This window comes from Saccostrea cucullata, unplaced genomic scaffold (assembly GCF_032062105.1).
Source record: "Saccostrea cucullata isolate Sc308-1 unplaced genomic scaffold, CSIRO_AGI_Scuc_v1 ctg691, whole genome shotgun sequence".
In the NCBI taxonomy this organism is placed as follows: Eukaryota; Metazoa; Mollusca; class Bivalvia; order Ostreida; family Ostreidae; genus Saccostrea; species Saccostrea cuccullata.
This window is the reverse complement of record NW_026918325.1, coordinates 16,563-88,651: the sequence shown is the minus strand read 5'-3', so window position 1 is coordinate 88,651 and position 72,089 is coordinate 16,563. Positions and strand designations below refer to the sequence as shown.

Sequence of the window (72,089 nt, the reverse complement as noted above, 5' to 3'; positions counted from 1 at the left end):
GAATTCAAATAATTGGAAGACCTGGTCTCCAAAATCCACACTGATGATTTCAATCAGAAACTCGAGCATCTTTTTGATGTCAACTTTTAAGAGTACGTGTGTGTGCAATCAGAATGATTTTTTAACAAAATGATCCTGAGAATATTGCATTAGCAATACTAGTCATCTACCTGCAAGAGCTATCTGTTTCCATAAAAAAATGAAAATTCAATAATTTCGTCAAAATCATTGAAGCGGAACAGAATAAAAGCCTGAATTATTACTTGTCAAGGGAAAGTCACATGCCAAAACATTAAGTAGATATTTGCAAATGTATACAAAAAGATATTTGCAAACGTATAGAAAGAAATGCAGAAAGCCTTTAAAACTTTTCAAAAAGGTCGTAATTCCTTCAAAAATCATTGAAATGGAACGAAATGCAAACTAGGTCTGTAACTCATCAGAATACATTCATACACCGAAAATCAGCTAAAAATCAGTCTACAATTGTGTTAAAAAGGAGTGTGCAGAAAGCTAAACTGACAGATAGACATGTGGACAAACAGACAGGCAGAAAGCTAGACAAATGGACGGACAAACGTGGAGAAAACCTATAATCCCTTTTCCGTCTATCTGTCAGTCCATCCATTTGTTTGTTCCTCTGTCTGTCTGTTTGTCTATCCCACTTGGTTTTCCACACATTTTTTCTACACTTTTGCAGATATAAAGCAGATTTTGCCGGCAAGTGAAGGTACTTTATATTGATGGGTTACATCTCGTTCTGCATCGTCATTGCATTTGCATTTGTTAATTTGTTATTTCCTAAGAGAACAAGATTGGCTACTTGGTTTAAAAACCCCTTTTCTTAAAAAATTAAGCTGCTTGTTAAAATGAGGTCAAGATTAAGTTTTTTGTTTTCCTGTAATGATATTTGACGGTATTATTCATTTCTAAGGGGAAGCAGATTATACGTGTCGGTATAATTGTTTTATAATTCTCTGAAAAGAGCAAATAGTAATCTTCAATAAAACGAGATTAATAAAGAAATATCTCTATTTTGATAATTATTTGCTCGGTCTTTACAGTTCAAAAAAGAAACAAATCGTCTGTTTTCTTAAAAAAGGTTAAAAAAAACTTTGATATGTATATATAGAGCTGAAGAAAATTGAAAAGAAAGATTCTTAGATGGTACAGTTTATATCTGAAGTTACCACAGAAACATAAACACTCGAAGGATATGTAATCAAAAACCATTCAACATCAAAATGTGTTTTATTGAAGTCCAACAGTAGTTTCTCAACCAAATATCAAAACAAAAACAAAAAATAAAGTCAAGTAAAAACAATACACAACAGAGAAAACTATTCTTTTGTGAAACAGAAGTGATTTTGATTTTACAATTTGCCAATTACAATCAACTTTTTATAGCAGATGTATCAACTGGAGTAGTATAAATAAGGCTGAAACATTCGCCTGGACGGTTTAATCCCCAAAGCAAAGACGGAACAATTCCTACGAAATTTATATGACTGGTATTTTTTCGAAAACTGTAAAATGAGGAAGGAGAGTGATCAATGTCTCATTTGTTTGTCAAATAAATTTATTCAATTAGCTCATTCTTTTTATATAAAATGGAAAGTTGGCGTTAGCCCCCTTCTTATGGTTACAATAAGATTACCATGTCATTAAAAAGAAGAAAAAGAGAATTCGACAAAAAGCATAATTTCATGAATTTTAATTAAGTTTTATCGCATACAGAATAAATACTTCCAAAAAAGATTAATTAATTCAAGACATCGACATATGTTTTAATTTCCACGCCAGAAAAGCCGTTTGCTACTGAATAAAAAGGAGAGGATTGTGAATGAAAAAGTATTTGACTTTCATATGTGTTCTGATGTCGTGAGAAGTCAGTAAAGAATGTCATCATGAATGCTAATGTTTAATGGTTGGAGGTAAATGATTGTTGTTTCTTTCACACCAGGCACTTTAAATTGCACACACCATTTTTACGTTTCCACCCGTCATTCAGTAGTCTGTATAGTCCGCTGACGCCAAAACATTGGCTAAATTATAAAGGAGTCTCGCCATCCTGAAAAAAACAAGACATTGAATAAATTATGAAGTAATATCACTATCCATTAAACAAAATAAAAACATTGGCTAAATTATAAAGCAGTCTCGCCATCCTGAAAAAACAAAACATTGGCTAAATTATTGAGGAAACTCACTATCCTCTAAAACAAAACATTGATTAAATTATAAAGGAATCTCACTATTCCTATCCATCAAACAAAATAAAAAAAAATTGGCTTAATTATAAAGGAGTCTCGACATCCTTTAGAACAAAACAAAACAGTGCCTTAATTATAAAGAATTCTTGCCATCCTGCAAAAACAAAATAAAACATTGGCTATATCATCTTATATGTTTACCAAGACTTTTTGTCTCAAAAGATAATAAAGAGGTTTTACCTGTCGCCTAAAAAATTCAGTTTTCTAAATACTGTTTGAAATATACGGGTCTTTTTAAGTTTTACAAGACGGTAATTACAAAATCAACAGTACAGCTGTAATATCAACAAAGTCATTATACAGAATACTAATACAATTCAAACTCTACGATTAACATTGATATTTCTCTAATATTACTTAATAAATTCTGATCTACATACCCAAATTTTAATATAACAACATGTACGCTTTCTTTCAATTTATTTTGAATTTATTAACATGCCAAAATCCAAAATTAACACCTATAAGGTTAATCTTTTAAAAAAAATTTTTTTTGATAAAGTATGCATGCCCTTAATAAAAATGTGGACAAGTAGTTTTTTAATTTTAAAGTTAAATTTGTTATTAATGGGATGGAAAACTTTTAGAATTTAAAAATTAATTGTTTATTGGGGTAAAATAAAGTTTTGTGTCTGGCCTGTAATCGGTCGGAAGAGGACAAACAAGCAATTTAAAAAAAAAATGGACTAATCAACAATGCTTATATTTTTAACGATTACATTAAATTTATTTTCATTTAAAAATACCAAGCACATTGATATCAATAATATCATTGCTTCCATGTTAATCTACTTCCGCATCTACTTTACACACGGTAAAATCGTGGAAAAGTTATCTAGATTGAGATCATCACTGCGTTCTAAAATTGTTTATTTCTCTTAAATACATTTTTCTTCAATATGCATAGCAAATTTTAAATAGATAAATGCATAAATAAACATGATATGAGATTTCATGTTCTGTGTTGTATCGCCTTACGGCGCATGGATGATAACGTCAAAGTGTCTTAAGCAGCGTCATGTTTCCCCTTTGTAAAAAAAAAAGTTGGATAAGTCCCATAGAAATTCAAGAATTTCATTCATACACATACTGGTATTTCCCTTTATTCCCCCATAAACAATGGTGGAACCAATCTCGCAGAAGAATATTTAGAATTTTATGAACAGTATTCTGACTATCATTCAACTAAATAGGCAATGTTATATCGACGATCTAAAGTGACGACGTCTTTCGCTAACACCAAACTGTTTGTCCGCATGTTTTATTCTACGCAGGGACTTGATAAAAAATATTTCGCTAAGAAAACCCCATTTCATTGGGAATAGGTGTCTAGAAGGAGTGAACATCCCCTCTTTGCATGGTCAAACCCCCCAGTGAGCTATATACATCGGTTACGTAGATGGAAGACTCCGTTTAATCTAATCATGTGCTATGATCATGTCAGCCAGAAAAAAAAACCAAAGTGATGAGATATTTTTCCTTATAAGGTCATTATGAAGACTACAAATTTTTTTTAAATGCTGACGTTAAAGAGGCTGTTGTTATGCTTGTAACATCAAATGATCTGTCAATAACCTACCTTGATCTAAAATTTAATTGTTCCAGAATCAATCATGCTCTTGAAATCAAATATGTTGTGAGATGTAAACACTGCATTTATATGCAGGTCAAAATGCTGATAATGGAAAAGCTGAAATCATCTCGTTTTTCAAACAATTTAGTCTTGATTATGCCATTTTAAGTGTTTTCTTCTCTAAAGAAAGCAGTTCAAATTATGAAACTTTTTTGGTTTACTTCCCTTTAAATTATTATACATCAGTTTTCTTTACTGTTTTGCAAATAGATTGATTGAAAGTTAAGTATATAACATGTAAATGTGTGTCTTACAACTTTGCATAATCATGTATGATATATGCTTTAAAGTCTTTAAGGTATCATGCTGATATTGTGACGAAATCTGGAGATGTACATGTACATAGATCGAAGATTGATAATTCCTGGAGATGTATACAGAGCGAAGATTGATAATCATGTACTTGATAATGTTTTTAAAAAACAGTGTTGTTTTAAGTATTCGTCAATTTCAAGACATTTTAAACGCTCGGACAGGAAGGGATTCACACAAAGCTGTAGTTTATTTTTTCCATATAGGATTGGTGAGTAACAAAATTTCGTCATTTTCATTTGTTAAGATGAGTTGGATAAGGTATTCCTTGTCTCAAAACTGCTAAAATCATGTAAGTAAAATATATTTTTGTCAGAACCATTCACAGTTCACATTTCGATCGTATATAATGGCATTAGCTTGTGACATGATTTGATCTTAGTGCCTGAACTAATAAGACATCTAATTTTCTAGTCTGGGAAAGAAGAAACAACGGACAACCACATATATATTATGTCTGAGCCGTGACAAAGATGTCATTACTCAATTGCTACCTGGTAGATTTATAATCCTATGTACGGAAACGCTTATCTCTGTATCCCTCTGATACTATATATTATGCTATGTCTAACTTGAAGAAGGTAATTATTTGATATATAGATGTTTCATGATATTCAACTTTAGAATCGCTCAGTAAACACTTTTGTTAAGAAGAAATGGAATTCAAGAGTCTCTCTCTCTTTCAAAAATCCACGGTGCTTTACCCATTTTCAGTTCTATTTTGTAACTGTGAACTCTGTAGATGAAAATACAACGCAGGGTATGAATGATGAATTTAAAAAAAGATCGAAAACACCTGAGACTTTCAAAAAGTGCCAAATCAAACTAAACAATTAGAAAGCTAAATATTGTGATATTATTACAGTGTATCATATTATTATAGAATGCTAATAATTTCACATGGGGTCCTTATTGCATGTACATTATTGTAAGTTGCTAATAAAATCCATAATCTTTAAAAGCCATTAAAGATGAAAAAAATATTGAAGAAGACTGTGGCTATAAAGAAAGCATCATCATTCACTCTTAATCTAGATCTGAAATACGTTGTATTGTCTTTGCTTTGTCAATCTTTAAATAAAGAAGTCCATTCTTTTACTTTATACTTGTTGGCTCCTATTTGTATTTACAAATACAAAAACAAAAAAAAATTCAAAATACCGATGCTTTAGACTATTTATTCATGTAACAAATGTTTTGAATAAATTTTGTAGTATTTCTGAAAACGGTGCAATTTGTCTTCCTATTTCGAGGAAACATTTCCTCTGAATAAAAAACAGAAAGAAAAAATATTCTATGCCTTTGCCAAATGAACTGTCCTCTTTGTGTTGTTAATCATATGTACAGGTTTAGAGAATATTGCAGCTCTAGTAAAAATTAACAGTAAACAAATCATCTTACCTTTCATTAGAATAAGAATCAGTAACCATACTTCTTTTTCCAAATCTAAATGGAAGTCTGAGTGTAGAACGCTTTCCCCATCGGAATGGCATCTTAATATTACAGTTACACTGGGTTGAAAGTATTCCTCTTGAACAGATATCATTACAGTCTATAGCTTCCACTGGATATAGTTGAAGAAAAGAAAACAATCCTATGATTGCAAGAATCAAGCTTTTGTTAGGCGACATCCCTGTTTGAAGATCTGAAAGAATGAAAACATCTAATGATAGAATGTCATATATATGAAGTCCGATATTCCTCGAGCCTGGGCTCCAATGTTTGCATTTCTATAAAACTAATTGATTCACATTGCGCGTATGTAACGTGGGTGTATACATAACCGTGCTCTTACAGATCAACACCTGAAATAGATGAGGTGTATCTATGTCATAAAGGAACAGGAAGTGACGCAAGCACTGTGCCAGATTCAGATACCGTCGTCACATGTACCAAACACTTACTTGTAATTATTTTCAGACAACAGAATTATGTTTCTTTTGTGAGCCAATACAAAAGACAACTCGGTAATATTCGCAGACTTTAGTTGTTTAGCCCGTGGATTAAATAATGAGAGAAAGGGAGCGCGAGAGTTGGAAACAGAAGTGGAAAGAGGAGGTGTCGAAACTTTATATATGTTAACTAAAAATTTGATTCCTGATAAGAAAATTTCATACAAGTGTATATTGTTGTTTAAAAAAGTAAAAGTGTTATGAAATAAATTGTAAGTAATTACTGTCATATTTTCCAATCGTATGAATTATATAATACCCTTAAAATCACTAATACATTTTTTCAAAAAGATTAAAATCAGTCCATAGTTATTAATTTCAGTCACTTCGGACAATTTTATTCTAGTCTTTGCTTGTTAAAAAAATTAACTTAACCCATTGTTCTGTTGTAAATATGAAAAAAAAAAAACAGAAAATGAATTTTTTTCATACACCGCAGTTCAGCCATTAGGATAGTCCCTGCTCTTTTTCAAACTCAATATATTATTTCTATTCGAAGCTGTACAATCAAGAGACGGAAAGAAAAAATTATGATTTTATTAACTCATTATATTTAATTGTATAAGACATATAAGTAAATATGCTTGGAATATTTTACTTTGTCAGAAGCATACACGAATCCCTCCTTAAAATAAACATGTTTAGGGGGAAATGGGTGGGGAAAGGCTAGGTATCAGCCATAATTTCTAATTATTTCTAATTCCAAGTTGACTTTATTTTGACTACAAGGTATCACTGCACCTTCGTATGGGATGAATATTGTAACTATGCATGGCATTACAAATTAATGACTTGTAAACAGTTTCATCGGGGACCTATTACTCAAGTTGTCCATCTGGTATTATCTCAATAACTCCAAGTCAAATTATCGAAAAATATCGACAGCAAATTCACCTTAAATTAACTAGGCACATAAGTTATGTATTTACTTTTTGTACGCGGCGTCATTTTCTAATATCGTCATTAATTTTATTAGCTCGACATCGTGAAACAAGCATGACCTCAATGAACGTATTTGGACCTAATTTCTGAATATTGAAGGAAAAATTTATTTCAAAAACAAAGAAATTAAAGGTCTCACTATGACACGAATGCGTTCCCAAAATTTATATTTCAAATACCCGAAAGCAATAGGAAGAGAAATCACTATGTGAATTTTTTTAATGCAGCAACGATTCTAACTGTAATTTTTTTCAATTTAAATCTTTCATTGACATCACAACTTTATATCTTCAAACATATCATAATTAATAGCTAGAAGACGAGGACAGGTGAATAAATAAAACAATTATGTTTTGTTTTGTTTTGTTTTTCCCAATCGTTACTCAAAATATATGGAAAGCAACATCTGAACATTGAAAGAAATATATGAAAGATAGTATTAAGGCAATACGCTAGCCATCTTTCCCTCCGTGTTCACCATACAGTGTACTAGAGGTGGAAAAAAAGATACCGGGTAGACTACATGAATAATATGTAATGGTTTTAACTAAAAAGCACTTTCCAAGGATTTATAACTTCTTCGAAAATACATTTCAGTGTGTCATACTTTTCACATTCTAGTCAACAAAGATGAAGTCGATCTACCCAACTTAATAGACTGATTTGTAAATTTCATTCAAAAAAATCCATACAAACATTGATAAATTGTAATTAATGTTAAGTTAATTCTCTAACAAGCCCCTATTTTACCCCTTACCAAAATATTAACTGCTGTTAACGGTACTTCAGAAGAACTGTTCTACAGTATATCCTAGAAGTTGTGTAAATCGGATGTGGATCCTAAAATCCTTTTAGAAATTTAAAATCACCAACTTTTTAAAAAGTCACACCAAAACGTACGACTATTTTACATTTAATGCAAACATTCCACATATAATAAATTAAATATGAAGCTTTTTAACATCATCACATTCAGTTCTATATATTTAAGTTAAAATTTTAGATATACACAAATTTGTTGATTGATTTATCCCCAAAATATTGATGTGATTTTTTTTTTGGAATATCAGGAGAGATTGCCACAACAAACGATAAAGGCACTGTAAAGATATGAGTTCAGTGACACTAACGAATATTATGGTAAAATATGGTTATGGTAAAACAATTAAAACAATAAAAATGATAGACTAGTATATTTTGGCAAAAAATTATTGTGTGTTTCTTGAAACACCATCTTGCAACACAAGAATGTTAAAAAAAAATAGAATGGACTTTAAAAGATGCAAACACTAGGAACCGAATGGACAGCGTACCTATGAAAAAGAGATCGAGAGGAAAAAGACTCTAAAGGGAAAAAGAGAGACAAGATTTTGGGGCATTAGGAGAGGCTGATATAGGAGGTGATCATACTTTAGTCCTTGCAAATATAAAACTGAAGTTAAGAAAGATAAAGAAAGGAGAGCAACGATCAAATAAAGTGGATATGAGATACCTGAAATTCCAAAGTTAGGAAATCACGTCAGCTAGAAATGAAAATCCGATTTTCATCCTTAAAAAAGTAAACATGTACTTAGTTTTGAACATTTCAGCATCACATTTGTAGAAGATGAAAAGAAAACAGAAATTCTAAAAAGGATAGAGACGGAATTATTTAAGAATATATTTCATATCAAAATTGGGAATTTGTAGGACTGAAACACAAAGAAGAATTTTAAAAAAAACAGTCATGTAAGACAAACAGAAAAAAAATATCGAAAAGAAATCTACTCTGTAAAAGATAAAGTAGTAAGGGAAAGTAAACAAAGGGACGAGATGGCTTATGTTAACAAGCAAGCACAAGATGCAGAAGAGGCTGTCTTAAATTAAGAAGTTGGGACCTTGTATTGCCTCACAAAATGCTTTTAGAGGATGATTCAGATGCATAACAGAAAATAGAACATTGTGCAATTCAAAAAGTCCGAATGCAGAGAGCATTAAAAAAACTAGTCAAGTGTAGTACATGAAATTCGAACTTGGTTTGTAAGACAAAGAACTGTCAATAAAGGGGTCACTTTAATCAACATCACGTTTTTTTTTAAGATGTTGTTAAACAAATTACCTTCATTTTATATTTGTTACCATCCCTAAGTATATCAGATGCATATAAAATTTGTTATTGTTAAACAGTATAGTCATTGTTTCGATTAAACCAGTGATTTCTCGATGATCGTTTTAGATAATATGGAATTAATGGTTAACTTAATTAGAACATAATCGTATATGCAATGAAATTATGCGTTTGCTTTGCTACTGAGATTCTATTAGAGCAAAACAGTTCAGTTTCGTGATATTTATTGCTCTTTCATGGTAATAAAATGTTTAAAGATATATATCTATCAAGTATTTATTATATGCATTATTTGTAATTTAAGATCTTTTTCATGTGGAGTCTTTTTATTTAATATCTCGGAGCCATCGACACAGTAAAAGATCATTAAACACCTCTTATATAGAACACATTAGGAATAAATACAAAAAAATACTACCTTAACTCCCACGAACTTTACAAATTACCGTCGCTTCTTTGTGTTGTGTGGGCATTATCGAACACTCATGTAACTCTGTAAAGTCAGTACTTTCTTGCAATTCTGACTAAAAGACCAGTAGAGAAAGAGAGTACAAAAGTGTTAAGTCATTTAACTCCAATATTAATGCAATTTTACTGTATTTTTAACAATATTTTGTCACAATTTTAGGAAATATTTTTTTGTTCCTTTGTGTGTTTTTGTGCATTCTATTCGAACCTGTTCCTTTCGAAGTTTCTAAATACTAGTATTCCGTTGCAAATTTCAAAGTCTTGTCAGGAAAAGACTACTTGAATGATTTTTATACAAATGCTGTTTTCCCGTTGTGTCTTCCTAAAATATTTATTAAACTACAGTCACATTTCATATTGCAATAAGAATTTGTGATAAAAAATTATTTAATTGAGTTTGTGGGTGTGACTGGTCGGCAGGGTATGCTCACTCCTACACAGCACCTGATCCCACCTCTGATGATTTGGAGGTCCGTGTTTGCTCTACACCTATTTGGTATTGTTTTATGGACTTTGATATTAAATACTGTTCGTTATCTCCATATTGTCAATCGATGTTTAATAAGTAAAGAGATTGAACATCACTAAAATAAAACTGGAAAGGAAAACTTAGTAAATCTTCGAAATATACTAAGTTGTTTTGAACGTCTTTATCCCAACCTGTTAAAAACGGTTTTCTCTTGATGGAAAGCAATACAGCATCGGGATGAAAAGCGTTGTTGGCGAAAAAGGAAAGATTTTATCTGCCATGTAGTCAGTTTTTGAATTTTTTTCTTATGATTCATTTTAGTTATTGCAACGAAAACAGGATAGGCAGAAATTGTTATTAATATGCTGATCTCTGCAATAAAAGTATGTTTTTGGCCTTGACGTTTTCCTTTATTATACTCCGGGTACATGATTGAAAATGCATCCCAATTTACATTGAATACTATATAAATACTACACGGTAATTGAACATGACTTTTTACATTATTGTGTGTTGCAACTAGAAACATGAATATACGAAGTCGCCATGTTCACCTTTTGTATATAGGCCTGAAAAATGTACCAAACTGTGACGCTGACCTCCATTCTTCGAGATATATTGAACATTTCTCAGAATATACATTTCTTTCTACATTAATATTGTACTTGATTCCTCTCTCTTTCAAGTCCTGAAGGTAAAAAAGGTACTCACTGAGAAGAAGAGGAAGAAATATCTATCATAAGGAAACGATCAGAATTAAAAAAAAAACAACATTATTTTCACCTGAACCCATTGTTTCACGTTTTCAATGTTTTATTGCCAATTAAAGGCATTTCTTCTGCAACACTGCAAGCACTGAAGGTCATTCCGCTTTTTAATTTTTGGATTGTGGAGGAATATTATGAAGGACTTGAACGACCGTGACATCTGCGGTGTTACTTTTGTAATTATAAAACCCTCTTCCGACTTGAAAAGAGATCAATGTAAATATAGATACAATGGTGAGATTTCTCTGAAGCAGTTTCTGACTAAATTGAGGCAGAACAACAATATTAACGATGTAAACACTCCAAATCAGGATAAAAAGGCGAACCTAAGGACGAGTCTCGAAAGGAAAAATCGAATGTAAAAAAATAACAATAAAAGTTTTGATTTTAACTTCTTTTCTGTCTTAACTGATCCAGCTGTTTCCAATTTCGACTCGCTTCAAACTTTTATAATTTTTTATCCTTATTCAGTTATAGAGCTTTATTTTGAAACAAATTAACTGTTTCACCATTGATAATAATTAAAACAAATTTTCCGACAATTAACATGAATCTCTTGAGAAACCATGTGAGTTCCGCTGTTAGTACACTTTATTTGTATTTATCTGAAGCAGAATTCATTCAAAAACTTATACATGAGAAGAAGAAACATATGCTATTGCCTTCAACTCAGCATTTAGATACATGTTCATCGACGACTATTTTCATTTAATAATCATTATATCCATTCATTTGTGGATTTAAAATATCCGAGTGAGCTTTAAATAAAAGTTCCCATACTGTCTCGCATATCTTTTTCATATTTGGATATTATTTTTTTTTTCTTTAAAAAGGGTTTATACATGTCATGATGTCAAAACCTAATAACAAAACTTAATGAAAAATTAACGTGCATACAGTTTAATATAGTCAACTTCCCTTAATATTGAAACAACATACCCTTATCATCTGCATATGGGGTTTATGTCTCCCTGTTCATTCCATACGCAAGAGGTTTACGAACAACTAACAGGAAGCAATCTATTGGCAGAAAATTAAATGAATCGGGTATCAATAGGCTTCTTCGAAATCATAATTTTAAAAGCTTTTTGGTCGAAACTACGGTTTTGTCAACAAATACAACCTATCGTTAAGTCGTTAAGTTGAAAGTTGACTGACTTTTTTCACATAGTATTGTCTCCTGATTTCACTTTTTTCCCCATCAAGACAAACTGGAGCAGGCGTTCCGTACTCATCAATGACACTTGATCCCACTTCTGATCTTGACAAACAAGTTGATGAAGCAAGAATTTCAGCAGTCTCGTTTAAAGTCATCATGATACAGTAAGTTCTATGGTCGATACAATGACCTTGTCGGCAAATACAATTTATTGTTAAGTCAAATGCTGACTGACTATTTTATACTGATTGTTAGGCCATTATTTTACACACTGAATTTTCCACGGATTTTCCCGTTATTTTCCGATCATGACAAGGAGCACAGGGCGGGTGTGACCGGTCGGCAGGGGATGCTCACTTCTCCTTGGCACCTAATTCCACCTCTGATGTTTTAGTGGTTTGTTCTGCTCCTATTTTGTAATGTTTAATAGACTTTGGAGCTCGGATACTCTGTGTTGCCTCCACATATTTCATTTAGAGGTATTGGTTCTCTGCTTTCAGTAGTATGCTTCTATGAACTTTTGAATTTGATTTCTGTCGCGTTATATTCATATTTCATTCACAGCTGAGAACATTTCATGTTGAAATTTGCATCAAGTGCTCTAACTTTTATCATGGCAAAGAAATTCTTAGCGGTGTTGGTGGAATACGTTTTATTGGCCATTTAATGGATTGTGAACAGAATGTAACCAATGTTCTGAATTGAAAACTAGACTTTGATTCTTGAAAGGTGTATGAAAGTGAGTGTGATAGAGATCTAAAAAATATGAAAAACAGGGATTATTCAATTAAAGCGCTGGCTTGTTAGCTAGGTGACTTGGATCCATATTTTAATTAAAATACGAAGCAAAAAGTATTTTTAAATCAACTTGAAATCAAATTGATGGTTTTTTTTTCTTCTTAATTTAATTCAATCAGGTAGGGCACATCATGCCTGATACCGGACTCAAACAGATGAAAAATAGCGATATTACTCAATACGTTAAAATACGGTGCTGAAAATTTATTCAGTATGAAAAGTTAAATTAGAGCTTGAATGCGGAACTGTATTTTCTCCACCTATTCGCTTTTCGATCGATAAACAATGGTATGTAGCAAGATACCAAAAATAAAATGAAATCATATAGCTAATTTTTACATCCCACATAGAGATTTTAATATTCCACAATATTGTCTAAAAGTGCTCATAGATCTTTGAGTAATTTTTAAGCAAGGTCGAATTACTGTGTTGTTTGAGGAAACTTGAAGTATACCCGCCTACAGCTTTTATGCACTCCGTGGTCTTATGTTTATTACCATGATCTTAACAAAATGTTATGCAATAAAGAAAGGTTTTTTTGTCTTCGTAGATTCTATATTTTATTTTTAATGTTTGAAATAGTATTACATATTAAAAGTAGACATATATATAGGGAAACGATCAAAATGTTATTAACGTATAAACTATACTTTTTATACCCCCCGTAATCAAACATTCGGGGCATATACAGTTTTATTTAGAATTTATTATGATGACCTTTCATGAAAAATGTCCTTAAATACACTTTTTATGAACTGACATATCAGGTTTCATGTAATAAATTGTAGCTAACACTAATACACAGTTTTTGGTATAAGTTGATGGGAGAAGATGCTTTATAATGGGCATCATGTTTCAAGAAATCTTTGTTTTACTGCCTAAATCTGAACGTCTTAATGATTTCCTTAAATTCTCTGAACCAAAAGTTCCTTTTAGCAGCGAGTGAAATAAATGATTTATTTTGGAGACTGTGATAATTATCAGATATTTGGATAATGATATGTGTTTCACTTAATCGTCATCCTGATTTATTTTATACTCTTAAAAGCTCAGTATATCAAATGATCCTCCGAGATCGAATGACGTCTTAAATCATATGTTTTGCCTTTGGTGAGCATGGCTTTAAAAAAAAATTTCGCATTTACTCGAAAAAGATGATATACAATTTCAATCTATTAATATGATATAACACGTTTAATATACAAAAGCGTTTTCTTTTCATGACTTCCGTAAGTTCATTTTAGAACATGATATAAACAAAAAAATTTGCCTTGATTGATATTTTTAAAACCTTTTTTTAAATTGTAAATGAAGCAAATATTAAATTTCAAGACTATCTCGTGTAGGATTATAATTTTGTGAACCTTGAATAAAAAATGTAATTAATTAGGTAAGAATTATTTGTGTTACTAATCCCTTAGAGTACCAATTGCGTCCCGTTTTAAGCAGACAGCTTTTACATTCATCTGTAGCAGAATTCAATTAAATCTTATAGATAAAAAAGAAATCTGCCTTCAATTTATTTTAGATATCGACTACGTCCTTCCTATAAACATTATTTGTTTTCATTCCTACATTGATTCGATTTACCACAGAGTCTGACACATCTGTTTCATATTTCAATATTTTGCTGGAAAAGGACGTAAATGGTAACTTAACAAGAATTTGTGAAAAACGTGATGACTTCACCATTTCCATCTTCAACTTCCCTTAAATTTTAAAAGGTACAATGTAGCAATATACCATTATCGCGTGTAAATGGAAGTCAATCTTGCAGCTGATTCAATGCGCAAAACATTTTCTGAAACGGAACAAATTTTTGACAAATAAGATGAAGCAAGAATTAAATGCTCTTTTTAATGCAACATTTCATTAAGTCTATAGCCGATATACTTGTTCTCTCAGAAATATAATCAATTATTAAGTCGAATATTGTCTGATGATTTTTTTTTACATATTGTTAGACCATTTTTTTGCAATGGATTGTCCACAGTTATTTTACGTTTACCCGATCATGACAAGTCTGGTATGACAAGTGTAGGGAGAAAGAACTTTATTCGGTAATAACCAATATTTGCCCCCCAAATCAAACTTTGATGGAGATATATTTAATTAAGTTCTTAAACAGGGGAGTATATGCTGACTTCAAAGCACTGAATATTTTCATAAGTAATGACGCCATATGTACGTAATGACGTCACAAACATGACGTAAATTTCAGTTTTTTATGAATTTTACAGAAAAATGTACATATTTCGTCGATATTTTGAGTAAAAGTCACCGAGTGCATGTGTGTTCAGGATCAATATTTTGATATAATGTGTAGAATGATAATATCAATGAAATATGTGAATATTGTTCCTGAACAAACTTGCGCTCTATAAATCTTAAAGCTAAAATTGTTGAAATTTTGTCCATTTTGTCCTCTATCTGAAAAAGGATATTAAATCGGACTAGTTTGTGACGTCATATAAACAAAAATTGTGAATACACTGCTTTGACACTGTAATATTTTCTGTTCATTTATATTTCTCATACAGTTTATTGAATTCAGCACATTTCAGGAAGTTTTCAAAATTTGACTTTTGTGGGGGCAAATATATGCAATATACCGCATATAGTTCTTTACTCCTCTATGACACCTGAGCCGCCTATAATGTTTTTATATAATTGCTTTCCTCTGTTCCTTGTATGTTTTGTTTCAATGGAGTTTTTGAGCATAATGATTGTTTTTCGTTTTTTTATTATATAAAATATGGTTTTGTTGCTTTTTATTTAGGCTTGTTTTTGTCCAAAAAAATTTTTGCATCATCTGTCCTTAGGTCTTTCAGAGCCATTGAAATTAACAAATGCAAACAAAAAAATGAACAAAAAAGGAGTGTTTTTAGGAACAAACTTTCGTATAAAAGAGCATATACATAATCTATAATGTCTAGATAAGGGTGGTTTTCTATATTTCTTGACCATTTGAATGTAAGAGTATATCTAGGATATTGTTGATTTTGAATTTTTTATAAAAAAAAAAAAATTTTTAAAAAAAAAAAAAAACTATTTCTTTCAGAATTGTAACTTTTTAAAACTTTTTTTCCTTTTCAACGTGTTTTTTTTTTTTTTCAAGAATCATGCTAACACATTTTATGTTTTCTTGATGGTCCTTCGGTATGTAAATGTGCGATTATAAAATCAAAATATAAAATAAAATTTACGACACTAAAAATACTAACTAACCACTTTCCACAGACCCATGTGATAAAAAATCGGTTTCTTGATGTACTAGTATTTGGACAATTCTTATCCTACTTATGAAGCACAGCAATCGCTCAATTTTTGATAAGCTATGTGAAGGTTTACGCAATGATATGACGAATAGTACAGGACCTCGATAATGCCTCAATTCTGACATATATCATTCAATCATTTTTGGGCAAGGAGTCACATACTCCCTTCCTAAATTTATATCCTTCCTTAATTTATATCCTTATCTTTAAAAGAGAATCTTATGATAAGTTTTATTGTCTCCTTGATAAAGTATTGTCTTCTGAAGAAAACAGTTGAACTAAGCGGCTAAGAGGGAGAGAGAGAGAGAGTACATCCCCTTAACTTCACGACGTGGCACTGGTTTTGCTTTTTCTAATCGGAGCAGCTGTATTAAATTTCAGCATTACAATTTTAGAAATGAAGTATTAGGAAACAACAAATAGTACTCAAGTTCAAAAGTCCAAGAAACGATATTAAATGTGAGCAAATCAAACACGGACCTCTAAAACTACAAAGGTTGGATTAGGTGCAATGGAGGAGTGAGCATCCCCTGCTGACTGGTCACAACCGTCTTGTGCTCCTTGTCATGATCGGGAAATAACGGAAAAATCATCATTACAATTCTAAAAACTGAAACTTCAAATATTACGATTTTATATGAATGAAATATATAGAGATATCAATAATATTCAAGCTCAAAGTCCATTTAAACAATACAAATCAGGAGCAAAACAATCACCAGAGGTGGGATCAGTGCCATAGAGGAATGGGCATCCCCTTCAAACGGGTCATTCCCACTGTGTGATCCACTGATCCTTGGAAACGTGGAAAACCGAGTCGAGGGTGTAAAACATTGACTTAAAATCCTAAGAAAGAGTAAGTCAGCATTTGAATAATGATGAATTTATAAGATTAATATCCTTGATTTATCAATTGTTTTGTCAATATTTTGCCTCTTTTTAGAATTTGTTTATACATAGAGCATTTTCTTGCTTATCGAATTATATAGGAGACATAAACCCTGTAAGTAATTGATAAGAAAGTATTACCACTAAGGTAAGGGAAGTTGCAATTAATAAATCTAACAACCAAGATCTGTGATAAACGTGATGACTTTAACTTTTCTATCGTCAACTTCCCTTACTTATGCAGCACCTGCGTACGGAGTTTATATATCTCAGTTGATTCGATACAAGAGCATGCTCTACTTATGAATTTCTAAAACGAGATAAATTATTGAAAAACAAGTTAATGAAACAAGAATTTCAGCAGCCTCGTTTAAAGTTATCTTTCGTAAGTTCTATGGTCGGTACAATGACCTTGTCAGCAAAAACAATTTATCATTGAGTCAAATGCTGACTGACGTTTTTCATACCAATTGCTAGTCCATTATTTATATATTGAATTGACGACAGATTTTTCAGTTATTTTTCGATCATGACAAAGGGAACACGGCGGGTTTGACCGGTCGACAAGGGATGCTCATTTCTCCATGGCACCTTATCCCACCTCTGATGTTTTGGAGGTCCGTGTTTGCTCTACTCTTATTTTGTATTGTTTTATGGACTTTTGATTTTGAATTCTGTTTGTTATCCCCATGTTTCATTTAATAAAAGTTTTGAAATTTTAAATTTTCTAAAAGTTCCTCGTAGTTTTACAATATTCACATCTGATTTACAACACTTCTGGACTATTTTTCGAACAGTACTCCTGAAGATTTTTCTCTTTTACCATTGTGAATATTCTTTCTGAAGAGAAAAGGGAAGAGGCTTTGTAAAAGCCGCTATAAATCTTTGTTGGTAAGGATTTTTATAAAGGTTTGGAACCCAGTATACATATTGCATTTCAAATTCATATTGATTGTTGGGTACATCAAAAAATTCGAAAATGGCATATAATTTGAAGAATTTTTCTCCTTAGAACGGGAGCTCTAAGTAGAACTGGATTACCACTTGCAGAATTAGACCCTAGTACTTCTAAAATACAATTCAAAAAATGAGTCTTACAAAAACAATATTACATTACACATGTGGTATATAAATTTTATGATTTTACCTCGCATATCGCGGTAATTATCAAGTATTGGTTCAAGTTACCCCCCCCCCCCCGAATTAAAAACAGATGTGATAAAACCTTAATTGTCTGCGTTTCACTAATTGTGTCTGAATAAAATTGGATATTTAAACTTTCAGCAAGACAAATTCACAGCAAAAGACACCAAGCACTATAACAACATGTACTTAGTCGCGACAAACACGAAGAAAATTACCTTCACAATTCAATCATTGTTTTTTTTTTATCATACAATTTTATTCCTGAATTTGATATTATAAATTTCTAATGGGGCTTTAAAAAAATATATAATATTAAATCATGCTTATGTCCCTTCATTGATTTTGCAAACGGTTGCGGTCTAATTGATCATGAAATGAACTACCAATACAGATTCTGAAATTTGTGGAATGTAAAAAAAAAAGAAATTTTACAAAACATGAAAAATGTCACTTTAGGTGCAATACTTTGATATGTGTGGACCTTCTTTTGAGAAATACAGTGTTTTTAATCAAAACACAATTTAAAAAAGCGACAGAAACGTCATTGAATTCAGAAGGAAGTGGGGAATCGCATTTATCCTACCTATAGTTCTTTTCCTACAGCCAGATCGTGACCATATCCAAGTACTTTCAAGCAAACATTCATATTTCAGTCATTATTATGGTGTTTTATTGTGCTAGTAGTACGTGTAATAACTGATACGACTTTTTAAGAGCATTCTCTGTAGTTATATATATGATTTTCGCAGAATGATAGCATTAAAGGGAACGGAATGATTCCTCCGCCAAAATATAAATGAAGCGGTATCCTAGACACAATTATTTTCCGAATGTTTGAATTTGATAATTCGATAATGATACCCATTATTAATTACATTCGAACACGTTGACTGTTGAATCGAGAAAACGCGGAAGAAGATAATTATCGAATCACAACTAATGGATAAAAGTGACGTGGCGTAGTGATATACAGTTTTTGGGGGATGATTATAAGATATTCATGTCCAAAACTAAGAAATTGAGCAAAGCAAACGTTTTTCCAGGACATTAAGAATACGCATTTATTTTCGGTAGTTATATAATTTTTTACGCTTAATTTTTGCGTCTGAAGTTAAACGTGTTTCTTTCAGTCTCAGACCCTATTCATCAGGAGTGGTCCAGGATTTATGTTAGAACGTAAAAAGAAGCAATTAATTCGATCAGAAAAGGTACTGAAAAGTTATTTTCAGGTTTCAGGAATGAATTTTTTAGATTCAAATATTATGTGTATCACTGGTAGAAAATTTTGCTTAGTAAAAATGAACCCCTGAACAAAACTCTGTAAAAAGTGTAGCAAAAATAACAGCAATGAAAGCACAGTTTTAATCAATTTATTATCAAGAATAATGAAGATTGTGGGGGCTTTGTTTAGAAAAGTAATTTCAAGAATGTTCAATTTTCCCAATATAGGGGTTGAAAAACAACATTATTTTAATACAAAGAATCAAAAGTAACACATGTTGTTATTAACCCGTTCGAGGATTTCGTTTTAGGTGGAATTACATACCTCTATAGTAAACATATAACGCCTTTTTGGAAGAAAAATTGCAATAAACTTAATATGTGACATAACAACTCACGGATACTTAATTATACTCGTCGAAACAAAAGACCGATATTTTTCTGAATGATAAACTAAATAGTCATTGATGATGATCAAATTTTGTTCTCAGTATGATGTTGTAAATCTTGAATTCACTAGGGAGAGAGGCAAATGCTAAGTTTACAACATGACATCAGTAAATTTGTACAAAACACAACATATATTGCTTGTAATAATGAATATAATGAACATGATAATGCATATCAATGGAGACTTTTTTACATTTATAACCGAAAGACACCCCTGCCTGAAATACAAGACGCTAAAACGTATATTACTTAATGTCTTCGGCAATATCTAAACTTTATTTATAGAATTTTAATGTGAAGGGGACACTCATGCAAGTAAAAAAATCTTTCATTCATTTGCTTAATGTTATAAAAATATTTATATCATTATAAAAAGCAAGGATGAAAACTAATTACAAATTAAGTGTTTCAATAAAGCTACGCTTGGAATCTCGTACGTGTTTTTCTTTGAACTATATATGGCAAGACAAGTCAAGAAATATCAACTTATTAATTTTTTTTGAGAGGACAAAGAAAAAAAATGTTATTTATTGATGTAATAAGCCCTGATGGGGTCAGATGTACTCATGAAAGTATAGTATAGCATATATAGATAAATAAGGCCAGCAAAAAGCACCCAAGGTTGCTCCAGTAGCCTCACTTCCTTTTGAACTTTGTAAAAAAGATTAATATAGTTTCCGCAGCATCCTTGATATATATGTGGTTTGTGCTTATCAATCTACAAGTTTTTGTGCCTTTCTATAAAATTTACCAAACCTGGCTTATGATTTCTTTTGTCCTTAAAGTACAAAAGAACACCATATTAACACAACCTTCTTTTGGGCCTATTCCTTATATTCAAAGTAAAGTTTATCTTAAAATATACACCTTTCAATGAATTCAAATTAAATCGATTTTTTAGGATCTTAGAAATAACTAATCAAGGCGATTCCTTAGTAATGTAGTTAGTTATTGCGTAGGAGCGTATCCTCTGAGATACTTCTGGTAGACCATTGTACTTTATAATTATTTAATGAAAAGTCCCTACCTTTCTCAATGGATCGGCACTGTACAGCTCCCGGCTTTTTGATTTAATGATCTTCTACAAGTGCTTGCCAAAAGTCAGACAAGTTCCCTTCAACAATTAACAATAAATGAATCAACGCCACCGGAGTCGGGGATCTATAGTGGTACATTTCATTGATGGAAGCACGGCAATGGGGTATTAGCGCACATAGATTCTCCGATATTTATATATATCATATGCAGAATAAATCTCAATATTACCTTACAAAAAGTTACCTTGGGTTTGAATCAGTATTGATCAAGGCGATAAAACCATGCATGCAATTAAACTTGAATGAAAATGTTTCGATGTTTTTATGTACTTATCATAAACGTTCGCGCGTGGGAGACAGGAAACAACTCAGTACCCGGTGACTTTATGAACTGGAATCACATTTTACTAATTAATTCCTTCCATTTTACAAGAACGGTGGCTCTACGGAAAAAGTAAATGAGTGCAACCTCACTAATATCCCCTTTCATTCATAAGTGCATTATTTGGTCAGCATCTAATAAAACACAACAATTCCGGTAAGTATATTGTTGCTGTTAGAGTTCTTAAATGTCAAGTCGTACCTCAAAGTTCAAAGCGTAGCGTTTTCCTAAAAAGTAATTGCCTTTTGCTATCTTAAAAGTCTACAGTAAATTGAGTTGTCTTATAAAAGAACATTATCGAAAAATACTAAAGAATAGCAAAATAAGTTATTTCCCTCTATAAATTTCAGTTAACTAGTTTTATCACAAATAGAAATCTCCAGTTACAGAAATATTTTAATCAAATGCTAAAGTGCGATCAGTCGTAAATTTCAAATGGAAAACGCTCTTTTTTCTGGTGAAATTGTAAGTGTTAAACGTAATTTCTCTTCCTCTTCGGTATACAAAATATGAGAAATTTAGACAATCCAAAAATATTTTACATGTATATGATTTTTGATAAAAAGCTTAAATGTCGCAACACGATTCAGCGCCTAAAGTTTTCAAGAACGACACGTATCGGTTGTCTATTAATTTAGACGTGTTACGTAACAAAAGATTGCTTTTTTCAAGTGATATATTTTCATTTTAATCGAGGAAATGGACAGCTGCATTTAGATAAACATGCTGGTCTCTGCTAAGAGAAAAGTAAGATAATAAAAAAAAAACATCTAGACGACCTGTTATTTTACATATAGCCGAAAATGTCAACAGAATTTCACCGCAGTTCAGAAGGTCGCAACACTCCATAGGGAAACAAATTTTATTTCATTTCCAAAGCAAAAGAGCAATATAAATATAAGATTGCTTTAATTGTGCTAATAACTGGTTCATGTAAAAGTAACGGCAATAAAGATACATCCGATATTTCGTCTGAAAATTGCTGTTTATAGCGGCCAATTTACGGGTATATATTGGAGGCTAGTTTCATTTGATTGTTTGCTGATAATAATTCCGTTATGTGAAGCAGAGGCTTCGACTTTTACTCTCTTTCAAGTGAAGAAAAAATGTCAATGACACTTTCCTGTGATACGGCAGAGAACTGGCGTTGACCTAGAACATGTAATGGCCATCTGTGTAGTTTTGCACTGTACCTAATGGACTTATGTGGAACACTGAGAGGCATTATTCATGTATTATCAATAACGACAAAAATCTCATGTCCTTTCAGTTTATCTTAAAAATACCAAATGAAAATTAGCAGATAATATAGTACAAGTAATTGCTTAAATATAACATGGCAAACTCCTAATGACTTTGACAATATGAAGATCCTGCAATAATGAATAATCTGTATACTCTTGTAATGAAATTATTTTATAGCAAATGATAAAGCAATCTTAACTAAAGGTTTAAATTGTAACGAAACAATTTCTGTGATTCTGAACCAACATGATGGAGATAAGTATGAAATTACTAAATGTGAACTGTGATTATACAAATATACATGTATTCTTGATCTCCAGTAAATTCAAAGTTTACTTCATGATAGTCCTGCAGAGAAAATGATCGGATATATTTATATATACAGCTGTACTTAAATTTTTACAATATTTCTGTTTGAAAAAGTATCCTAATTGATGAGTTTTCATTCTCCCAAGGTTGCATTCCTCTCTGACTTTTTTGAGAACTGTAAATAATTAAGATCAAGTTGAATGACCAGTAATCGAACATGCAATGTCAATTCAGTATTTTCCAAGTGTATGAAATATTGCAAATTCTCATGATTATGAAAAGTTAATACACATGCTTGAAATTAAATTCCAATTTTTCTATTCCTGGTGTATATAATCCACTGCATGGCGATTTTACAATCGTTCAATTATAATGCAAATGAGTACGTGGGACAAGAAGACAAGACGGCCGCAATGCTTTTATATATTACGTTATGTTATGAACATATACTAAATATATCGACAAGTTTTCTAATATATTGGAAGCTAGGATAACTGATTGAAAAGAAGGTGATTCTTCAGGTCACAGATCATTAGAACGCTACATGTTTCTTCATTGTGTCGAGAGAATGCACCGGAAATTAGGTTTCCGCCATACCACTTCCTGCGTAAATGTAGCAAATAAAGTCCGTTTTATCTGTATATCGAGCTGACCATCCTGTACAATCGTAAAAATCCTATCCCGGTTCTAATTAATAACAGCCTTTATAAAAAGTTAGCAAGCCTTACGTGTGTCCTTTCTCATTAATTGACCACATTACGTCAATACATTGAAAAGGTGAACATAATCTCTGCAGAATAACGATGCATAATATTTTCTCTCTTCATCAAGATCTCAATTTTATCAGTAATTCGTGTGTTTTAAGCCTTTACATAATTTTATTCTACGAGAAAATTACGATTTAAACATACAATTAACTTACTCCATAATAAAGGTACTGAGAATTAATTCCTTGTCCTCAAAGCTATCATTTTTCTCTTTTGTATCTTTTATTGCATCTATTTGATCATTTTCATTTTATTCAAATATATTTATGATGCCCTCGGAATTACAAATTTGATATTTCTCTACACATTTCCTACGGATAGCGACTTCATAACTCAAACATTTCAGCTCCTTTGTCACAAAATTAAGTATTTAATTTACTTTTCAGGCTATACAATGACCGAGGCAATGGGTGTAAATATGAAAATGTTAACCACAAAACCAGACTATGTTCAAATTGAATATCTTGATCTCAAGGTCTGACCTTCCTTGAAATGTTTGAATTTCTTTTAAAGTTGTCATTTTATTCAAAATCAGCTTCTTAATTTATATATGTTTCAGCTACTGAAACAAGAATATCATCAGTCTCGTTTAAAGTCATCATTTCGTACGTTCTATGATCAATACAATGACGTTGTCAGCCAATACAATTTTTCATTGTGTCAAATCTGACTGACGCTTTGAATACTAATTGTTAGGCCGTTATTTACACACTGAATTTTATTGTCGACGAATTTTTTCGTTATTTCCCGATCATGACAAGAAGCACACGGCGGGTATGACCGGTCGGCAGTGGATGCTCACTCCTCTGATCTTCCGAGCTTGAATGCCATGTTTCATGTGATCAAAGACAGCAAAATATTTGATATTAAGGTTGTACAAGAAATTTCGTACGCCTTTTTCCAAAGTAACACACCGTTCACGGTAGCTCAGTCAGTGTTCCTTCGCCATGCGCTCCGCACTCCAAATGACAGTTGTGGGTCTTTCGGTTGAGTCCTCAAAAACCCAGGCCCTATGTCATGACAGGCGTTGGCACGATAAAGATCTCTCACTGCTCAAGGGCCCTGAGTGCCAAATTAAGGTCAAAATTTGAAGCCCTTCATGGTAATGAAGCCATGTTAAGCAAGGTCACTAGTCGAAGTTGACACGAAAAAGATCCTTCACTGCTCAAAGACAGCTACAGACCTCAATATTTACAGACCTTCATCGGCAAGTAGATTTGGTAACGTTTCAATATTTCAATATGGAGAAACATTTCTCGAATGGATGTTAAACAAATGAATTTTATACAGGTTTAAGCTCCAGGGATAGAATTGACTCAGGTAAATATTTTCACTTCACATACAGGATGGATTTTCTTTATTGTTTGAGCATCCTCATAATCATATGAACTAAATGTGCCACATTACCTGAATTTAGTCGATATTTGATATTTATATACTTTTTCAGTTCCTATAGTAACTTTAGCGTTTTGACAAAACAAACACTTTTACTCACTTGAATACAATTCTGAAAAATCTTAATGTAAATCTTAATATTATGATTGCTAAGCATGAAATGAACTATATTTCATTGCAAAAAACAAAAGTTGAATGTAAAAGTGCAAGAAATGCATGTCTTGAAAAAAGACAGAGTTTATATATTACTTGCAAAACAATTTAATACGAATTTTAGCTTTGAATTGGATAATATTCATGGTCCCGTGGTCACGACAATGATCCCTCATTGCTCAATTGCTCTAAGTGCCGAATAAAAGTCAAAATTTGAAGCCCATCGTCGGTATATGGTGTTTTCTCTTTATGAGTGGAAAATTCTCGAATGACACGTATAACAATAAACAAATAATCAATCAAATTGCAACTGTAAATGTGAGAAAAAGACATGTAAATATTGTATATGTGGGATGAAATATTTGTTTTAGTGATCTCCTTTATAGTCAGCAAAAAATTAAAACTTGTAAATGCTAAATACTTTCGAATCATGCTACTGTTTTTTTTTTTTCACTATATGAAGTACAAGAACCAGTCAATGACACTTTATCTAGAGCTTTTGATGTTAAGTCAGACTGTCAATGGATGTAAAGCATTGTCGATCATTAATGGATAGAGTATATTATGAAGCAGTTACCAATGTTAGAAGATTTGGAAAATGGTACATTTTTATGATGCTTGGAAAGATGATTGAGTTTGTTAACCAAACATTTACAGCTAAACAAATACAAAATCCATGTTTGAGATGATTATCAGTATGAAAAGATTGGAGTGAACTAAAAAGTATCAGCATTAGCTTTATCGAAAATTACCCCCATGTACGTTGCTCCGAAATGAAGTACGATTCCTTTATGTACAGGTGACATGTTTTGTAGGGGATTTCACGTCCTTCCTCTCATTGTTACTGTGCTAAAGTTTTAGTTTGCCTCCTGATTTTCTCTACTTTCTGGCATATATTATTATCATCAATGCATAACATGAAGTCTTTTTCATCTATATTGTATGGAAATCTTTAACAGACATTAAAACTTGCTCTCAATTTTTATTTGCGTGTTTGTATTAATTTGGTTTTATGTTGTTCATAAAAGTCTTTATAATTTTGTAATGCAATTACTGAATTATATTCTGAATTTAGTTGCATGTTAGCGATTTTTATTGGTTTGAGGCCGTTTGAAAAAGCGCTCTTTCGTTCAAAATAGAATTTCAAATTCATTTTGGATGGAAATATTTACAATGTATATGATTATTACAACATTATGTTAAATAACCGTTAAATTTAACAACTCAGCCAGTACTATTTTGAATTTTTTGATCGCAAATACTGTATTAATAGCATTTTTTTCTTAAATCGGGTTAATTATATTTACAGTTTACGAGGTATATTTATAAATAGACTGAGTTCAATGACTGTCTTTCTTTGTCTGACGTTGTATAAGAATATACTTATCTGTGTTTAGGTCACCAAACCTACCTTTTTCAGAAGGGAATGATAAAGGTATCACTTAGGGAACAAGTAGCGAACGAAAATAACGATCAGTAATAGATATCTTGAAAACTAAGGGGTGTTAAGAAAGTTCGTTCCATGATGAAATATTTTCAAACATTTCAAAGTAGTGCTCAACTAAAACGATGGATTTTCAAGTCTGACAAAATCACAAGAATGTGCTTTACATTAATAGCAATTCATTTCTAGCAGGAAATTATAGGATTTTTCTTCCATATGAAAATATATATAACATCTTTAAAGCATCCGAATGATAGAAATGCTGGTCATTTTGAGTGAAAATAAAGGATAATTTACTTTTGTTTCTCCATAGCTTATCTTGCATCAGAAAAGCTGATGAGTGTGGGTATAAGAACTATAGATCACTTTTCAAAAGAATAGGCTCGCCATTTTGAAATTTTTTCACAGATTTGATAATATTTGCATAGTATTTGAAAGGATATTTTGACATGTGTGCTTAATGAATGTCACAAATATGCATCATCCCTTTTTTTTCTGAACAGATATCATCTGTTTTAATACCTGCCCTCCCCTTATTGATTTAACAGAAGACCGCTAAAACCTTATTAGTAGCAAGAATGGACTCTGTAAACATGAAGTATCACAAACTGTAAATTTCTTGCCATAGAATTTCTTTTCGAAAATAAAAGAAAAATGTGGAACAAACTTTCTTAACACCCTTTAGAAACAATATACATGTAATTCCATAAACTAGGCAAAAATGACATATCCCTTGGAATTCCAGAAGTGGGATCAGGTGCCTTGTAGGAGTAACTGAAGTCCCTTTTGATCGGTCATAAGGTCACAACCGCAAATAGCAATATGTTTATTTGATACGAAATATTTCGTTATTAAAATAAGTATAGATAAAGTACATACTTTGTCAGTCAAATTATGACTCAACACTATGTTTAATTTGCTAAAATGGTTATAATTCATAAAATACCAACTTAAGATTGTTGTTGAAATCCCTGTAAATCATTTCAAATAACAAATCGAAAGTCTATCTCTTTTTTAAAAATTGATTCATATTCAGAGCATACTCTTGAATACCGAACACATTGGAGGAAATACTTTATACACCGTATGCAGGTGACAGCAGTAGGTTTTTACATGTGTTTATAAATGAAGAAAGTTGATCTCTAGAAAGCTGAAGTCATCTTGTTTTTCAATCTGTTCGTTCTCTTCGTCTTTTACATTGTTAGTTGGCCCTTCTCATTCATAGTCAGTAAAATTTCAACAACAAAAAGATATGGCAATCCTTGAGCTGGTTTTTGCTTTAGCTTCAATGGGATATGAAAAATTAACATATGAATATAAATAACAACTGCTAATTGATAAATAAAAAAAACATCAGTCTTTCACCTATATAGCACAGAGAAGATGGAGCTTTTCTTTCCAATTTGTCCATACCGATCATCTCCATTAAGCAATTTTTTTTATTCTATAAAATATTTATCAGTGAAATATTTTCGGAAAGAGAAATTTTGAATCATCATTTGTCTTGCATCATTTTCTGATGCCTGGGATACGTTTTATAAAATTCCTAATTTTTTTAGCGCTGAAAAAATTTCCATCGGTCCAATAAAATAAAATTAAAATGCATTTTTTGAACAAAAGATGATGTTGAACTTGTGTGCTACTAATATGCCCACTAATCTGATTAGTTTTTGTATTACATTGTTCGGTATTACCTTATTACTCTGAGTGTCATTGTTATGGCTGAGGACGTTTTGATCCTTTGGGTCTACAAGGCACTAATATTCCATATCCCGTGATACTCATATAGATGTTGTGAATATTTTTGATGAACGATGTAAAAGCCACGTTTCATCTCATCAGTCATTAAGCTTATTCAGATCATGATAACAGATTTGTTATTACTATGTAAAGCTATGCCGATTTTATTTATTCAGAATAAAAAAAAAATACTGGCACTTTTTAAATTAGTTTTTATCGAATGTTATTAAATCTGTTTAGCTTTGTATATGATTCTACTCATTATTCTTTTATAAATCTGACCTCAAATGACTCCTATTTTTTAATTTCCCGTATTAGCGATGTTAACGATTTCTAAAAAAAAAAAAAAATGGTTTATATTCTTTTGATTATTTTGTATTGTCTTTTTATCTGCCTTTACGTCTCTTGCTTTGTAATAAGTTACTGTTTAAACTATCAATTATTCAATAATAAAAATATCATAGATCCATGACTGATGAATGTCATTAAACTATAGGAGAGCTCTGAAGAAGGATCTTAAATTTAGAAACATGGAATATGTGGGCTTGGTTTTTCTCCCCTGCCTAATTTTATGTCAAAATTAGATTTTCTTTTTATCAACATATTAATTCCAAATCGATGTCGAATGCTCTCCTGATTTAAAAATATGCAGAAAAATTTTCGAGGGGATCCTTCGCTTTTCGGAGACCTGTGATTCATTTTGAAAATAACAGCCTAACAGATTGAATAAAAGTGTAAGTCAACATTCGACTTAATGATTAGCTTATTGTATCGAATATAAAATTTGCGAAATGTTGATATTCATGTTTATTCAACTCATTTATCAATAGCTTGTTTTATTTCAGAAATTATTCATACATAGAATATGCACTTAAGCATACGCAAGGTAATATGTAAGTACACATGTATTATCATCAATGTCTAAAACGAAGCAAGCTAGTGTCAAAAAAGCTGTTGCTACAGGGATTTCAACAATTTTGTTTAAAGTTATTATTTTGCATTTTGGTCGGTACACATGAATGACCTACATACATGTACACTCTTTCGTTACGTCGAATATTTTTGAACGTTTTTCCAAAAATATGAAGCCTTTATCTTACACTGAATAGACTTTTTTTCCTATTTACTCGATCATGACTAGAAGCGAATGGCGGATTTGACCGGGGTCAACATGGGATGCTGACTTTTCTATGGTGCCTGATCTCACCTCTTTTATGCTTGGTCCTTGTTTTCTCTGTTACCAATCTGTATTGTTCCAATAAAATGTACAGCTTGATAACTGGTCGATATCTTTTTTATTTCTTCGGTTCGGGTCATATAAATGACGTGTCTTACTTCCCACAAATATATGTCTAATACTAGTATCGGAAGTCTCTTTCTGACGCCTGTACATAACTTATTGAAGAAGTCCCTTTTTAATCAGTCTTAAAAGTCATATTATAGGATGTTTCTTAGATTTCATCACTGTTTGTCCTATTGTGGATGTCTCTTGTCGCTCATCAGTATATGTCTTACAATTGTAAGGAATTTCAACTAAAAATCTTTATTAAATATTATCAAATAAGACTTTTTATTGTGCTTTTCATCTCACATTATTTTAAGATACAACAAATGTTTTCCATAGTAAATTCAGTTTTTTCTATGAGATATGCAAAAATATTGCAATGAGCGAATGTTCTGTCATCTATAGAACAACCCCAGATCAAACTCAACATTCCTCGCGTGTTTTGGATGCTACAGTACACTTTTTATTCCCAGTGTTTGCTTGTAAGTAAATGATACGTTTTGATATGTTGATATGAAGGTTTTTTTTTTCAAATTACTTCGCATAATCAATTTATCTCTACGCCCACACGCGAATTAAAGTAATTATTTTGAAAATATCAGTAAAAGTTGTTTTTAATTAATATGATTATATCCTCTTACATGGAGGATAATGATTATTTTAATACAATTTTAATATATTTTCAATAATTAAATTCATAAATTGACTAAATACATTTTCAATAATTAAAGGGTTAAGCAATCTCGTATGAATCAGCACAGTACAAGGTTTGTGAAGTATTTCTTGTTAGAGAACAAAACATAGAGTACAAGTAAAATTGATGTAAAGTATAAATCGGCTGCAAACAAAATTTTGCTTTTCAAAAAGCAAAATCACAATTTTAAAAACATCCATGCAAGGAAAATTCAACTTATTCAAAGCTGAAATAGTGATCTTTTTTTTAATTTCAAACCAACTTCAAAGCAAAACAAATAACTTAAAATAATTTTAAAAATTAAATAAATAGAAATTTTAGTGCATTTGTTCATCAAATGGATTCATCGAATAATAAAGTTGATGATAAATAATAAGAATTTATCGTCATCAAATATTGAAGATGCAGGCCTCAAGATGAACCACGTGCTGATACACTGGATCTTTGTCACGTGATAATGCCTATGGTCTTTGCAAAGGAGACTATGCTGCAAGGCACGGTGCAAAATGTAGAAAAAAAATATCATTTATTCATTCGCAGCTCTAGCATATTCAGAACAATTTTTACTACTTGAACAATTTTTCTTTTTTTTTCACCATGCACTTTTATCACGTCATTTTTATTCGGAAAATCGTGACGATTTGCTTTCAAATCTTACACACTCCCGGGGTGGGGAATACCTATTGTAAATTCTTTTTATAAATATTTTACTCATGATATAATACCTTATCATTTAAGAATTATTTTACTCTACAAATAAACAAAATAACGTCTCATTTCCCCATGTGCACTTTCTAACACAATCACAAATAAATCGATAAATCGGCCGCTGCTGCGGCCGATAATGACAGAATCGTACCTACTAGAATGTGTATTATATGGTGACATTAATTAATAACTTAAAATTGAAATAATATGACAAACATCGTCTTCTCAAGTTGTGGGTGATTGACGCATGCTTTGCTAAAAATGACGAAAGATGCCAGAAAAAAGATGTTTTTAGGTTTAATCTACGATTTTGTTTTCATAGGAAAATAACCTGTTTATACACCTTTTAACAAGTACAGTGTATTTTTTCAAATAGTAGTTTTATATGTTTTTTTTTTGTGCTTTTATGAAATTATTAATGGACAGGAGTTTACATGAAACATATGGAGATAACGAACAATGTAGTGGCGTCGGTAGTCTAGTGGTTAAGGTGCCGGACTCCAAACTGAAAGGTTATAATAAGGCTTTTCATTGTGCTTTTTATCCTGGCCGTGGCAAATGTTGACGTTAATGTCAACTTTGTTGGAAAGGCACTTTACACAAATTTCCTCACTCCCCCCAAGTGTAAAAGGGGTACCTGGCTATAGACAGTGAAAGATATTGTCAGGGTGTTAGTGTTCTAGCGCCTTAACAGCAGCTTGCACTGAGAAAGATTCTGGATTGTTATGGTCTGCTGGGGTAATAACGTATTGAAAAGCGCTCTGAGTAGCATTTATGTTAAAAAGGCGCTATATAAAAACAATCATTATTATAACAGTATTCAAGATCAAAAGTCCATATTTCAATACAAAATAGGGGCACAGCAAACACGCAACTCCAAAAAATCAGAGGTGGCATCAGGTACCATGGAGGAGTGAGCGGCCCCTGCCGACCGGTCACACCCTCTGTGTCATGATCGGGAAATAACGGGGATATCCATCGTCAATTCAGTGTATAAATAATGGACTAACAAATAGTATGAAAAACGTCAGACAGCATTATTTTCTTGGTTATTCTGTGGTATTTCCGATTAACGAAAAGAAATATTTTAGAAATATGTGGAGATAACGAACAGTATTCAAGCTTTTCAAGAATTTTTATTTAGTCTAAAACTATTGGGTCAACTGACACCAAAGTACAAAAATACGACAAATATAAGAAATTTAAGCCCAAAAGTTCATTAAAAACTACAAATAAGGAGCAAACTTTAACCTCTAGAACATTAGAGGTGGGATCAGGTGCCAAGGAGGAGTGACCTTCCCCTTCCGACCGTTCACCATCGCCGTGCGATCCTTTTCATGATCGGAAAATAACGGAAAACAATTCAGTGTGTAAATAATGGCCTAAAAATAAGTATGAAAAACGTCAGACTCAGCATTAAAACTTGATGATTGCTTGTATATGCTGACAAGGTCATTGTATGAGCCATGTACTTAACGAAATGATGACTTTAAACGAGGATGCTGATATTCTTGTTTCATCAACTTGTTAGTCAATAACTTATCTCGTTTTTGAAATTGTTCATACCTAGCTCAATCTCTTGTGTATCGATTCAACTGAGGGATATTTCAGATTTATTTTTTATTATTCCTCGCGACGAAGCTGCTCTATGTTTTTGTTTAAAAAGCGCAATGTAACTGTCCAATATTGGTTAAAATGGGATTATAATGGTGTTTCCATACAAATTTCTTTTTTTAAATGCATGTGATTAAAATCAATCCTCCATGTCATTTCAAAATATTGATATTTGTACTATTTCTTGTTTTATAAGATACAACTTGCTTGATTGGTTAAGTTTAACGTCCATTGCAAGTCCATTGCAAGTTAATTTAAGTCATCGTATGTCGGTAAGTGGTTTCAAATTTTAGATCTTTGGCCCTAGCCTTCGAAGCTTTTTGGCTTTGAGGGTATTTTGGCATATCAAAGCCTGTTACGATTCTTTGCTTTGATTTATAAGATCTTGTTAAAGAAAATACTATTTGCACCTTAAATTGACAAACGCTTGCAAAGGAACAGTCCCTATGTTTTTGTCTTAGAAAGAGCAATCTTCCATTCAAGAATCAAATGCTCTACGGACTGAGCTAATATTAATACTATTAAGAAGCGTGTTGACTGCTTTTTAAAAAATAAGTTAGAGAGGAGACTTTCATAAGTATATTAGTGACAGGTATTTTACTAAGTTGTAATAATCACATAAATAATAAGAAATAACCTTGAATGATTGGTGTGTTGCCAGAGTGCTTTTCAATAATAACGACATTTTTGACAGGCATTTTAATTGAAAATGCAAGTTTTTAAACAAGATCAATAGACACTTTCAATGAGAAGGTTTTGGAATTTCTGCAATACTATGAAATCCTTATCTATTGTCCCTTTAGCTGGATAACTTACGCGTCCGTAAAATTATCTTGAATAGTGACATAATTCTCTAAGCCTTTAAGCGGACAAACATATTTAGACCTTTGAAGAAAAAACACTTCGATTATATTTTGTTTCTCATTAACTATAAGTAAAGCCAGTCCCATATGAGTAAATATTCCACATTTTAAAATATGACAAATGAATTTTCTTCACAAAATGTCATATGATAAACGTATATTTCATCATTTCAAATCAGTTTTGGATATATAGACCTTAAAACAGCAATAGACAATACTTTCGGCCATTGCTGTCAAGCAAGAGAGGGAATTATTTTCAGAGATCATCTTGTAGGTCTGTTTTTATGTATATTTGTAAGAGTGTCCAAATGTTAAAATCTGACTCTTGAATTTAATGTGATAAACCTAAAATCGATGGGACTACAGGTTTTCAAGTGAATGTTCTTGTTAAGACAAATGTCATAATCAAACTGCTGTTGAAATTCGTCATTTAGCTTAATCCAGGGCTAATTAGTGTTAATACTCCTAAAAGCATTGATGTGTTGATAAATCCAAACATTTCAGGTCGATGATAATGATCTATTTATTGTCATCATTGAACTCTGATTTGAACATATTTTATTGTCTATAACCTTTGCAATGGGATTGGACGAGAGTTCAAAAACACTGATACGCCCTTTCCCTGCATAAAAATTTATTCATAACCAAACATATTTACATGTACGAGTTTCAGCTTAAAATAAATAAATATAGAAAGCCATAAAAAGCAGTAGAACAATACTCAATAGAATATATTTCAATATATATAATACATAAGCTATGTAGAATTGAACTTTCCAACTTACATTCAAAATTTAATCACTATTCTTATTTTTCATTAAAACCTTAAAGGGTCCTACACAAAGTTGTTTTGTTACATGTAATATTTTATTAAAAAATCAAAGATATCTATTTATTTAAAAAAAATCAATCAATCTTACAGTGGGCTTATAATTATATAAGCTATGCCTGCTGCCTAATCCATTTTTTATGTATTTATTATGTATTTAAAATATGTTCAAATCAAATTAATTCGATCTTACAATTCAATGAAAATGACATATGAGGTCTGTTACTCTTAACGTTTACGTTTTACTGTGTTTGTTCAATATGTTGAACTCTGCACAAATCACTGAGCTCAGACTGACAAGTGACGGGTGAGTTGATTTTTCTTTCTCATATTTCTTCAACATTTTTGTTTTTCATTAGTATAAGGATAAAGGTTAAAGGCAAGGACGCGTTATTCAAACGCGTCCCAAAATTCAAATTTTGATTATTTCCAGACAAAAGAAATTTATGAACACGCTTTTATGATATTCTCTGGCAAAAAACGTTTGTTATAATATTCTTATACAGGAAAATTGTGAAAATGTGAAAATATTACATTTAGATGTATCGACGACGTATTATCAATTAACGATAGTTACTTCTACGTATTTATACGTCGATTCGATCTTGAAATAAAAAGATAACAGTCACACACATCTGTTTCATACTTGCATATTTTACCAGAAAAATAAAAAGAGCTAATGGTTACTAAACAATAATACTTTGTGAGAAACGTCAACTACTCCTTACTTATGAAGCAAAATACCTTTATCGCCCAAGTAAAATAGTCGATACAATGACCTTATCAGTAAATACAATATTAGCATTAAGTCAAATGCTGACTTACGTTCTGAAACTAATTAGGTCTAATGCTGACTGACGTTTTTATATTAATATTATGCCATTATTTAAACAACTAAATTTCTACGAATTTTTCCTTTAATTCAATCATGACAATTAGCACACGGCAGGTGACCAGTCGGCAGGGGATGTATACCTCTCCATGGTACCTGATCTTGCCTCTTATATTACAGATCGTGTATGGATTTTGATCCCGAATATTGTTCGTTATCACCATATTTCATAGGACGTTTAGTGTTACCTGAACAAGTGTACATAATTATCAGGTACATTGCTAAACAGAGAGGGAGAGAGAGATACTTTTGTTTTTATCATTTTATGCAAATATCTTATCTTAAATTCAAATGAATAAAAATATTGATTAACATTGAAAATTGTATGAATGTGCCATTTACTGATTTTAAATAATTCTTCGTGAATCTCTTTATATGTCCAAAACAAAATTTGAAATGCATTATGAATGTTTTTATGTCTTTTTAGATATTTAATAAATATATTGTATTTCATACATCTCCGTTTACAAACATTTATGCATTTAATTAATGTTTCCCTGTAGAAAATCAAATCCATGCCCAACAAAAGTGATAGTTTTAATGATAAAAATTAACACTTATAAATGATAAATATGAAAATTATATATTTTTCTTCATAACAAATTAAAGTATCAAAGTTTAAACAAAGTAAATGCAATGTTTAAAATAACATTTCTTAATTCAAAAGAAAGATTTACATGTGTTATCATGTAATGATAAACACTGTTCAAGTCATTTATACCATTTTCAGCAATTAAAAAAAATAATAGTACTTTGTACACAATTGAAATAGATAATCCCACTTTTTTTTTACTTTTATATTAAATTTTCGAACGTATTTTCTAAGCAAAACGGTCTTACAGTAAAGTATCAAAATACCATATCAATAGGTATTAATGCAAATGATACTATTAACTATGACTTTCTCAATTTAGTATAGTATATATGGTACAAATATATTTTTAAAGCAATTATTAATTTCTTACATAGCTTGACTTTAACCAAAGTACTAGTATATTAGATATATACAAAACGTTTATCGCACACTTTTAAGATTATAATACATTCATATGTATATACAAGTAAACACATTTTTTTATTTCAAATATTTGTGAACTTTTATTATAAGTATGTCATTTCAAACTAATTTTCTTCTTCAGCAGCTATAATGTCGAGGATTTCCAGATGATCCTTTGTTACCGGTTTCTTCATATATACTGATTTTTTTATTCTTTTCCCAATTCACATATCCAAGAATCTTTGAAATCTAAATTAATTTTGATAGAGTAAACAAATTATAAAATATTAACGATTGTATATTACAATTGAAAGATTCTTTGTTTGAAATATTTTGCTATTTTCCAGAAAATTTTACCTTTTCTTCAATAGAGTCCAGCCGTCGATCAATATGGTTGAATGTGTCATGAAAGGATTGCATATTTCCCATTGTTGATGTTAATTTTTCCAACCTTGAATTGACATTGTTTTATTGAATTTAAATCAAGCTTCAATTTGTAAAAGCTGTTTGTTTATTTAAGAATTTCGCGTAAAATTTAGGGGAAAAAATTATCTACAAAATATCTACTTTGGCAATTCTCCCAGAATCTCGTAAACAGAGTTATAATTAATTTTAATTAAACAATTTTATGTAATCAACCTTTCCCCGTTTTACCTCTCATTGATCTCAAAGACTTTGGTTTCCATTCTGTTTTCCCGGTTCCGTTTCAGTTTCTGGCTGTAGGCATCAGCAATAACATTCTCCCATTGCATTATTTCCCTGTCCTGGGCTTCGCCTGTCGTTAGTAAAAAAAAAAAACAATTTAATTTTTCATCAAGACAAAAAACAAATTTTAAAAATTTTCAATTTTACAATTAGTGTGAAGTGTAGATTTCAGGTATGTAAAATGATTTTCTTAACTTTTTTATTTTTCAAAATATGATTTTGTAAAACATTGAATTCTGCAACTGAAAAGCACATAATCAGGGAATTTTGGACAAGAGATGAATAGCCATGACAGTGCTAATGTTTACTTGATAACAGTTCGACTTACTGAGATCTGGGGTGAGGTCCAGGCAGACCCCACAGCCTCTGTTAAGTACCCACTTTATCATCAGGAAGATATAAATAGGCAGACTTAATGGCGCCGGCAGGAATGGCTTATTGTAGAACTCGTAAATCAGAGAACATCTCATATAATTCCACAGGCGATCTGTATTCTCCTGAACCTTTTGGAATGTATTGCTGAAAATATAGAATAAAACGAAATGTAAGATTCAATTAATTTTTCATGAAATGCTAGTTTTTAAATTGCAAACAATATCTTAAGTTTCGAGTGGAAGTAAACATAGCATTGACGACAAGTAAATAAAAATGTTTATGTACATTGAAGACCACGTTTGAATTCGATTCTTTTTATTAATCCGAAACATTTATTCCCTTTATATGTATATGTTAAATAAAATTTATATATCAAAAATACGCTATTTAAAAAACCAATTTAACGTTGAACAATTTCTAAGTGCGTTATACAAACAAGTTGACAAAGCAAATATATAATTAAAAATACTATGTATGACACAATGCAAAAAACAATCCTTTTCAACATACGGGGATTCGATGCGCGCATATTTACGTATGAAAAATTTCTAAAACAAGGCAAGTAATTGACAAACAAGTTGGAAAAGCAATAATATCAATTTTTCACACTGTCCAATTTTTTCCTTAAAAAATGTCAACATTATTTATAGCGCAAGTCATATGGTCAATTACTAATTACTAATAGACCTATATCAAATTATTGAATATATGGTCAATGGTTTTTGTTCTATTTTTGAATTTCATCTAAGTTCAATTATTTGAAATGATTTATGAGCAAATATTTGCAAAATGATATTTAAAAATACATGTAACCTTTACACTGTGATTAATATTCATAAAAAATAATTTTGTTAAAAATTGAAAATTTAGTCCGTTTATTTACAAATTTTTTTCCGGTTCATTTTCTTCGAATAATGAAATATTAATTTTTTAAATTGATATTGATTATTTTGTCCATTTTGAAAAATTTTTGATTTATCATATAATGCTTTATAAAATTTCCTTTCTGTTTTCTGAAACCTGAGTAAACGTCATCCTTAAGTCAAATGCTGATTGACGTTTTTATTACAATTGTTGGGTCATTATTTACACGATGAATTTCAGACGGATTTTTCCATTATTTCCCGATCATGACTATTAGCTCACGACAGTTGTGATGCTGTACTCCTCCATGGCACCCAATCCCACATCTGATGTTTCAGAGGTCTTGTTTGCTCTGCTTCTGAGCTATATTGTTTATTGGGCGTTTGAGCTAAAATTCGACTCGTTTTCTCCATAAATTTTATTATAATGGACTTGCATGAATATTATTTATACTTAAATACTTGAACGTTATTTGTATACAACATATATATGTGACATACCTGAACATCCTTTATAGTTGACAAAATTGTACATGCTTTATATTTGACATACTTGATGATTATATTTGAAATGACTCAACATTCTAAATATTTCACTTACCTGGACATTCTTACTATTTGACATACCTGAACATTGCAATCAAAATATTCAGAAGGAGGACATTTGCAAAGAGAACGTAAAAAGCCATCAACAGGGTTGCCACCATTCTCTCCTCTGGACAGCGGTTTTTAGGACTGACTGCATATATAGTTACGTTCTTTGTACATTCTCCAGCACCTGCAAATTGAAAATAAAAACAAAAAAGTATTTTATTCTGTTTGCTTCAGAACGAATTGGAAGTATTTGTATAATAACACAAGAGGAAAAATCAAGTTCACAGGGCCAAAAAGGGAACAAATAAACCTTGTTTTACACGACAGTTAATTCAAACAACATTGGCTCAATGTTTATTTAAGAACAGATGATACAAAGTTTTGTCAAATTTTTTTGAAAATAACAATTGGGTCATGTTTTAATGATTAAAATGAATAAGTTTCACCGCGTAGTTTTTATTTTTTTATATTCAAAGTTGCACAAAAATGGAATTTGAAGTGAAAAATATTTGTATAGATTAATAAGGATGGTTTCAGAGGGGTATAATTTGGAACATCACAGAAGGGTTACAATTTCTTGATATTCTAGAAATCTATTATTTGCATCATTTGCAATGAAATTAGGTAAAAAAATATATATATATACCAATCCAGGCATCCATCTTTTGTTTGTATCATCTGACCTTAATTGTTTGTTTATTTGTTTGACGTCCCTTTTAATACTTGTTCACTTATACTGAGACGCCACCACTAACTGATTTTGGGCTTCAAGTTATAAACCTTTAAACGTCACTCGAGGACATTGTGCTGCAAGTAATCATTTGCATTGAATATATGGAGACAACAAACAGTATTCAATTTTAAAAGTCCATTATATAAATCATAATTGGAGCAGAGCAAACACGGATCTCCAAAAAATTAGAGGTAGGTTCAGGTACCAAGGAGGAGTGAACATCCCCTGTTACACCTTTGTCATGATTGGAAATAAGGTAGAAATCCCTCGACAATTCAGTGTGTGTACAGTGGCCTAACAATTAGTATGAAAAAAGTCAGTCAGCATTTAACTTAATGAGAAATTGTACATGCTGACAAGGTCTTTGTATCAACCATAGAACTTACGAAATGCCAGCCTCAAGTGTAAAATACAGTCTTGTTTTATAACGTTTTATTCGACAAACCGTAGCTTGATTCGAACACGCTATCGCCCCAATTACTGTAACCACTGCGCAATGAGAGCGACTTAGATCAAGGTAAATTATTCCACATATCTGTCCCTTCTTTCTTCTCTCCTTTGCGGAGGGCAACAAGAGCAAATCCTTTTTTACATTAAATAATTAATTGGTTTCTCTTTAATAAATTTATTAATTTGTATTTTGTTTCCTCGTTCTATCAATTTTAAACCTATTCATAAGTAAGCAATGTCGATGAACTTCTTGGGCTCTGGCTAGAAGGACACACATGTCAATTTTGAATTCTTTTATCTTGTTTGCTATAAGTACTCACGTTACGGGTAAATTATTGTACCTTTTCTGCACCAGAAATATTGATCTTTATACATATGAATTGGGACAGATTCTTCAAATGTACTTAGAATCGAGCATATTTGTGCTCGTGTTGAAAGGGGTTACTTTTTTATGCTTTGGACACAACTTGAACAGAAGGATACATAAACAGGGAAGCTGGAAAGGTGTTGTAGAGTACAAGTCAGGGTTAATATCCTCAAAGTGTCATCGTGATCTCTGAGAAAGAGAAAAACTATAATTGTTTGGTATGACTGGATGTAAACCCTATGGTGAGGAATTAACATCCTTGAATAGCTGAGAGGTGGTATTGTATTTCTATATAAAAAAAATCAATTACAATGCAAAACAAGAAGTAAGGTAAATCTCCTAGATCTTGAAATTAGATATATGTCATAAAAATGCACCTGTATTCCAAACAACCTACAACTGAATTTCAACAAGCAAGAAAATATTTGAAAACGTCATAATAACTGAATTGTAACACAAACGGAAACGGGAAATCCATATTGATCAATTTTAATTTTTTTTAGTTGTACAACTAGTGAAAACATTTATGCGTCAGGTTTGGAAAGATCATGTTTTCTAGAGGAAATCATTAATTTGTTATGGCTTGTTTTATGTGATATTCGTGATTTGGTTTTGTCTGCAGATTTTCAGTACAACTATTATTGCTTATATGACGTTGTCATTGCAGCTAAGGAGAAGAGTATTCCAACATAATGGTGAACCACTAAAACTGAATTTAAGGTAAACATCAGGAAGTAAATCACACAAATAAACAGGTATCAACAATCAGTAAATATAGAAAACATCTAAATTAGCTTATATGAACCTTTTACCACCGGTATATTAATTTACTTCAGTACATGAACATTTTGTTTTGGACAAAGAGTATTCTATTTTGGTTCTGGATGCTTTTAATAGTTCTTATTAGAAATAAATCAATTTATACTATTTTTAAATAGTTAACAATCTTCTAAAGCTCCTAAATGTCACCGATAAACAGTTCATAAATCTAATTGAGATGTTATATAATCGATAACTACCTTGTATTGTAACTTGACATTCTTAGAAAGATAATTGAAATACCATCCAAAAGAAACTTATTTCTGCCTTTTACTTTCTAAATATATGTACATGTTTTTGAAGACAATTATATTATAATTTAAATTATTGAATTAAACTTAAAGTATCAAATTGCAACTGATAACAACCTTCATAAGACACCTTCTGCATGAATTTCCAATTTAATATTTGCTATTTGAAAAGAAACTGATTACCCTTAGTATCGTACCATTCGAGAAGCAGCTTCCCATATAATCTTCAGTATCTATTTCTGGGAATTTGCTTTCCTCTGTGTATTCCCTACTTCATGTTCGTCGATAAACAGTTCTGTATCTCTGGTAGCATATACCGTATATCCGGGTTTTTTTTTTTTTTCGCGTGTTGGAAATTTAGCGAAAAGACTGTAGATTGTACAGTTTTTATTTTGCGGTTTTTTTCTTAAATATGGTAATGTTTTTATGTCACATTATAGCTGACATAATTCCTGCGTTGTTTATATTTTGCGAATTAAAAATGATCGCATTAAAAGTGAAAAATAGATCATCGCGAAAAAAAAACGGAATACACCGTATACTGTACATGTGCCTTTGTATTAGTCGAGATACAGCTCCTCATATATTTGTGAGGAACAGCTTTCCTTATCTTTGATTACCCCTGTATATACGCCTACCTTCGTACTCGTCAAGGAACAGTTCTCCGTATAACGTCCAGTATCCCTTTCTGAGAATCTGAGTAACCAATGAGGAGCTCATTACCGAGTTGGGAAACATGATGGCGTACGACGTTATGGAGTAGGACAACACAAACACCATCAGAATTATCATGAAAAACACAAGGTCAACCATCTGTCAGTTAGAAGAATGGAACATATTATAATGGAAGAAAGAAAATTTCTAATTTTTATTTTCTGCAAAACACCTGCAAATCTTCCAAACTACCAATGACATTTTAATAGCAACAATTAAAGAAAGTGTTTTGTTATCTTTAAAGAACACTAGAGAAGATGATCAATAGCATTCAGAATAATTATGATAAATTTTACTTATAACAACCAAAGTTTTTTAACGACCTTAATGTTTTTTAATGGCGCAACTTTATATGCATGGGCCCCCCGCGGATAATAAATTCTAATTTTACATTTTATGATGTAATAATGTTATGCATGCTATTCTGGAATCATATTCACTTGTGGAAACCACTGTTGCTTATATATCTGTTGAATTCGTAAGAGATAGAGATAGCAGAGATAGATAAAGGTAGTTACTGATATACTCACGAATGTAAGAAAAAAAGAAAAAACCACGAAATAACTGACAATATATGTGAAATTCTGAATGTGAATCTGAATGTGCATATCTTTCGGTCAATGTTTGCAAAAAAAAAAAATTATCAACAATCTTTGTTTTAAACAGGTATTATTGTTTATTGGATATCCATACGATCAAAAGGTATTTTAAGCACGATCGGATTCAGTGCTAATGCAATTTTCTATTTGTTCCAATACATGTATAAAATACCCTCAATCCGTGCCCAACCCTCAAAGAAAAAGAAAGGAATAATGTATACCATTCTTCTAATCATGATGATTTTTGGTCCGAGTTCCTTATGGACTGTGAAAATATGGAGGATCCTGAAGAAAAACGACATAAGACAAAAGCTGTAGGCAATACGTGCTTCAGTGATCGTCCAGGGACAGAATCGTAGAACAGCCGCCAGGATAAACAGGACAATCGTCAGTACGTCCACTTTGTTCCAGCTGTCGCTCCAATACTCCTTCTTCTTCTTCAGAAACTTCTGCCAAAGCGCCACTCTCGTAAATTCCTCATTTTGTTTGGTTTGCGATGTTGAACAAAACTTTAAAAAGTAATGGCAAGGGCATTAAGAATACAAACATTAGAAAATAATGTAGCTTTAGTTCAGAAACAACTTAAAAAGTAAGTACATGTATTTAAAACTATTTCAATTTAATTAGTTTGATTTTTTTATGTTTTATTAAAATGAAAATGTAGTTTAGAAATATTGAAAGGCAATTTATGACCATTAAAACTGATAATTTGTTGATTTTAAGAAACTGTTATTCAATTTCATTTTAGGATATTATGAACAAAATCCTGTCTCAAAGAAAGAGAGCGTACAACGCGTGGACAATCCGCCGCTCCGCGACAAAATGTTTCTCAATTTTCAAAATTCACAGAAAAGTTAAATTTTTCTAAAATCATGTTCTCAGTAATGTCATCTTCAAAATATTTTATTATTTCATTTTACTGAACGACTTATCATTTGATAATCTTTATTTCAAAGTTGACAGTTAAGCATATTTAATGGGTTTATCAGAGCTATAAATTTTGAATTTTGAACATGAATGGGTCAAGTCTCCATTCTTCGTTAACGCTTAAATGATGGAAACGTGAATGTGAAATATATTTCATCTGTCCAAAAAATGGAATCTGAACCCATTCTATATGAAAATCGAAAATTTCTGGAAAAAATGTACGCTTCAACAAACCCGTTCATTTAAATCGCACTGACAGACGAGGATAATGCATATACGAGGGCTGTTCGAAAATTATTGAGACATTGTGTATCTTTTGCTTTCTAATGAAGTCCGTGAAAATTTGCATATACGTTTGACATACACTAAGGAATAACAAAAGCAAAAAATATTTTACGAATATTTAATATTTTCTGTACAATGGTATATAAAGGCGTCAGTAGTAGCGGTACCCGGAGCAGTCCCGAAATCAGTTATCAAAAATATGTAACATCAACGTTATTACTCTTCGTGGACCCATAATAAAAGCGAAAATAATTCAATTTATGTGTATAATTTTTCAGCTTCATTTCAAATTCATATTGTGTAACTTTCTTAGAATTTTGATCAGAAATAAAGAAATCATAAGAAGAATAAGTGCAGTAGAGAAATCTGCTAACAACGAAAAAACTTTATGTTGACGTCAAGGACGGAGCAGCCACAAACCTAAAATTTTGTGTAGCGCAATGTAGAACTCTTTTCCAGACTGAACTACCTGCTAAAACAATAACAACGAGGAAAAAAATAATGTGTTAGGGTTTTGTTAATTCATTGATATACATTTTTTTACAATTAATTTAACCAGAGTAAAATCAAAAGCTCCGGACGACCATTAGTTATTACTTACGGTATTAATTAATATCGTTACGGTATTATTATCGTTGACCCACGTAGAAGAAATCGGCACTGCATGATTCTAAGTCATCCTTTCAAACAAATGAAAGTTTTACACTGGGCTATAGAAGAAGCATATATGCATTTTTAAAGAATAGAAAGCGACTGTTGATTTTTTTAATGTTACAAGTAATAACAAAGAAGGAAAATTTTTAAACACTTCCGGAACGTTTTACATGTGAAACATCTCCGGCTGACGTGACGTTATATGACGTAGCGATGCTGCTCCGGGTCCATTGACATTTGCATGCTTATCATTTCACCGAGACTTGTCTAATTACCATAAAAATGAGAAATTCGGCATAAGTATTTAATTCGTTCTTTATAAAATGTTGATGAATTTTCATTAAATTATCTCCGTACTTTATGGAGTAAACGTAATTGTCTCAATAATTTCCGAACAGCCCTCGTACATGTACTTCGTAGCGTAGAGGTTAAATCGGAGGGTCTTGGACCAAACCCTGCGTTATGTTTAATAAAATAATAAAACAATGAAATACAGAATTAAATGTGTTAAAGATGATATACCATATAATTTAGAAAAATATAACTTTTAGAATTGAGAAATGTCTTTTCTCAGAGCGGGGGATTGTCATCGTCTTGTACGCCTCCATTCTTTATATATATTTGAAAAAAAAGTAATTTTGGTCTTGGAATCATCATAAAATTCTTTTTTTTTTTTATTTCTAGACTGACATTTAATTTAATTTGAAGAATTAATATAACTTGATTCAGTTTGGAATAAAGATTCTGAAAATTTCTTTCATAGAGAAAAAACACTGCAAAGCAACAGTTCATGTAGTCATTTTTGTTCTAAAACTGAAATTTCTCATTACAAAAACATTGAATTCATCCCGTGTACATATCCAGACCTGCATATTACCAAGTTGGTTGCCATGCTACTTGTAAGGCAGTTAGTGGCAATATCATTACAAAATTTACCTAAATGGATTCAAGAACTTTCAGAGAAGATGATTATCAATTTCCTTTTTGACATTTTAAGTGTTTGTAATCGTTTTTTTTCTAGGGGGGAAAATATATGGTTTTTACTTTAAAATAACACACGTTCTATTTTAAGCTTGACTTTTAATGACTCATTGGATATGACAGAAAAAGAGACGTCTGTGTGAAACATAAATTCTAGCATATTTTATTTTTTATCCATCACATAAAACCTTGCCCATTTAAGCACCAAAAGAAGAACAAAAAAAATATTAAAACAATTGTGATTGACACTCGTCAGAGTATTGAAGTGATCATGATTATTTAAGTTTTTCTACGATTAAAAAAAACATGAAAATTTGAATTTATTTTTGCTGCGATAATTGTTCTAACCCAAGTCTTGCAGTGAAAGAGGAAGTCAAGTAGACATTTGACTATTTTAAGGAGGTTGGTTCCCTTTTTTTTTTTTTTTTTTTTTTTGTCGATTATATTTTTAGAATCTACACACATAGCTCAATAAAAAATCAAAACAAAAAAGGGGTCATTACGCTTCTTTCAGCACTACGGAGCAAATATGACCGTTTTAAACTGTAATAAAGTCTAACACAAAATCAATTTTTCAAAGTTTTTCCTTTATATATTATTTTTTATCCAAATGAATAATTGGATCAAATAGTCTTTTTCATCTGAAATAGTCATATAAAAATTGTGAAAACAAAAATACTTCCAAATTATTTCGCATAGTCAATCATTTGACCTTTCTGCACTCAAAAAATTTTATTTTTCTGGTGTTAAAAAATTTAATTTAACAAGCAACAAAATCATTTTAAAGTAATGACATTTTCCTCAATTTAAGCAGAGAGGTTAAAAGTATCAGATATTCAGAAAATAACATAAAATATGGGGTATGTTATGTTAATTTTTAGATATTACTAAAATTGTGCCAATTTTAAGCTAAAATTGGGTAATTTTTTTTCAAGGACTTTCACGATATATTTGATATATTTTATATATTTGCCAAATATGATGATAGATTTCATGAAAGTTGATTTAATATATAATTTAAGACCAGGATAGAGCATTTCACTTCAAAAAATTACCCTGTGTGCAGATTGCATGTAAAAATAGCAATCCAAACTTAACAATACTGAATATTTCGAAAGAGGATAAATTGATCTTTTTCATCTAAAAAATACCCAACGCCACAAAATAGAGTTCCTCACTAAATGTTTTCGGTATGGAATTTAATAACGGGGTTTTAATTGAATATATTTTAATTAGCATTATAGAATCCAAATTCACCTCAAGCCAAAAATCTGCTTGTAAGCTGAGGAGCGAACCACGTTAAGTCAAAGGACTAGCATATCAATACCAGGTTTTTCTATGATTTTGAAATATTCAAGATAAATATTACAAAATATTACCGAAAATCTATCGTAAATCGTGTTACCTGCCGCATTTCTTCAATCATTAGGGTAATTACCCAAATGAATATAATGACTTCATATTTGCCCATGTGATGATCAAACTCCACAAGCAGCATGTAACTAAAAATGGCCAGGAAAACTATGTATGCTATCTACAAGAAAAGATTGATTTGTTGATTGTATGCTGTTTAACGTCCATTTCGAGAATTTTTCACCAGAAGAGACGTTGCCATATACCCGTGAAGGGCTTCAATTTAGACTTTTATCCGACACCAAGTGACATTTAGCATTGAGGGGTTTTTACCGTGCCAACCCTTGTCGCGAAGCGATCAACTGATTTTTTAGAATCTCATCCGAAAGACCCGAAATGTTCTTCTTCTTTCTCTTGTACAGTGCAGGGCCTTTGGGGCATCATCGCACTTTACTGAAATAGGACGCAGGTGCAATGGAGAATTCTCTATTTACAATTTTAAAAACTGGATAAAAATACTACTGTCACCTAATGTTTACCAACTTTTCCCAGCCCGACTTGAATAAGTCAAGGGATTGGGCTTCTGTGACACTAGATGGTAAAGTGTTCCACAGACGGATCCCAGATGGAAAGAAGGATCCTTTGTAGGTGACTGCTACAATTTTGCAGTCTTTGTTGATTGCCTCTAGTAGCAGCACCAGTAGGATGGAAAAAAGGTGAGGACTGAATGGCTATTAGAGATCTTCAGAATGGCTACTAGCATGATCTTACACATCAACACTGCCTTGGCGGCTTGTCTACGATGTTTCAGTGGCTCCCATCCCAGCTGCTGCATCACGGTGCTGCTGAATCACTTCAAAGTGACAAAAACTTCGCGAAGTAATCTTCGCAACCCATTTTTATCGACTAGGGTCAGTCGCAGTCGAAGTTTTGAATCCTGAACATTCCAATCACGGAACAAGCGCTTTACCGACGGAGATACCGTCACAATACAATGAAATGAAGGAATGAGACATACTTTATAGACTACCTTAATATGTGTAACGAGATTTTTTTATTTGGGAAATTTGCTTTATTGTAATGAAATGTCGGAATTTTAATATTTGTTTTGATCTGATTCAATGCTACAAGATTAACAAGACATAGTAGTAGCTTTAACATTTGACATTTTCATGCTTGAACCCACTTTAATTGAATTGCCGGGATCAACTGTTTTGAACAATACTTGCCACACTGTGTGCGAAGATCATAACAGGTGCCGTATATATGCTCTGGATTCGGTGAAGATGCCATCGAATTCCTTGTAGCTTCTTTTTCGAATACCCTTCCATACTGCTTAAAACCAATAACGTGTATTTCAACTTTAAACATTATAATTATTAACAAAGCTTTGACCTGTTCTAAAAAATATTGGAAATACTTACTCTGTACTTCTTCTAGGCAGTGTTTCCTTCGCACAATCTGACACGGACGTTGTGTTGGTTTCGGAGACTGTTCTCTTCTACAAAAAATGATTAATATTTCTACATCAGTAAAAAATTCAAATATTGTGGATTCAAACATAAGAATAAACATATTTTAAAACTTACAATATTGAATCGTCGTTCCAATGTCCCATGTTTTACTGGCGTGAAAACATCTGATTCAGAATTGCAACTTTGCGAAGATTCGTCTTTCACATAGTAATATACGTCTTTAACTTTCAGAAGAAATATTCCCAAGACAAGTGGAGATATAAGGAGCTGAAATGAATGTTTCTACGTCAAGATTTTCACGTTCTTTATTCAGCCAAAATGGACTCATATAAGAGAAAAGTGTCCTTCTAGTAAGGACAACAAAACGAAACGCCAATTGCAATTTACGTTAAAGCATTGTTGGGTACTAAAACATAAAACAACTACATACTTCAGTATTAATGCCAAAGGAAAGATCAGTAGAAATTTAAGAAGAAATCAAAATTTAAGGTCTCAAATCGTAGTTAATCATCGGTGCTAAATCAATGTTAAGAAAACAAGAAATAAACCTCATAAATATTATTAATAAAGGACTATATTCGGTAATGACCAATATTTGCCCCCAAAATCAAACTTTGATGGAGAAATACATAATTATGTTCTTAAACAGGGGGATGTCTGCAGACTTCAAAGCACTGAACATTTCATAAGCAATGACGTTATATGTTTGAAATGACTTCATGAATTAGCGTAAATTTAAAATGTCTATGATTTCTACGGAAAAGGGTATATATTAGTCGATATTTTGAGTAAAAGTCACCGAGTACAGGTCTGCTCCGGCACAATATTTGATAAAATTTGTTGAATGATAATTTCAACCAAATATGTAAATATTGTGGTACCACAGCCCGATTCAACCGTGTACGACCTATCTCGACGAACATTGATCTCCCTGACCTCCATCTTGCCAGACGTCTGCTAGACATAACCTGTCTTATCGACCTAATCTGGAGGGATTTGTCAGGTAATTCGTCGACCATTACGACATTGGCGTCGCCGGTAGCTGAGGAATCTGCGAAATTACGCTTTTCTTGGTTACCAACTTGCAACAACATAATTTTTTTGTGAAATCACCGAGTATCTCAAGAACCACGTGTTTACTAATTTGATGTTTCACAACGTGATTTATAACGAATAAATACAAGTTTTTACTTATTATAACCCTATTTTTAAGGATTACTTATTGTCAAAACATTAATTTGTTACAGTAAAGTTGATTAATTTTCATATTTTACGATAAATTGCACCGAAATTTTAGGAAAACAAAAGTCACGTGAGCTACTTTCCCTCGCTTTTGGTATACGGCGCGCATTTCGTGCCATATAATTTTCATTGCTTTTCAAATTAATATTATTCCTTGAGTATTTTCTTGATTAATTATTTCAAATTCAATCGGAAAAAATAGAGTGATTATCACTGAGATTGTATTTCCTGCATTTTGACAAAATAGCCCCATACACTGTGTAGGTATTGGGGCCACTGGCTCTGCTTTTGCTCTAAACTATCATTCTATTTCCTATTTTGTAAACATTTTGAAAAATAAAATATTCACAACTGATAATGGCTGCTAGTAAACCAATCAATTTGTACAACGCCTCAGAGACAGACCTGAAATCATTGGAGGGTATCGGACAAGCTAAAGCTAAAAGAATTCTCCAGCTTAGGGAAACAAAAGAAGAGTTCGACTTTAATGATGTGGCTGATGTGACCCAGATTGCACTCTCTCAATGGACAGAATGGAGTGAGGCAGGTGTTGTTACCATCCAGAAGGCTCAGGCAGAGACTTCAGCAAACCAGCCGGTACACAAAGCAGAGGATACAAGTGCTGCGCAACTGCATCTCACCTTACTGGAGATGAACAAAAGCATTCAAATGCTTCGTGATGAAGTCAACTCCTTACGGTCGCAAGTTGTCCTGAAGTCGGATGTTGATTCCATAGGCCAATTGTACAACATGCCACCTGTACTGACCAATCAATTTGATATAGAGAAAAGCATCGACAAGTCGCTTACTCTTACAGCTGACACAGTTCAAACCCCAGCCAAGCCGTCAGAAACAGGGAAGGAACAGAAGCTAATTATAGACAAATTGACTTCTGTCATTCCCCCTTCAGGATACATTTCAGATCCTTTCAAAGGGGCCAAACAAAAAACAAGCACACCCCCTGAATGGAAAGTTAGAGAGTGCTGATTTCCAAGATCTAACACCAATTCAGCTGAGCTCTAAGTTTGAACATGATCTTCACTTCCCATCCAAGAAGAAAGGAAATGGTGAAAAGAAGAGTAGTGAAAAATACATATCAACATCTGCTTCGGCTCCTCTTCTTCCCAAGATAAACCCAATGTGATGGGGTCTCTGACTCCTAAGGAACAAAGCAGGGGCAGGAAGACCAAAAAGAGTAAACTAAATAGATCGCCATCGTCTAGTTCTTCCTCAGATGATACAATGTCAAAATGGACTCGTACATCGAGGAGCAGATCCAGAAGCAAGAGTCCACAAGTTCAAAAGATGCCCGTATTTAAAGGCACTGAAAGCCCAAATTGGGAATCCTTTATTTACCAATTTGAAAGGGTTGCAGCTCATCGTGGATGGTCCTCCCATAAGAAGGCTTTCCGTCTTCTAGATTGTTTAGGGGATGTGGCTCTGGAATATGCCAGGAAAGTGAACAAGAATGGTGAGTATAAAGAGCTGAAACGGCAGTTATACCAGAGATTCAGCAGAAAGGAAGTACCTATTCTAGATCGTCGCCAGCTCCCCTTTACTAGGCAACTGGAAAATGAAAATGTGGAAGAATTTTCTCAGCGTGTCTACTTCCTAGCATTTGATGGTTATGAGAGCTGTGAAGGGAACATGATTGAGGAAATAGCAATAGAAACCTTCCTACGTGGCTGTCGAGATAAAGAAGCTGCTATGAAAGCTATGGATAGAGAACCAACAACACTCCAGAAAGCTGTAAAGTATGTGAAAACAGCCATTGCGAACCATCGTGCTTTATACGGGACCAGAGGAAGCACCAGAGTAGCCTCCTATTCTCAACGACAAGTTTCATTCTCGAGCAGGGAGGGATCCCCAACAAGTGAACCTTCTCCACGTAGGGCTGATACTAAGCTCTCTAAGGAAGACAACAACAATTCTCTGGATAAGCAAATCTTACACCTTACAACTTTAGTTGAGAAATTAACCACAACAATTCAGCAATCCTTTGGCAGAAATCAGAGTAGTTCACCACTATTGAAAGTGCGTTTCCTAGAGAGATCTCAAAGTCCTAGTCGATTACTAGCCAGGGGCCAGCACTTCTCGTCTCCAAACAAAAGAGACAACGATACATCAGATGAAGCGAGAAGCCCAATGAAGGGTGATTTAAACAGAAAAGGGTCAAGCCAGTAGGCCCACACACATAAGAGTGGCCTAGGAGATAACGTTGTAACTATTAGGAGGACTTAAGGAAAAAGCATCAAACTAAGTGTCACCATAGGAGAAAAGCCTATTAATGCAATTGTTGACACAGCTGCTATGATAACCCTTGTCAATGATAAAATAGTGCCAGACAGCCAGATAGCTACATCTGAGTTCATAGAGCTTAAGGGGCTAGGTGCCAAAATAGTGCATGGTAGATTGCTCAAGAACGTTCCTCTCAATATTGGTGATCTTCATGTAACTTGGGACTGCTGCGGTATCAATGAATGATGACATGATCCTGGGACTAGACTTTCTGGAAGCCAACCACGGGATCATCTACATTAAGAAGGGAGTGCTGTTTCTCGAGGGCAGGAAATTTCCTATAAAGTTGATATCCGACCCACCTGAAGGGCACCAAAGCTCTCACATCCGGATACGGAGGACAACATGTGTACTGCCTAATACTATTGCCAAAGTATCAGTTCAACTAGATAAACCATTATCAAGTGACTATGTTGTTTCCCCTTTACATCTAAAATGTAATGTTCTTGGATCTTATACCCTACTAAAGGGCTTGAGTATAGAACAGCAGGAAATGTTCAGGCAGCATCAACAGCGGCTTTTGGCGAATGGTATGACCATTGATAGACCCTTTACTATAGCAGGGAACCCCGTCATGGCCAGAATTGTTGACAGTCATTTCCACCTCGACCAAATCCTGCGCAGGACCAACTTCAAGACCTGGTTTGAACTAGAGCAGCAGTTCGGTGGAAGGGTTCAGGTGCTACATGCTGTAGCTAACTATGTCTTTCCCCGTCAATGGGAATCTTGGCAGGCACACATATTAGATGCCGAAAACATATCAGTCTCCTTTGGTATCCACCCACATGTTGCTGACCTGGCAGAGCAGTACCTTGACAGGCTCATGGACTTAGTAACACACCAGCGCTGTGTAGCCATTGGGGAGGTTGGCATTAATCTCACCACCAATTGCAGATGCAACCCCTGTGTGAGGCCAGAGGTATATGAGGAGCGTTTGTTGCATACCCAGCAGGACTTTTTAGCAGATGCCCTTAATTTGGCAAGAGATGTCGGTAAGCCGGTCATTCTGCACTGCAGGGATGATGGATCCAGTGAGGCAGCCAAACGCACCTTGGCCATGATCCGCATGATGGACATGACACGCCATGCTTTCCATCGACATTGCTTCACAGGTTCTGTGGAGGAGCTACGCCAGTGGGAGATGGAATTGCCTGCAGTGAAATTTGGAGTCAAAATGAGATCAGCGCAGAACCCAAATCTGGTGGCCAGGATCCCAGTTGAGCGCTTGTTGTTGGAGACAGATGCTCCATATTTATTACCAGCTCCTGGATGCAAGATGAACCACCCCTGGAACCTAGCATCTCTTGCTGCACAGATTGCATTTATTCGCAACACACCAGTTTCATTTATCCTGGAGACATGTAACAACAATGCCAGGCAGTTCTACAGATTATAATTTTTTTTTTCAACATGTCCATCAATTATATAGTGTATTTTCTTTATATGTATGTATTGATTACTACAGAAAAAGTAATTTTTTATTCAAGTGTATAAACGCATTGTATATTTTTCATGATTACTCTACATTTTTTTACAACATAAATAAGTGAAGGGATTATGTCTCTCACCGGTACTTTGTTGAAAAGTAATCATGATTGGGCAGTATTTGTATATTTTCGTATTCTTGCATTAGCTGACATTTAGATTATTTTGTACAATATTTGGGGGTTGGATTTTTCACATATATTAAATTACCGATTGATAAAATTTGCCAATGGATACCCTTGGCTCTACAAGGAGGGGAGGAGTGTGGTACCACAGCCCGACTCATCCGTGTACGACCTATCTCGACGAACATTGATCTCCCTGACCTCCATCTTGCCAGACGTCTGCTAGACATAGCCTGTCTTATCGACCTAATCTGGAGGGATTTGTCAGGTAATTCGTCGACCATTACGAAAATATTATTATAGGCCTGTGCTCTATAAATTTTATAGTAAAAATTGTTTAAATTTTGTCCATTTTGTCCTCTTCTTGAAAAATTGTACAAAATCCGACTAGTTTGTGACGTTATAAAAACCTTCTTTGAAACTAATATGCTTTGTTAATTTTCATGTCTTATACAATATATACAATTCAGTACATTTCAAATAATTTTCAAAATATGACTTTTGGGGCGTAAAAATATCCAATATACCGCTGCGCATAAAGGCCTTTCTTGGTTATGTCGCAATGTTTGTAAAATTATTTTTTGGATTCAAGTACTGCCTTTTCTTATTCAAAATGAAAAGGCTTAAATAGAAGATTTTGTTCCTTTTTAAAAAGATTTTTCTTTTTTTTTTCAAAACTGCAAGAGAATGAAGAAAAAAGAATTAGTTATATCACCATACCCTCCAAGTCCCATTTTCAGGACTCAGTTGTCCCATCCATACATTTCGGAAAAAGTCTTGACAAGCTGGATGGGAAATGAATTGTTTGTTGTCGGATTTCACAGCAATTTTAAGGCAGTTTGCACCATCAAATTGTTCATGACGCCGAATCAATAGAAAGTTTGTCTTCTTCTCGTCTGCTTCAAAACATTCATTTAAAACGCCCATCGCAAGATCTCCAAATTCCCTTAAAGATTAAAGAAACCAATATTATTTGAATCAACCCGCTGAAAATTTGCACCTACTACATGTATCATCTTGCTTGAATAAATCCAAAGTAACAATTTCCTTACACGCTTTCGATTATACTCTGATAGAAGAACATATCTTATTCGCAGTACTCTCATTTACATTGTTCCACAGTTACCCATATGCTAATATGTTATACAGTCATTAATAATATGGATACTTTTTTTTTTAAATCGGTCATTAAAAAGAACAAGGGGGACGGAATCGGAAAAATATTTAGTAAATGTTCAGAACATTCCAAAGAAGTGTAGAAAATTCTTAAATGTAGCATTTAGGCAGTATATTGCTTTAAAGGTCAATATAAAGCATAGTTAATTCTGTTCGTTACGTATTCCGATATCAAAAAGGTGCTCGTTACATCTTCCTGTCAAAGCCAGTCTATAATGAGCCGAACTCTTTGTACTTGGAATGTCTCCCAACTTATCATCTTGAAGCAATTTTGTCTCCTTTTCAATAGTAAATCTGATCGTCCGACACAAGTACTTGTAATTGTGTGACTTTTTGAATAAGAAATCTCCTTTATAAATACAATGACTTCATAGACGAAGCAAGATGGAAGCGATAACAAAAGTCTGTTTCTAAGCATAATTGTAGATCCTAGTTTTTATGAAATAATGATTTGCATTGGAGAGCTCGAGAGAGTTTGCAAAATAAGCGGCGGAATAAAGCCACGAAACTGCCTCGGCTGTGGTTTCCCCGTCTTAAAGTTATATATTAAAATTTATGTTATTTCATGGGTATTTTGAACTATTTTTATTGCATTCCTTGTGGAATTTTAGAAATATTTTTGTATTTCTATATGAACAATTTTATATAAAGCATCCATGAATTTAATCACAGCAACAAGTAAACAAAAAGAAATTATTAAATGATTTTCTTAATATTTGCTAAAAAATGAAATAAATTGGTATTAAAGTCATACATGCTGTGCTCAACCATCTCTTATGATAACATGCTTTTGTATACACATATTTCTTAGCTTAGTAAAGTTATTTACAAATCTCAATTTCTGTATCAGAGTTGTATTTGTTTGGTAATATCTCCATTGTACTTAATTGATAACTTGTTACTGTCTTTCCTAATGATACATATAAACCATGCGTATAACTACTCAGCGTTCCGGATCAGGCTGTTACGTAGCTCAGTGTCGTCAGTCTTGGTTGCCATGGCATTCAGGATTCCAAACGCTAAGAGTGCATAAGCCGTGGCGTCCTATGACAAAACAAGATCAACATGACAATAACCGGCACCTGAATCACCTTACAGAAATAAAGAATCCATTTACTACAGGATCCAATGTAAAGGATATCAACTATCAAGACTATCTTAACCTAAAAATAATTCCAATTTATCTTCCGCTCTTCGACAGCAGAACAATTCAACTTGCAAAACAACTAATTTAATAGAAACAGAAGCGTTTAAGAGAATGGGCAAAATCTCGACGCAATATGTGAAAAATTATAAGGGTACAGTTTTAAAGTTCTGATTTCTTCTCACATATGATGTAATCATGGGTATTCAATAAGTATGCAATTTCTACATGTATATGATTTTGCGGCTATTGTCAATTTTGTCACATTCTTTTTTAAAAAAAATAAAAAAGTATGAATGCAGTTGGATTATAACGAACAGTGATCAATTTAAAAAAAGTCCATACTATAAAAACCAATCAAATGAGAGGTTGGGGTCAGGTGCCAAAGAGACATAAACGTCTTTTGTCGACCAGTCACAAAGCATCTTGTCGTGATCTGGTACACAGAAAAATCCATAGACAAATCAGTGTGAAAACACTGACCTAACAATTTGTATACAGACATCAGTCAGACGTTCGATCAACTTCCGATCTCATTAAAATAATAGACAATCAGAGTATATAGACAGATTATGCACAAATATACAGGTTAATGTTTGTACGGGTTGTTATCTTGTATATAATAGTGACGGAAATATGCATGGAGATAATAAACAGTAATCAGGCTCAATGGTTCATTGAATTAACACAAATCAGGAGCTAAGCACACAAACACTTAATGTCATCAGAGGTGGGATTGGATACCATGTAGGAGTAAGCATCACCTGTTGAACTGTTCTATCCGTCTTTTCACAAGTTCGGTGTCCTATTTCGAACATTATGACGAAATACACAGCAAATGCTATCATTACAGATAAAAAGATCTTTCTTGGAATTCACATTGGAGAACACACTCTCTATGATCTGTGATCTGTCCCAAACGATAACAATTGACAATCAAATCGTCAACATATCAACCAAATGTGTAAATTCACTTGAGCAGCTTATTTTTCTTTTTTTTTCATTTCATGGAGATAACAAAGAGTATTAAAGTTCAAAAGTCCATTTAATGAAACAATACATATCAGGAGCAGAGCAAACACGGACCTCTAAAACATCAGAGGTGGGATCAGGTGCCACGGAGGAGTGACCATCCCCTGAATACCGATAACATCCGAGGTTTGCTCCTTGTCGTGATCAGATAATAATGGTAAAATCCGTAAACAAATCCGTATGTCAAAAGATGATCAAACAATTAGTATGAAAAACGTAAATAAGCACTTGGCTTAATAAAAGATTGCATTTGCTGAAAAGTATATTGCATTGACCGTAGAACTTACATGTACGAAATAATGAATTTAAACGAAACTGCTGATGTTTTAAAGTTCTTCTTCCACTTACTTCAGTCACAAATACAGTGCATGTGATTTACTCAGTGTGTGCAAGATTTTTTTTTTCAAATCGGAATAAATTCAGACGACAAAGTCACTTTATTATTCGTGAAAAAAATACTTTTAGCATCGCATATAAACACGGTTGCATTTATTGCATCGAAATGATAAAAAAGTAAAAACAAAGAAAGAAGACAATGCCATGTTTACTACCACAGATCAAAACACACCTACATGTATAGTATTATAAGGTATCTTATTTCTCTTTATATAACCTTTTCCTAATCAAATGCCACAAACTAATCAGGGATGTCTTCTCTATTCTTTATAAGTGTATAAAAACTGAACTATCTACATCATAATTAGTACTATTCAATTACAGTAAATCAGACGTACTATGTTTTTGTTAGTGGGTTGTTAGTGGGGGTTTCTCAGATAATTACCTTTGTGCCACGTATACATACATACTTTTCCTTGTTTCCAGAACAACTTCGCCATATCTTGCCGATTCATTAGAACTGACCACAAAAAGAGATCCTCGAACGGGAATTTGGATTCTTTTTTTCTATTACTGCCTATAGAAATATTGACCATATGAACTATTATCTAAAACATATCAAACAAAATGTACATACACTTTTTTTCAAGAAAGGAAAACCTCAAGAACAGTCAAGTGAGCATTATGTGAAAACTGGCTAAACAAAGTTTAATGGTGATAAGAAATGTACATTTACATAAATTTTGAATGCATATAAATTCTTGATTTTCCCCTCCTACCCCTAATGCTTCTTTTTCAATCTTAAGTATATTAATGTTACTTTCAGTCCATCAATGTTAACTTTCCCTGACACAAACTTCTACGTTTGATTTTTTCTTAATTGTTACAGTATTTACTAATTAAGTTTTCTAAATAAAAGAAAAAATAAATGTACAAAAAAAAGAATTTAAGTTTCTTCTGATGATTACATTTGCTGTACAATTAGTTAAAAGCCCATTAAAACAGCGAAAGAAATTTACAAAATGAGTTACCAGAAAGAGGATTTAACCATGTTATTTTCCTAAAAGTTCTCGATACAAAGTTTTCCATAAATAGCCAGAAAAAGTCGAGAATGAGGAAACAAACAAAATACTAAGAACAGTACAACCTCTCCACCAAATATACAGTACAACCTCTCCACCAAATATACAGTACAACCTCTCCACCAAATATACAGTACAGTCTCTCCACCAAATATACAGTACAATCTCTCCACCAAGAACCTGTCTTACCCAGCGGTTGTTGATTAGCCGGACGACTTGCATAAGGCTCAACGTTAATGTCTGTCAACATTTTTATAAGTCTCTTGATGTCTTTTAATGTTATTGCTGTATTGCCGTTCTACAAAGATAAATTAGTGTTAGGACAAAGATTTCATGTTTTATTTCATTTTTATTTATATTGGAACTGAGTTCACTCATGGCTGTCCTCACTTACTTACGTTATGGTGCTTTCTTTTCACTTTGCAGAGCAGTTCCTTAAGAAGAGTGTGATCCAATGCCTAAACCATAAAATGGAATCTTTCTCAGCATTTGAAAAGTTATAAAAAGTAGCTTTGATCGAAGATATTCTGTTCATGCATTGCGGTAGTTTCGACTATATACTCAGTAATCATTTTATGGCATAATTCACTTTTAATACTGTAGTATTTTCCATCATTGAGTTTTGATTCTTTTTCATCTGCTAGTATAGTTCTGAGTCTGTGAGAATGCTTATTTTGAGTTGGCGAAAAGAATTAACTTGTTTTCTTACTTCAACACATCATACCTGGTGCCATTAAACCTGGAATACGGGCGGTAACTCTAATGTATTTATTGATACTTGCCGTATTGTAGAGTTTTAGCAGTCTTTCTGTGGTGACAAATTCTTTGAGGGATATTCCATTGTCTAATAACAAATCTACAAAGTCTACGCGATCCTGTTTGATGGCTGAGAACAAAATCTCATGTAGACTTCCAGGCTAAAAATAAAGTTATTGCATGATTCGTTTTTGCATATTTTTCGTGTTGGATTTCAGTTGAAAATTATGTGGCTTATAAGGGATAAATATTGAGGGGTTCACCATGTTCAATTTTAAAATCTTATGAATGTTAAAGATGTTTTCTCCTTAATCTAGAATATCAGTTTTCAGACTTAAACTTGGATAAAGCAACTTTGTTAGTATTCCTTGAGTTTTAACTTCCACTGTTACAATCGTACACACGACATCATATTCTCTACTTTTTCCATATCCATTACCTTAAATTGTTGAAAAAAAATTATTAACGGACTATTTCAAACCCCATCCACCTCACACTCTTCCCTCTATATTCGTTGCAATAGAGTCAAACTGGGATAATGCGGTTTTGTATGAATAATTAGGTTGTGAAAAATTTGATAACTAGTCTCCCCCTGAGTTGGACAAATTCATTTTTGGTCCAATTTTTTTTTCAGGTAGGATACCACCATCGCCGCAAACCACGACCAACATGTACGATCCCCATCCATTCTGGCAGTGGATGAGAAATAAGAGAATACCATAGTATAGCTCATTAAAATTTCACCATTGTGAGTAAAGCATAATGGAAAACGAGCTTTGGCGCTTTCTATACCCAATCACAGTTTACGAATCGTTTTTTGACAACTGTTGATTTGTAAGTTTTAATAATACATAAAATAATTGAAGATTAAATTAACCGGCCAGATTTTGTCCTCCGTGAAGATTTCGCTCTTTGCGACGTCAATTCTGTTCCAAGCCAAAGCCAGTTTGAGCTGATCGAACACTTGGTCCTTGTTGGCTGGAAATAAAATTGAGAGGATTCACTTCATTGAGTGCAAGGGGCCTGGAACCTTTAGAGAAGTTATATAATGTTGATATCTTTACCAACTCCTCCTATTACTTTCCTAGTTTAACAAATCACAAATCCTTAGCTTTCAATGTGACTTTAACAAAAATGTCATCTTTTACATAGTTTAACAATAACATTTTTTGGGGGGAGAGGGGAGATTTTTTCAATAAATTTAAATATTTTACACACCTTTCAACAATCCTTTGAGAATTGCCACATCTATTCCCAGTGTACTGTGGTAATCGAACACGGTGACAAGTTCCCGCTGGAACACACACTCACGTAGGATTGAATAGTTCTCCTCTATAGTATCTTCTCCCAGTGTCTCACCAATGGCCTTCCTAAGGTTGGTCGGAATAGAATTATCTGTCACCGACCGCGACCTAAATATACACTACAAATATTAAAAAATGCTAATACAATATTAATAAAATACTTTTTGTAAAAATATATTTTATGACTATGAATACTAGTATTAATATTGGTCTTATTCATAGAAAATGTTCATACAACCATTAAGCTTTTGTTTTAAAAGATTACACAGCCAAATAATTACATGTTTTGCATCGCTGTTACCTTACTCTGCTGTTGCCGTTGCTTTTTATAGTTATAGATTCTACCTTCGCACTCTCAAAAATTTCAGCCAAAATGTCGGCAAGTCCTCCAGACCACTGCATAACAATTAATTTCAGAATTCAGCATCATTTGTAGATAATCTTCTTTCGTAGGGAAAGTGTAGTAAAATTAACTCGATAAAAATTTAGGAAAATTAACGACACAACTTCTATGTAATATACATAAATATCAGTCTTTCATTTGCAAAAGAAAACCTTCAATGAGAACAAAAGTTTACCTTCACAATAACTACGGGGATTCCGTTTCTGATGGATTCTCGTACACTTTCCAAAGAATCTAGTCCACCCTCAATGAGCAGTAAGATCATGGGAACGAAAACATCGTCTAGTGGAATTAAACAACAAAATGTTTTCTTTTTATTGAAAAAAATAATAATTTATTACTGCATGATATGTACGTGATAGTATGTTTCATTGATGGAAGAACTTTTGTTTTCTTCCGAAATGAAGATGATTTATTCAATGAATTTAAATTCTGTAGTATTTGGCAGCAACTTTATATATTGCATAAAATTGAAATGCCTCTGCGGCATACTCTGGGTAGTATCCATTTTTAAATAGAGGGAAGCTAGAGACAAATGAAAAAAAAACATTTTTTTTTTTCAAAAACAGGGGGAAGCTTCAGGCAAACAAGTGATGTTACAAGGATTACAACGATACGTGTTATGTCAAATTTTTGCAAAATGTTTGAGATTTTTCATTACTTTCTTTGCAAATGCAAACCATCGTCAGGTCGTATTTGGTCTTATATGTTTCACATCTTTTATTAAGTCGCTGGGCTTTTTTAACTAAAGACTAAATTGATTGATTGATTGATTTTATATTTTTTAACGTCCCTCTCGAGAATTTTTCACTCATATGGGACGCCACCATATGCTGTTCAATGGCCCTGAGTGCCGAGTATAGGACAAAATTTGCAGCTCTCCACCGGCAAGTGGTGGCGTCCCATATGAGTGAAAAATTCTCGAGAGGGACGTTAAATAAAAACGAAAAGATGAATACTGTAAATGTATTACCTTGGGAGTTTCCAGTTTTTATGTTAGCTATAGCTCTCTCTAGAGCTGTCCGAAATTTGATTTCCACTCCGGGTTGGTTATTAGTTCCGTTGTCTACCAGTAAGAAGTGAGTATGATTGGGATCCAGGCACTTCTCATTTCTGTCAGTTGTCGGGGCCATAGTGTATGTTGCAGGCCACAATCCCGACCCCTAAATTCAAACAGGAAAAAAAATTAGGCTAGGGGAAATAAATTTCCATAAATACCTAACTGTTGTTTTGTAATGGAAACTTCAATGTTACAAATATCAAACGAGTTTTAATTTTGACTTCAAATGCAAGACTGCATGTCGCTAGGCACGTAATGTTATGTGAATGCTAAAGCTATAAAGACAAAATCTCTTGCATCCTTGAGACATATCTTGTACAAACGATTCTTGTGTCATATTATAATGTTTTGGGGAGTGGGGTGGGGTGGACTCTTATTATGCATACAACACATTTTAAAAAGATTATTTTCAACGATGACTCACGAATGTGTCCTGGAGATCTTCTCGGTTTTTCACACACCCCCACGTGGTTATCCCCAGGGCTATCACCCGGACTGTGGAGGCGGCGGTCAGCCAGTAGTCTCTCATCGCCTCCCCCACGTACCGCATGACTCCGGCATTGATTCCACCGGTAAGGATCCAAGCGCCTTATAATTTAAACGAATTTTATTGCCTAGTTTAATAACTTTCACAATGTTAACTTGAGTATTTTAAAAGGTAATAAATATGCCAAGATATATAAGTACATGCAATGTTAAAAAAAAATGATTATTTTTACTGCTTGGGTTAGGAACTTTGCTAAAATTGATCTACTAGTATACCTGCTAACGTTTTAATGAATGTCTACAAAACGGTACAAATCAAGCATTAAACCTTTGCTTTCTTATAACCATCTACCTGTACTTGTCGAGGCTTTGATCATTCCTCTGCGAAAAATGTCTCTCAACTTTGATTTCATTCGGAAGTTTTCTCTACCCCCGGTCACAGAAATGAGAAGGTTAGGTTTCTTCATGTCCCAGATATTAAGCAGAAGATGGAGCACATCTCGCATGTTAGTCTCTGCGTCGATTCGAATGTACTGTTCAAATAAAAAAAAATTCTATAAGCTAATCAGAGCCACAGATTCACGCCAGCTTTTAATCTTAACTGAGCTGGTTCCTCGTTTGTCCAACTGTCCGTAAGTCGATAACTTTTGACTTGATTAAAACCACTAAGCTAATTTCAACCAAACTATCATCATCCTGCAAGAAGATCAACTCTAGGAACAAATGTCTTTCAACTGCGCTATGCCCTTTTATTTAAAACAAAAATATGAAACTTATCCTTTAAATTAAGCTTGCCTTTCTTTGAATATCTTCGTAACCCACAAATTCTAACTCTCCAAAAGCATCTGTTGGTAGGACTTTTGTGTCTCTTTTCCATGACCACGTGACCGCTGATGGAAGCGAACTGGCAATTGCGGTTGTCCTGCTGTGTTTATAAAACGGTAGTCCGCAGAAACATAGGGTTTCCTTTTCGATTTTGCTAAAAAAACAGACACGTTGAGATTTGGTAAGATTTCCAATGATTATTTATAAAAATATTTATTCCGCTAAAAATGTGAATCGAGGTTAAGGCAATAAATAAAGAAAAAAGGGATAAAAATCTGGACAAGGGGGTAAAACATTAATTATAATAAGCCTCTCTTAAATACTACAGAGGAGCCTCATTTATCCGGACGGTTTGGTCCTAGTACGGATATGTGAAGCGTCCGGATATCTGAATTACCAGTTAAACAAGAGCAAATAACATTAAACAATTCTGTTCCCAGGAAAAGTCGTCCGGATACTGAAGCATCTGGATATCTGAGGGTCCACTTTAGTTGAATAATGAGCATGTTTAAGCTACGGTTTGATTGATTGATTGATTGATTGATTGATTGTTGTTTAACGTAGTGTTTTCCTCATATGGAGATTCTACCACTTGCCAGGAGGGCTACAAATTCTGACCTACATGTATCCTTGGTTCTTGCGGTCATTGAGCAATGAGGGCTCTGTTCGTGCTTTCACCTACTGCGACACGGGACTTCGGCTTATACTGTCTCATCCGAAGGACTGGTATCCACGTCCCATAGTGTGATTCGAACCCGCGACGTAAGGATCAACTTTCTAGAGCAGACGATCTAACCAGCTAAGTTATAACAGCTAAGTTTTGAAAAAAGGAACCAAAGAAACGTTAAAATGTGTCCAATTTCTATTTACTTATTTGTACAGCAAGAAAAACTTATTTTAAAAAAATAATAAACTCAATGGATCCAATATTGCATTAAGGAGAAATCAAGACATTTAGACTTCATCAATTCTAACTTTAAAATAATTATGTTCGTGAAGGGCCAAAAACACAGAGAATCTTATAAAATCACGTATTGAATTTAAATTTACCATAGCGCAGTATTTAAATCGTTTGTTCTAGAGTCGCGGGGTAAGGAGTTTTTCCTTACGTTGTGAATTCGAATGTCACTGTTGGATGTGCAGACCGTATTAACCGAGGTCCCACGTCTCAGTCGCTGCAGGCACAAAAGATCCCACAATGCTCAATTGCCGAGTGCACGAAAATCAAAGGCTCCAAGTGCCAAATAAATCCGAAAGTGACAGCTCTCCTCTGGCAAATGCAATAGCAAATTCTCGGGTCTTTCCGACAAGCGGGGTTTATCCGACCACTGAAAAAAGACCCGAGATAATGCGATTGTTCATATATGGTACCAAGTATTTCATGTTTGTATAAATATATCATCATACATGTCCAAGTACGAATTTGATGTCGATATCGACAATATTATGTCGATATCGTATCGATCGTTAAATTGAAATACTTTGTACCATATATGAGACTTTGTGCTTTGTCGATGTCGTCGATATCGACAATATCATGACGATATCGTAACGATATTGATCCTATTTGTCGAACTTATTTTCACAGTGATACATAACATAATTTTACAAGGTCATAAGTGATGTCAAATTAATGCATTATTAGCATGAATATGAAATTAAATTATGATAAGGAAAGGGTTTGTGGTTGTTATTGTTTTGGATTAGGTTTAGAGAAAGATGTTGGTTGAGGGTGAAAGTTGTTAAATATGTTTTAACAATCATGATTCGATATCGATACGATACGATATCGACAGCAGGGTAAATTTTTTAATCAGAAAGTAAATATGCACAAGCGTTGCATGAAGAAACTGAGAAATGATTGTCATCGAATATGTTGAAAATAAAGATTTTTTATTAGGGTGAAGGTTGGTAAAGTACTAGTAATGTGTTTTAACAATCATGATTCAATATCGATAAGGTATCGTCGATATCAACGATATCGATGGCAGGTACAATCTTCGTAAAAGTAAAGTAATTAAACATAAATACACATACAAAGTAACAGGGACGGTACATGTATTTACAAAGGGCTGAGCAAACACAATTCGATATCGAAGCTACATCGTCGATATCGACGATATCGACAATACAGGGAAAGTTTTATAAAAGATAGTTTTCAAGTAACACATGTTAAAAACACAATACTAGTATTATAGATGGAAACCATAATTCTTTGAACAATCATGTTTCGATATCGGCACGATATCGTGGATATTGACAGTAATGAAGACTTCTTAAGGTATGTCACTCGTGAAATTTTTTAAATCAAGGATTTATTGAGAAGTATATTTTGGATAAGTACTCATATAGAGTGACTCAAAATGGCAGAGAAAATAGGGGGTCAATGTGCATCTTACTGATCTACGGTTCAATGAAGTTGACTTTTTTGCACTTAAAGTTTAACTCATTGGTTAATTACTTAAACCTTAATTACATTTTATCAGGTGTAACCACGGCAAAAAATATGATCTTATTTTGCGTAAAATATTTTGAATAATATTTATCATTGAAAAAATCTTGCAAATTAATGCACGTAAATTATTGTGTGACCTTTTTGCACTAAAAAGTAGCATATTTTGGGGTACTAAAAAACTAAATAGGCAATAAAACATTTTCTTAAATCAAGCTTTTTACGACTTAAGTGCTGATCAGTCACAAGTATCGAGTACTTTAAAATAATGAAAGAAAAAGTTGGGGTCAGTGATGTTAATTTTGAAATATTGGTCAAAATATGTGATTTTTAGGCAAAAAATGGTGTAAATTTTATCTTGACTTATTTGACATATCTTCATTTTTTGGCAAAATTTGTTGAAGGAAGGTGTAAAACTTGTTCTAAAAATATAAATTAAGACCTATATTGAATATTCATAGCAATATCACAATGGAAAATATTCTCCGAGTAAAAGTATGCGAGGTTAAAGTTCCAAGATATTAAATTTAATAAATGTGCAGATTTGCAGAATTATCTGCTAAATATCCTTTCACCACAAAAAATAGTCCCTCACAAATCTTGCTTCTTTGTAGCTTTTTGAGCAATTTTTTCGATGCATGTTAAGAAACATAAACATTGTTGAAATTAAAAATGTTATAAAAATTGAATTTTGATAGACACATGTAGTTTTGAAGTAAGAGGTTCTGCGTGAACTTTTCCAAAAAGCTGACGAGTGACCTACCTTAAAACAGAAAGCATTGTTATAAACACATAAGGATAGAGAAAGAAAACAGAAATAGTAAACTATAAAAAAAAAAGTAATGTGTCGATATCGTAGCTACATCGTGTCTTGGACATAACTCAATTTTATTGGCTAAAGAGTTTACTTAGATGAAATTTATTTATGAAATCTATTCTACTGGCCCTATAAATATCAAATCAGCAGTACGTATCCCTGACAGACCATTTTTTAAATAGAAATATGTATTTTATAGCCTATGTACAGTTTTACTGTAATTCATCAGAGAAACATTAAGCATCCTATTCTTCCCCTATGCAAATATACTTTAATTAAGATGCAATTATTGAGTATTTGAGTAAAATACTGCTTGTTTACATCCGTAGTCGTATACACAAGTAATTTCTTACTAATTATATTTCAAATCTGCAGCCACAAATCTCGCGCACTCGCGCATCTTTATTTTCTTTCGAATCCATCTCGATTCAGAACTTTGTGAAAAATCCTGAAATATAGTATGGTAAAATCTTGATCATGCAGTCCTTTAAAATTTTAGAATTAAATTAATTGTTTATATAACGTAGGATATGGAATATATAGATTATTAATAAAATTGATTGACTAACCTCCTCAGCTTGACCTATGGAGGAGACGTCCATGAATCTAGACGCCCGTGTCATGCTTGTCTCTGCTGCTGCCCCTGATCGAACTCGTGCTGTTCTCGGTGTGTGTGGTGCAGACAGTAGAAGCGGAGGTTAAAATTGTCGAACCCTTTCCTGGGACTATACTGCATCATTGTTTGTTAGATGATGTAGCGTTATGGAAACCCAGTAAACTCGTGATGAGTTACTTCTGGTTTTTATTATTGAATTTATTGTGGTTTTCCTTGATAGTTTGTTGTTGTTTATACGGGCGTTTTAAATTTGATAGCTTCATTTTTTAAAAAGTTTATTAACATGATATATTTGTACATTTAAAAATTAATCTGTTAAATATTATCTTATGTTTTTTTAGCCAAAAGCAAGAGTTCGGAACATTGAAAGTTCACAAACTTTGTCCTGTAATTAGTAAAATCTTAGAATGACCTTTGTATAGGAAATTAAAGCATGAATTCTTTGGTTAATGTGTGTTTAGAGAGAAATGACAGTTAGAGCGTATTGTACTCCTCTACTAGCTCTTGATCATTTTTTTAAATTCACTGCAAGAAGATTGATTTTTGATACATGTACCTCCAGACAATTTATACCGCTGAGACTATTACAATTCGTTGATAAAGTGTCCCAAGTATAAACGTCATACACGAGAGGGGTGCATTTTTAATCTCCTTGCACTTACTTAGTGAAAAAAGAACCTGAAATTACCTACACACTACATATAGGGTAAAGATATAAAGTGGATGACTGGTGCATACTAAGCCTTGATAGAATTCTTTGGTTTCCTAGCGATGTACATTTGTGTCTGTCCCCTAGACAATACCTCTAACAATCACAACAGAGCTGATCTACCATAGGGAGATATAAGGGTTCCTATAAACTTCAAAATTTTAAAATCATTTTGCAATTTTAGTAATTTGCATTATTGAAAGATGAGAAATTTTGACAAGAAACTTAAAGTTTGCAATGTGTGAATCACCATATTCATTTGTTTAAAAGGAACATAAAAATGTCCAACAGGCAACAATTAATATACTTAATATATATAGCGCTCATTGTTAAAACCTTTATAGTTTACTTATTATTGAATTAAAAGGGAAAAAATAGTACACAATAATTTTCTTGTAATCCTTATATGAATTTCTTATACTTCAATGTTTAGTGAAAGGCAAATAGGAAATGCTCGTTCTTTGTTGACTTTTGGTGTCACTTTGCCTCATGTTGTAATTTCTTCATTTAAACTCTTCCTCTTGTAGACTGTTACACTGTCTATTTACTTACGGTATCGAATAAAGTGCTTATTATGAAATCCTCGTGTACTACTTCTTACCTTCAATATCTAGTACACTCTTTTGACACAAGGTTTTTTTAAATGCAGCTATAATCTACTGACCCAATTTGAACTACAAGTAGGATTGAAAGGTTTCAAATTATAATAAGTTTAACCTGTTAGAGAAAAAAAACAACAAGGCTTTATACAGTTTAATTCATTGATAAATACTGTACATCATAGGTACTTAAAACTACATTTTTCGTATCAATGATACTATTACTCTTCTCAGTTCTTAAGTACACTTTTCTAAAGTACAAATGCATAGAAGTGATCGTTCAGTTCAAAACATGATTTGTGATTTTAAGTCTTTAATGTCTACTTTTGTAGAATTTATGTCCATTTGCTAGCTGACTAGATCTTTAGACTACTTCTTTCTGTACATCTTTCCTTTCATGGTTGCCTTCGAGGCAACAGCTTCAATTGTCTGAAAAGCAAGAAATGAAACAGTAATATTCAAAATATATTATCTATAATTTCGTGTTAATTGTAAACTTTAATGTAGGAATGTTAACTTGTTCACATTTCAGCTACTTAGTAGTTTTAATAATGAAAACTGAACGTATTGTTATTGAATTATGGAAGTTTTTTGGTAAATTTTGGAGGAATGTTGGAAATCTCAGGACTGGCAAAACGCGAATGTATTCAAGTCAATACTATGATGTTATTTATCTATGGTGTGGTAAAACCTTTTTTATGATAAGCAACTCCATTTACTGTGCGTTATAAATAACGACTTTTCCAAATTAGTGCGATACTTACATACTCCATTATGTCTCCATTAACCTTTCTAATAATGATAAATTCTCGGTTTTTGCCATCTTCAGCATTTGTTATTTCGTGTTCTTTAGTTTCACAGTCGCTGATAACGGTAAGGGTTGACTACAAAAGGATAATGCAGACCTACTTTATGGCAAATATCCCGTTACTCCCAACAATCCAAATGACGTTAAAACATTACTCACTTATCACAGATACTCATGTTCTGCTGTCTCATTAAACAGCGTTATAATGGATCTATGGATCAGTATCAAAAACGTAGTAACGTAAGATTAATCATACCTTCACGTCTGATCCATCGGGACCTTGTGTGTCAAACGGTTTTCCGACCTCAATTTCGTACGTCATGGGATTGTCGGGATACATGGAAGTGAGCCACGTGATTTTCCACTTATCACCGTTCACTTCATACGTAGCCGTGGATGATGCTCCCTTATATTTTTCTTTGTACTCTCCTAAACCTAGGGTACAAATAAAGACCAATTAGTTAACAATGTTACACTGTACCGAAGGTCGTTACATTTATCTCTCAAGTTCCATTTGTTGCCATTGTTCAAAAGAATAAAGAAAACTGGTAGGAAATATGGTGAGCAAAACTATTAATATAACAAATAAATATATATCTTATGTAGAATTCATTTATAAAATATGATAGGCCTTTGAAAGAAAAGTCGCAAAACTAGTACATTATCAATATCCTGGATGTTGGGCTGCAGCATAAAGACAAAGGTCGATTAAAAATGCTTTAATAATTGCTGAGAACTGATTGTTAGCTGAAACACGTTTGTAAGCATTTTTATCAAATTTTCACACCAACAATGTTTGTCAGATGCAGGTAATATTGAAAAATTACATAATTTTATTGAAATCATTAATGAACAGTAGATATCTTTGATGTAAAATATCACAAACCTATAGCATCCATGAAAGGTTCATAGCTAGGGTCTATTTCTCTATCCTCCCATGTTCCATTGAATTTAGACATTTTGCAAAAATGAAAATGTGGATAGCCTCGGTAGGGATAAAAGAGTCAAATAAGCCCTTTACTTGTGTTTTACTGCTATTTAAATTGTAATCCGTGCCATCTGAATATGGAGGCCCATTACTTGCCTTTCTTTAAATACCAACGTTCTATTTGTTACTTACTTTAGGTTCGCAACGCTTAAATTTCAGCTGAATGTGCAGTCAATATTTCGAAATGTTCAATAAAAAACAGATCATCTACCTTATACATTTAAAATGAAATGTAGGGAGATAACAAACGGTATTCAAGCTCGAAAAGTCCATTCAACAATACTAATAGGAGCAGGGCAAACACAAACGTCTAAACATCCGAGGTGGGATCAGGTACCATGGGGGAATGAGCATCCCCTGTCGATCGGTCACACCTGCCATGTGCTCCTTGTCATGATTGGGAAATAACGGGAAAATCCGTCGTCAATTCAGTGTATAAATATTGGCAAAATAATTAGTATGAAAAACGTCAGTCAACATTTAACTTAATATTAAGATGTATTTGCTGACGAGGTCATTGTATCGACCAAAGAACTTACTTTTCGCATTATTACTTTAAAAATATAGAAATAGCGGGGTATATGGTATTAATATTTTATCACATATCTAAATACAAGTACCTCTACCTCTCAGAAATGGATAAATGTGCATCATTTGAATTTAAAGATGTGTGTGGATCCATTTCTTTTCATTTGTTTCCTTTAAGCTTCCTTTCCTTGCAGACCCAGATTACATGGACCTTAATATGAACCTTTGACAAAAATCGTGGCAATTACTGGTGAAAGCAACAGGTGGCTGTCTTAGAGATCTTGTAATTACGACATCCGTCCCAAATGAACCCTGAAACTTAAACATCCTTAATGCAAATCTTTGAACGTAAATTGTATAATAAGCAAGTATAGGTCATTTATTTAGTACATTAATTTTGATATAAAGTAGGCAATTGTTAGCTTACCTGTAGCTTTTCTTTTCAAACAATGTTCGACATTCGTATGTCTGTATGTCGTCTGTAAACTATTCACATTTTAAACTAATTTGCAAAATTCAATCAAATTAGTTCAATCAATAATCCTTGGGTGAAGGGGAATCAAGGTTGTTCAAATAAATTGTCATACTTGAAGCACACCCACCATAGAGGAAAAAAAACAATTTAATAGTTAAGGAAACTTTTTCATAACAGCAGGCCCTGGTTAGAGGTTAAGAATAAAACATTATGAATCCAAGAAGATTTGTTAGAAACGGAATCGATCTGTAAATGTATTCTTATCATCCAAGTTAGTCTTGTCTTAGAATCTTCAAGAACGCTTGTTATAATATTTGAAACCTTATCCAAGCAACTTTAATATTTTAATCAAAGTACTCAGAGGTACAGAGAGCCGGGGTCATTTACAGAGTAGAATTGATTTCTTACATGAATCACGTTTATATTCTGATGAAAAAATTATTTTAAAAGTATCAATATAAATGATAAGACACTGACAGTGAGTTTTTCAATCCTAATACCACGGTCCGATTTTGTCAGAATCAGAAGTAATCTGGTACCGCAGCTGAATGTAAACAAACAGGCCAGTCTGGTTCCCTCTCCTGCTTTACCTCGTATGTGTAGAGAACTACGGTAACACTGATTATCAAAAATCCTTACGCTAATGAACTTTGTTCTTTGACTTATGAAGTTTTCAAAGTCATTACTACTAATGTTTATTTTATATACTTAAAATAAAACTTCGTTTTATTTTTGTTTCTTTATTTAGCGTTTGTATTATCTCAAAAGCGGTTGAGAGTAAGAACTATATTTTTGCACGTAACTTTAAAATGGCGACTATGGGGTCAACATCCTGCCTTGAACAGGATCACATAAGCCGGCAATTGCTCTTTGAGCAATAAGCCCGGCTAAAAATACAATTATCTCAACCTGTGACCAGATTACCAGTGGGAGGTGATATGAATGTTTTGCTGTTAAATTTTCAAGAGCAACTTGCTTGCA

General features: G+C 32.7%; 2 protein-coding genes across 4 annotated transcripts; both read right to left on the bottom strand.

Annotated features, from left to right (window-relative positions):
- Positions 1-35,617: 35,617 nt before the first annotated feature.
- LOC134263153 (transient receptor potential cation channel subfamily M member 2-like) lies at positions 35,618-67,103 on the bottom strand. 3 transcript variants are annotated; one of them, XM_062745476.1, is made up of 27 exons: positions 66,955-67,103; positions 66,739-66,833; positions 63,087-63,270; positions 62,644-62,824; positions 62,230-62,393; positions 61,719-61,908; positions 60,921-61,027; positions 60,644-60,738; positions 60,257-60,450; positions 59,916-60,016; positions 59,065-59,199; positions 58,681-58,740; positions 58,472-58,580; positions 57,671-57,777; positions 55,632-55,732; positions 54,233-54,458; positions 48,477-48,629; positions 48,312-48,388; positions 48,113-48,222; positions 46,940-47,064; positions 42,909-43,196; positions 42,013-42,187; positions 38,788-38,938; positions 37,251-37,441; positions 36,872-36,992; positions 36,575-36,668; positions 35,618-36,466 (listed from the first exon to the last, which is right to left on the bottom strand). In XM_062745476.1, the coding sequence occupies exons 1-27, from the start codon at positions 67,006-67,008 to the stop codon at positions 36,356-36,358; spliced, it is 3,699 nt and encodes a 1,232-aa protein (XP_062601460.1). In that variant the 5' UTR covers positions 67,009-67,103; the 3' UTR covers positions 35,618-36,355. The 3 variants fall into 3 exon arrangements, 2 of the variants coding, with proteins under 2 accessions (XP_062601460.1, XP_062601451.1); XM_062745467.1 differs by lacking the exons at positions 63,087-63,270; positions 66,739-66,833; positions 66,955-67,103 and having other exon boundaries at positions 48,113-48,219; positions 62,644-62,823; XR_009991198.1 differs by lacking the exons at positions 35,618-36,466; positions 63,087-63,270; positions 66,739-66,833; positions 66,955-67,103 and having other exon boundaries at positions 37,247-37,441; positions 62,644-62,823.
- A 1,345-nt stretch (positions 67,104-68,448) lies between these two features.
- Positions 68,449-70,195, bottom strand: LOC134263099 (uncharacterized). Its single transcript, XM_062745414.1, has 4 exons — positions 70,004-70,195; positions 69,374-69,552; positions 69,074-69,193; positions 68,449-68,738 (listed from the first exon to the last, which is right to left on the bottom strand). Exons 1-4 carry the CDS (start codon positions 70,074-70,076, stop codon positions 68,679-68,681), a joined length of 432 nt encoding a protein of 143 aa, XP_062601398.1. The 5' UTR covers positions 70,077-70,195; the 3' UTR covers positions 68,449-68,678.
- Positions 70,196-72,089: the final 1,894 nt, after the last annotated feature.

Coding starts and splice junctions, on each gene's coding strand:
- LOC134263099 (XM_062745414.1), bottom strand. CDS start 70,076: ATGTCTAAATTCAATGGAACATGGGAGGATAGAGAAATAGACCCTAGC. Junction 69,553..70,003: donor ACCTTTCATGGATGCTATAG/GTTTGTGATATT, acceptor TTTGTACCCTAG/GTTTAGGAGAGTACAAAGAA. Junction 69,194..69,373: donor CCGATGGATCAGACGTGAAG/GTATGATTAATC, acceptor ATCCTTTTGTAG/TCAACCCTTACCGTTATCAG.
- LOC134263153 (XM_062745476.1), bottom strand. CDS start 67,008: ATGACACGGGCGTCTAGATTCATGGACGTCTCCTCCATAGGTCAAGCT. Junction 63,271..66,738: donor GCAGATTTGAAATATAATTA/GTAAGAAATTAC, acceptor CTGTTTTTTTAG/CAAAATCGAAAAGGAAACCC. Junction 61,028..61,718: donor AAAAACTGGAAACTCCCAAG/GTAATACATTTA, acceptor TAATTCCACTAG/ACGATGTTTTCGTTCCCATG.